The 66633-nt window shown below is 44.6% G+C and overlaps 1 protein-coding gene across 1 annotated transcript; it reads left to right on the top strand.

The window, feature by feature from the left end:
• Positions 1 to 11521: 11521 nt before the first annotated feature.
• Positions 11522 to 51163, top strand: LOC311114667 (proprotein convertase subtilisin/kexin type 6-like; the record flags this gene model as incomplete). The annotated part of the gene is made up of 13 exons (XM_084189907.1): positions 11522 to 11694; positions 15034 to 15246; positions 19441 to 19541; positions 20949 to 21052; positions 21842 to 21959; positions 40107 to 40295; positions 43464 to 43600; positions 43728 to 43910; positions 44083 to 44185; positions 45573 to 45769; positions 46714 to 46801; positions 46911 to 47014; positions 51004 to 51163. Coding segments are annotated over 13 exons (1844 nt in total), but the record flags the coding sequence as incomplete, so codon positions are not given.
• Positions 51164 to 66633: the final 15470 nt, after the last annotated feature.

Raw genomic sequence — 66633 nt, 5'->3', positions numbered from 1 at the left:
AATTTCAATTTAAGGCTTTATTGGCATGGGAAACGTGTGTTAACATTGCCAAAGCAAGTGAAGTAGATAGTAAACAAAAGTGAAATAAACAATAAATATTAACAGTAAACATACACTCAGAAGTTTCAAAAGAATAAAGACATTTCAAATGTCATATTATGTATATATACAGTGTTGTAACAATGTGCAAATAGTTAAAGTACAAATGGGAAAATAAATAAACATAAATATGGGTTTTATTTACAATGGTGTTTGTTCTTCACTGGTTGCCCTTTTCTTGTGGCAACAGGTCACAAATCTTGCAGCTGTGATGGCACACTGTGGTTTTTCACCCAGTAGATAAGGGAGTTTATCAAAATTGGGTTTGTTTTCTAATTCTTTGTGGATCGCTGTAATCTGAGGGAAATATGTGTCTCTAATATGGTCATACATTTGGCAGGAGGTTAGGAAGTGCAGCTCAGTTTCCACCTCATTTTGTGGGCAGTGTGCACATAGCCTGTCTCTCTTGAGAGCCAGGTCTGCCTACGGCGGCCTTTCTCAATAGCAAGGCTATGCTCACTGAGTCTGTACATAGTCAAAGCTTTCCTTAAGTTTGGGTCAGTCACAGTGGTCAGGTATCTGCCACTGTGTACTCTCTGTTTAGGGCCAAATAGCATTCTAGTTTGCTCTGTTTTTTTGTTTGTTCTTTCCAATGTGTCAAGTAATTCTCTTTTTGTTTTCTCATGATTTGGTTGGGTCTAGTTGTGTTGTTGTAGTTGTTGTTGTTGTTGTCCTGGGGCTGTGTGGGGTCTGTGTATTTGTACTCTCTCTCTCTCTCTCTCTCTCTCTCTCTCTCTCTCTCTCTCTCTGTCTCTCTCTCTCTCTCTCTCTCTCTCCTCTCTCTCTCTCTCTCTCTATCACTATCTGTCTCTCTCTCTCTATCTATCGCTCTCTAGCTCTCTCTCTCTCTATCGCTCTCTGTCTCTCTCTCTCTTCTCTCTTCTCTCTCTCTCTCTCTCTCTCTCTCTCTATCTCTCTCTCTCTTCTTCTCTCTCTCTCTCTCTTCTCTCTTCTCTCTCTCTCTCTCTCTCTCTATCGCTCTCTCCTCTCTCTCTCTCTCTCTCTCTCTCTCTCTCTCTCTCTCTCTCTCTCGCTCTCTCTCTCTCTCTCTCTCTCTCTCTCTCTCTCATCGCTCTCTAGCTCTCTCTCTCAATCGCTCTCTAGCTCTCTCTCTCTCTCTCTATCGCTCTCTCTCTCTCTATCGCACTCTCTCTCTCTCTAGCTCTCTCTCTCTCTCTCTCGCTCTCTCTATCGCTCTCTCTCTCTCTCTATCGCTCTCTTTCTCTCTCTCTCTCTCTCTCTCTAGCTCTCTCTCTCTCTTTCTCTCTCTCTAGTGCTCTCTCTCTCTCTCTCTCTCTCTCTCTCTCTCTCTCTCTCTCTCTATCGCTCTCTAGCCTCTCCTCTATGCATGCATTATTTGGTGTTTTACATTGTACACAGAGGATATTTTTGCAGAATTCTGTATGCAGTCTCAATTTGGTGTTTGTTCCATTTTGTGAATTCTTGGTTGGTGAGCGGACCCCAGACCTGCACAACCATAAAGGGCAATGGGTTCTATAACTGATTCAAGTATTTTTAGCAGATCCTAATTGGTATGTCGAATTTTATGTTCCTTTTCAAGCCTTGTCTCTCAGATTGTTCACAGCTTTGTGGAAGTTACCTGTGGTGCTGATGTTTAGGCCGAGTATGTATAGTTTTTTGTGTGCTCTAGGGCAACGGTATCTAGATGGAATTTGTATATGTGGTCATGGCAACTGGACCTTTTTTGGAACACCATTATTTTTGTCTTACTGAGATTTACTTTCAGGCCAAGGTCTGACAGAATCTGTACAGAAGATCTAGTTGCTGCTGTAGGCCCTCCTTGGTTGGGGACAGAAGCACCAGATCATCAGCTGTCACGGTTTCGGCCGAGGCTGCCACTCTCCCTTGTTCGGGCAGGCTTCGGCGTTCGTTGTCTCCGGAATACTAGCTGCCACCGTTGTATGTTTCATGTTCGTTTGCTTTTGTCTGATTGTTGTCACACCTGTTATCATTTAGTGTCATTAGTGTCCTATTTAGTTCTCGTTGTGTTTGTCAGGTGTTGTGTGTTATTGATTTTTGTCTGTCGTGTGTTGGGCTTATTTTCGCCCTTTCGCTCGGTTGAGCTTTCCTCCACTGCGTTGGAGCGTTACGCACCTGTTAGTGCGCTTGTTGCTATTTCGCCTTCGTGCGTATTTTTGCCTTCGGGCAAGTGTTGTTATTTTTCCTGTTTGGAGATTAACTAAAGTTGTTTGGACTATCCTTCGGTGTTCTGCGTTTGATTCCACCACTCCACCCACCTACAGCACGCGTGACAGAATAACACACCCATAATGGAATCAGCAGGAGCCGCAGCAGCCCAGACGACGCTGGAGGACCAGGTTCGGGAACAACGGGACCAGATCCTGCAGATGGGGACCGCACTGCAGGAGGTGATCACCACCATCCGAGGCTGGGGAACGCCTCCACCACCACCCTCCCTTCAAGTTCCATCGGCCAGTCCGCCCATTCCCGCACCGGAATCCCGAGGAGTCCGACTCTCGCTCCCGAGGGCCTACGATGGAACCGCGGCCGGGTGTCAGGGATTCCTTCTCCAGGTGGAGCTGTACCTGGCCACCGTGCACCCGGCGCCCTCGGGGCATGAGAGCGTGTCCGCCCTGATCTCCTGCCTTTCCGGGAAGGCATTGGAATGGGCCAACGCGGAGTGGAGGAGGATCGACGCGGACACCATCACGTACGACGAGTTCTCCCGCCGCTTCAGGGCGGTGTTTGACCATCCCCCGGAGGGGAAAGCGGCGGGGGAGCGTCTGGTCTTCCTCCGGCCGGGGAGGAGGAGTGCCCAAGAGTTCGCCCTCGAATTCCGTACTCTAGCGGCAGATGCAGGATGGAATGATCGGGCTCTCGTCGATCACTACAGATGTAGTCTACGAGAGGATGTCCGTCGGGAGCTGGCTTGTAGGGACACCAGCCTCTCGTTCGACCAGTTGGTCGACATGTCCATCAGGCTGGATAACCTACTAGCTACCCGCGGACGTCCCGAGGGGGGTCCGTCCATTTCACCCTCCAGCGCCTCCGAGCCGTGTCCCATGGAGCTCGGGGGCGCTGGCGCTAGAGAGAGGAGGGGTCGGCTTACTAGGGGGTCCATCCCCTGCACCAACTGTGGTCGGGGAGGACACACCGCGGCTAGGTGCTGGGGATGGCCTCCTAGGGGAGAGGACGACAGGTCCCGCACTGGGGATTCCTTCCAGGTGAGTAGACTCACCCAGAGCTCTCTGTTGCACATTTTTGTATACCTGTGAGTTTTCCACAGGTAGCACCTCATTCCCAGCATAAGGCGCTGGTAGATTCAGGCGCGGCTGGGAATTTTGTTGATAAGAAGTTTTGTTTAGCCTTAGGGATTCCCCTTCTTCCTGTTGATGTCCCTTTCCCCGTTCATGCCCTAGATAGCCGTCCGTTGGGTGCGGGCTTGATCAGGGAGGTCACTGCGCCACTTAGGATGTGTGCGCAGGGGGGTCATCAGGAGATGATTCAGCTATTTCTGATTGACTCTCCTGCGTATCCGGTGGTGCTGGGCATGCCCTGGTTGAGTACCCATAACCCATTTATTTCGTGGCAGGAGAGGGCTCTGATGGAGTGGTCTGCCCAGTGTGTGGGTCGATGTTTGGGCGTTTCCGTAGGGGCTACCTCGGTGGAGAGTCCAAACCAGGTGCCCGCATTGCACGTTCCCCCTGAGTATGGGGATTTGGCCATCGCGTTTAGTAAGTCAAGGGCGACGCGGTTGCCGCCCCATAGGCAGGGAGATTGTGCGATAGACCTCCAGGCAGGAGCTGCGCTCCCACGGAGCCATGTGTATCCTCTGTCTCAGGAGGAGAAGAAAGCTATGGAAACTTACATAGACGAATCTCTGAGACAAGGATACATACGGCCTTCCACTTCCCCTGCGTCCTCGAGTTTCTTTTTTGTGAAGAAGAAGGATGGGGGTTTACGCCCGTGCATCGATTACCGTGGTCTCAATCAGATCACGGTGAAGTACAGTTATCCACTCCCGCTGATTGCGACCATGACTGAGTCCTTGCATGGGGCGCGTTTCTTCACTAAATTAGATCTCAGGAGCGCGTACAACTTGGTGCGCATCAGGGAGGGCGATGAATGGAAGACAGCCTTTAGTACCACCTCGGGCCATTACGAGTATCTTGTCATGCCATACGGGTTGATGAACGCTCCGTCAGTTTTCCAATCATTCGTGGATGAGATCTTCAGGGACATGCAGGGGCAGGGGGTCGTGGTGTACATAGATGACATTCTCGTGTACTCGCCTACCCGTGTCGAGCATGTGGCCCTGGTGCGCAGAGTGTTGCGGAGGCTGGTGGAGCACGACCTGTATGTTAAGGCAGAGAAGTGTCTGTTTTTCCAGGAGTCGGTCTCCTTTTTGGGGTATCAGTTGTCTGCGTCAGGGGTGAGGATGGAGGTAGACCGGGTGTCAGCCGTGCGTAATTGGCAAACACCAACCACTGTGAAGGAGGTGCAGCAGTTTTTGGGGTTTGCGAATTACTACCGGAGGTTTATCCGGGGTTTTGGACAGGTGGCAGCTCCCATCACGTCTCTCTTGAAGGGGGGTCCGGTGCGTCTGCAGTGGTCTGCCGAGGCGGACAGGGCATTTGGGAGGCTGAAGGACCTGTTTACCTCGGCTCCAGTGCTGGCGCATCCGGATCCCTCTTTACCATTTCAGGTAGAGGTGGACGCGTCTGAGGCCGGTATTGGAGCCGTGCTTTCACAACGGTCAGGCGCGCCACCTAAACTCCGCCCCTGTGCCTTCTATTCCAAGAAGCTCAGTCCGGCGGAGCGAAACTATGACGTAGGGGACAGGGAGCTGTTAGCCGTGGTACAGGCCCTAAAGGTGTGGAGGCACTGGCTTGAGGGGGCTCAACACCCTTTCCTCATTTTGACGGACCACCGTAACCTGGAGTACATCCGGGCAGCGAGGAGGCTAAACCCTCGGCAGGCTAGATGGAATATGTTTTTGACCCGGTTTACATTTAAGATCACGTACATCCCTGGGTCACAGAACGGTAAGGCAGATGCGCTGTCTCGGCGGTATGACACGGAGGAGAGGTCCGTGGAGCCCACTCCCATACTGCCGGAGTCGTGTCTGGTGGCACCGGTAGTGTGGGAGGTCGATGCTGAGCTCGAGCGGGCGTTACGCACCGACCCTAGTCCACCACAGTGCCCGGAGGGTCGGAAGTACGTTCCGCTCGAGGTTCGGGATCGATTGATCTATTGGGCTCACACGTCACCCTCCTCTGGACACCCGGGTATCGGCCGGACAGTGCACTGTCTTAGTGCCAAGTACTGGTGGCCCACGTTGGCAAGGGATGTGAGGGTTTATGTTTCCTCCTGCTCGGTGTGCGCCCAGTGTAAGGCGCCTAGACATCTGCCTAGGGGTAAGTTACTACCCCTGCCCGTTCCACAACGACCATGGTCCCACCTCTCGGTGGATTTCCTTACTGACCTTCCTCCTTCACAGGGGAATACCACTATACTGGTCGTTGTGGACCGGTTTTCTAAGGCCTGTCGTTTGCTCCCCATGCCGGGCCTTCCTACCGCCCTGCAAACTGCCGAAGCCCTATTCACCCATGTGTTCCGGCACTACGGGGTACCCGAGGATATTGTGTCTGATCGGGGTCCCCAATTTACCTCCAGAGTCTGGAGGGACTTTATGGAGCGGTTGGGGGTCTCGGTGAGCCTCACCTCGGGTTACCACCCGGAGAGTAATGGGCAGGTGGAACGTGTGAACCAGGATGTGGGTAGGTTTCTTAGAACATACTGCCAGGACCGGCCGGAGGAGTGGGCAAGGTACGTTCCCTGGGCCGAAATGGCCCAGAATTCCCTACGCCATTCCTCCACTAACCTAACCCCTTTCCAATGTGTGTTAGGTTACCAGCCGGTTCTGGCACCTTGGCAGCAGAGCCAGATCGAGGCTCCTGCGGTGGATGAGTGGGCGCGGCGCTCGGAGGAGACCTGGAACGCTGCACACGTCCACCTGCAGCGGGCCCTCCGACGTCATAAGGCGAGCGCCGATCTCCACCGCAGTGAGGGACCGGTGTACGCACCTGGTGATCGAGTCTGGCTCTCTACCAGAAACCTGCCCCTCCGCCTGCCCTGTCGGAAACTGGGTCGGCGGTTTGTAGGGCCATTTAAAGTCCTGGGAAGGTTGAACGAGGTGTGTTATAAATTACAACTACCTGTTGAATATAAAAGTATTAACCCCTCGTTCCATGTGTCCCTTCTCAGGCCGGTGGTAGCTGGCCCACTCCAAGAAAGTGAGATCAGGGAGACTCCTCCGCCCCCTTTGGACATCGAGGGGGCACCGGCGTACTCCGTGAGGTCCATCTTGGATTCGAGACGTCGGATGGGGGGTCTCCAGTATCTAGTGGAGTGGGAGGGGTACGGTCCGGAGGAGCGGTGCTGGGTGCCGAGGAGAGACATTTTGGACCCGTCTCTCCTGACGGAATTCCATCGTGGGCACCCGACGCACCCTGCTCCGCGTCCTCCGGGTCGTCCCCGAGGCCGGAGTCGGCGCACGTCTGGAGCCGCGCGTCAAGGGGGGGGTACTGTCACGGTTTCGGCCGAGGCTGCCTCTCTCCCTTGTTCGGGCAGGCTTCGGCGTTCGTTGTCTCCGGAATACTAGCTGCCACCGTTGTATGTTTCATGTTCGTTTGCTTTTGTCTGATTGTTGTCACACCTGTTATCATTTAGTGTCATTAGTGTCCTATTTAGTTCTCGTTGTGTTTGTCAGGTGTTGTGTGTTATTGATTTTTGTCTGTCGTGTGTTGGGCTTATTTTCGCCCTTTCGCTCGGTTGAGCTTTCCTCCACTGCGTTGGAGCGTTACGCACCTGTTAGTGCGCTTGTTGCTATTTCGCCTTCGTGCGTATTTTTGCCTTCGGGCAAGTGTTGTTATTTTTCCTGTTTGGAGATTAACTAAAGTTGTTTGGACTATCCTTCGGTGTTCTGCGTTTGATTCCACCACTCCACCCACCTACAGCACGCGTGACATCAGCAAACAGTAGACATTTGACTTCAGATTCCAGTACTGAGGCCAGGTGCTGCAGACTGTTCTAGTGCCCTCGCCAATTCGTTGATATATATGTTGAAGAGGGTGGGGCTTAAGCTGCATCCCTGTCTCACCCCACGGCCCTGTGGAAAGAAATGTGTGTTTTTGCCCATTTGTTTGTGTACATGGATTTTATAATGTCGTATGTTTCTCCCCCAACACCACTTTCCATCAATTTGTATAGCAGACACTCATGCCAAATTGAGTCAAAAGTGTTTTGGAAATCAACAAAGCATGAGAAGACTTTGCCTTTGTTTTGGTTTGTTTGTTTGTCAATTAGGGTGTGCAGGGTGAATATGTTGTCTGTGGTACGGTAATTTGGTAAAAAGCCAATTTGACATTTGCTCAGTACATTGTTTTTGCTGAGAAAATGTATGAGTCTGCTGTTAATGATAATGCAGAGGATTTCCCCAAGGTTGCTGTTAACGCATATCCCACAGTAGTTATTGGGGTCAAATTTGTCTCCACTTTTGTGGATTGGGGTGATCAGTCCTTGGTTCCAAATATTGGGGAAGATGCCAGAGCTGAGGATGATGTTAAAGAGTTTAAGTATAGCCAATTGGAATTTGTGGTCTGTATATTTTATCATTTCATTTAGGATACCATCAACCCCACAGGCCTTTTTGGGTTGGAGGGTTTGTATTTTGTCCTGTAGTTCATTCAATGTAATTGGAGAATCCAGTGGGTTCTGGTAGTCTTTAATAGTTGATTCTAAGATTTGTATTTGATCATGTATATGTTTTTGCTGTTTGTTCTTTGTTATTGAGCCAAAAAGATTGGAGAAGTAGTTTATCCATACATCTCCGTTTTGGATAGATAACTCTTTGTGTTGTTGTTTGTTTGGAGTTTTCCAATTTTCCCAGAAGTGGTTCGATTCTATGGATTCTTCAATTACATTGAGCTGATTTCTGACGTGCTGTTCCTTCTTTTTCCGTAGTGTATTTCTGTATTGTTTTAGTGATTCACCATAGTGAAGGCATAGGCTCAGGTTTTCTGGGTCTCTATGGTTTTGGTTGGATAGGTTTCTCAATTTCTTTCTTAGGTTTTAGCATTCTTCATTAAACCATTTGTCATTGCTGTAAATTTTCTTAGGTTGTCTGCTTGACATTTTTAGATTTGAAAGGGAAGCTGAGAGGTCAAATATTCTGTTTAGGTTTTCTACTGCAAAGTTTACACCTTCACTATTACAGTGAAACATTTTGTCAAGGAAATTGTCTAGAAGGGATTGAATTTGTTGTTGCCTAATTGTTTTTTGGTAGATACACATGAGGACATTGTTCTCTGTTGAGATAATTTCCTTATTAATTTCTAGCCAGATGTAAAATGTTCCTGTTTTGACTAATTTAATAGAGTGGGTTAGGTCTGCTCTATACCAAATTAGCATACCCCCTGAGTTTCTTCCCTGTTTCACACCTGGTAGTTTGGTGGATGGGACTACCAGCTCTCTGTAACCAGTGGGTCCTTCTCCTTTATGCCATGTTTCTTGTAGGATGACAATGTCTGTATTTCCAATTTATTTGATGAAGTCTGGATTCCTGCTCTTTAAGCCAAAGGCAGATGACCTCAGACCTTGTATATTCCAGGATAAGATAGTAAAAGCTTTGTGTTCCATAGTGTCTAGTGTTGTTTTTGTGTGGTTTAGGCCCGGACCATCACAGTAGGTGTGAGCAGAGCATGTTGAGCATCTCTCTCTCTCTTGCTCTTTCTGTCTCTCTCTCCCCCTTCCTCTCTCTCCTCTCTTCTGTATGGTGAGTCTGTAACCCCCCTGCTTTGTTCCCCTTTCACAACCAACCCTCCTCAAGGCACAACTTCAATTATATATCCGTCTGTCAGTCCAAAATAAAAAAGTGACTTATACAAGAGACCATAATTGATTACCTACCGTGGCTGTGAGAGCTAGGCTATTTTGATTTAGTAGAATCAGGTGTGTTGGTTGTTTGTGTGTGTGTGTCTGTCTGTCGGGGGTTTGGGGTGAGCGAAGAGGGTCGGGTGGGGGGGGTTGTTTGTGTGTGTGTCTGTCTGTCGGGGGTTTGGGGTGAGCGAAGAGGGCCGGGTGGGGGGGGGTTGTTTGTGTTGGTTTGTTACGCCCTCTCCTATCATTCCCCCGCTAACACAGAAATGTAACTTTCTATAATGGGAAAGACACTTGACACACAGGTGTGTGTATCTGATGGATTGTGAGATATGGGCGTTGAGAGCCTATTCCAAAAAAGAATAATCCTCCACAAGCGTAAAGAAAGATGCTCTTGTCAAATAGTCATTTCTTGATCCAGCACACATTTCCTTTCTCTTCCTCTCCTGCCAAATACGGAACTAGAACTCTGGCATGGCAACCGTCGTCAGAGGAATGCAGGCAGTATTCTAACGGAGTATGAAACAATCCCTCGCATTAAAAAACTCCTGGAATTCCTGGTTGTATCCTTGTGAGCATCTTAGCTGTCTTCATGCACCATAGAAACCGAACCACACACACACACACACACACACACACACACACACACACACACACACACAGTCTTGTATAACTAACACACAATTCAGTACTATTCAAAATCCTATTTTCCCTAACCTTAACCCCAAAACCTAACCTTAACCCTAACCCTAGCTCCTAACCCTAAACCTAATTCTAACATTAACCCTAAACCCCCTAGAAATAGCATTTGACCTTGTGGGGACTAACAAAATGTCCCCAGTTGGTCAAATTTTAGACTTCTGAACCCCACAAGTATAGTTAAACACATACGCACACACACACACACACACACACACACACACACACACACACACACACACACACACACACACACACACACACACACACACACACACACACACACACAAAAGCACTATCACAAAGGCAGAACTGTTGGTTCAATACTGCCAGAAGTTTGTTTTTGGCCTTACAGAAAAAACACGATTTCACATGTGAAAACGTGTTTTTGGAACACTTCACATCCGATCACATGATAAATTAATGTGGTTTTACCGTAATGGTGTTGCTGCATGTACTTTCTATTAGATACATTAATGTCACTCTGTATTCCAGTTTAATTGCTCGTTAGCACATTGGTGTTCTTAACAGCTGTTACCAGGAATAGAAGGGAATGTCTTGGGCACCTGCGGGCCTCTAAATAACTAAAATAAAAATTCATTGGAACAGATTTATATAGTAATTAGTTTGACGCTCAGAACTTCCTCAATAACTTTTCTCTCTCTCTCTCTCTCTCTCTCTCTGTCTCTCTCTCTCTCTCTCTCTCTCTCTCTCTCTCTCTCTCTCTCTCTCTCTCTCTCTCTCTCTCTCTCTCTCTCCCCTTTGGGAAAATACTGTTCATTTTGAAATGAGGAGCGGGGTGGATGGAGGAGTGAACTCAATGGAGGGGTGGAGTAGAGATGGAGGGATGGAGGGGAAAGGGGGAGAGAGAGTATTGCGGGTGCAGAGGGGGCAGAGGGTACAGCAAGTAGAGATCTGTCCCTGTAACCCAAACACACACTCATGCATATGTGCGCACACACACACAGTCTTTTTCACACACCCTCTCGCCAGCTGTGTTGTGTATATATATGTGTTTAGAGTGTTGTAAGATAAAGCAGAAGACACAAACCAAACAAAAGAGTGAAACTGTGTCTTTGTGCCTCATTAAAGGGAATAAATGTGTTGGCATACAGTAGTTTCACATTGGTTACACTTCTCTCCGAGTGCTCAGCGGTCGCCTAGCTGGAAACAAAGGCTTCTGATTATAATGATGCCACCTTAATTATAATGATGCTACCAGAGTGTGATCTTAATTCTGCCCTCAAACCCTTTGGCCCTGTTTCTAGAAAGCGCCATCGTTCGTTGTTTCGTTAGTTTGTTAGTTTGTTAGTTTTTTTTTTTGGTTAGTTGGTTGGTTGGTTGGTTGGTTCCTTCCTTCCTTCCTTCCTTCCTTCCTTCCTTCCTTCCTTCCTTCCTTCCTTCCTTCCTTCCTTCCTTCCTTCCTTCCTTCCTTCCTTCCTTGGTGTAATCACTGACCTGACTAATCGTTATCAAAGCTATGCAAAACTATCCTTGCTCTCAACTATCCAACATGTGGATTTTGTGGGGACCCAAGGTAGACTAGCTGTTGCTGAAGCAGAACACACAAACAAAACAAATATGCTGACTATATCTTTTAACAGGCAAGTCACCTTTGGACGCAAACATCTGCTAAATGACGATCTATTTGTTATTGTAAAACACTTTGTGACAAACATTTTTTTAAGGTGCCTTATAAATGCATTTGATTGGTTGATTGATTGATTAATTGGTCGATTGATTTAGTGATTGATTGATTGGTTGATTGATTTATTGCTATTGGTTGTGTATCTGTGAGCAGGTATCCGTATGCTGGATGGTGATGTGACAGATGTAGTAGAGGCTAAGTCCCTTGGGATCAGACCGGACTACATAGACATCTACAGCGCCAGCTGGGGACCTGACGACGATGGAAAGACTGTGGACGGACCAGGGCCTCTGGCCAAACAAGCCTTCGAGATGGGCATTAAAAAGGTAAATGATGGTCATGATAATGATGGTCTATAACCACGTTTCCATACACAGTTTTGATGCGAGTAAAGTCATATCATATAATAAAAAAATGATTTTACGACAGCTGTGATGGAAACAGGAAGTTTCGGTACAATTTTATAAATGCCGACAGATAATTTGTTCGTTCGACATGGTGGGATGTTTTTGTGCAGGTAAAATTCATTTTGCGAGAAATGGTGGTGGAAACGCTTTAATGCGCAAATATTGATATACTATAATAACCATCATATCGAAGTAAATTTGGGAGTCACGCGATGATATGGTGTGTGGTCCTCCCACTACGACTCGGGAAACCATGTAGTTTATTAGGCTACAGATGAAATAAGTTATGATTAACTTCACAGGGTGGTGATGAGCTTGATGCTTCTTTCCAATAAATATCGAGGGTCTTATTCTGGTGACATGATGATCGATGCTTGACTGCCGTTTGACAAATTAAAATATTCTCGCTCTTATCCATAATCTTATCACGTAGACTAGCCTACCCGCACTGTATCTGTGAGCTGTTGGCTAGAGCGCACGTGCCAACACCAGAGTAGGCACATTTGCAAAACTATCCGTAGAGTTGAAAATGCAATGGAAACACATTGAACTTTCGATTTTTATCGGGTACCTGAAAACATAAGCAAAAAGTAAATGTTGCGCGCACTACCTTATCACGCACCGATTTTTTGTGGAAACACGCCACTGGTGGGAAAATGCGCATATTTTCTTTATGTGGACCTAGCTAATGGCACCCTGTTTATTGCCCAATGTAGTGCACTACTTCGATTACACCCCGTTCCCTGGCCCATATAGTGCACTACTGTTGACCCCCTTTGACCCATATAGTGCACTACTTTTGACCAAGCGTTCGATCAAATGAAACCCAATTGTAGTGCACTACTTTCTTACAGGAGTGTTTCAATGACACGCTCCATTCCCATGTAGTGCACTACTCCTGACCAGAGGAACTTTTGACCAGAAAACGTAACGAATATCAGCCTTTGAGTTACTTGATTTGCCCAAAATAACTTTTGAAATCAATGTACATACAGTGGGGGGAAAAAGTATTTAGTCAGCCACCAATTGTGCAAGTTCTCCCACTTAAAAATATGAGAGAGGCCTGTAATTTTCGTCATAGGTACACGTCAACTATGACAGACAAAATGAGAAAAAAAAATCCAGAAAATCACATTGTAGGATCTTTAATGAATGTATTTGCAAATTATGGTGGAAAATAAGTATTTGGTCAATAACAAAAGTTTCTCAATACTTTGTTATATACCCTTTGTTGGCAATGACACAGGTCAAACGTTTTCTGTAAGTCTTCACAAGGTTTTCACACACTGTTGCTGGTATTTTGGCCCATTCCTCCATGCAGATCTCCTCTAGAGCAGTGATGTTTTGGGGCTGTCGCTGGGCAACACGGACTTTCAACTCCCTCCAAAGATTTTCTATGGGGTTGAGATCTGGAGACTGGCTAGGCCACTCCAGGACCTTGAAATGCTTCTTACGAAGCCACTCCTTCATTGCCCGGGCGGTGTGTTTGGGATCATTGTCATGCTGAAAGACCCAGCCACGTTTCATCTTCAATGCCCTTGCTGATGGAAGGAGGTTTTCACTCAAAATCTCACGATACATGGCACCATTCATTCTTTCCTTTACACGGATCAGTCGTCCTGGTCCCTTTGCAGAAAAACAGCCCCAAAGCATGATGTTTCCACCCCCATGCTTCACAGTAGGTATGGTGTTCTTTGGATGCAACTCAGCATTCTTTGTCCTCCAAACACGACGAGTTGAGTTTTTACCAAAAAGTTCTATTTTGGTTTCATATGACCATATGACATTCTCCCAATCCTCTTCTGGATCATCCAAATGCACTCTAGCAAACTTCAGACGGGCCTGGACATGTACTGGCTTAAGCAGGGGGACACGTCTGGCACTGCAGGATTTGAGTCCCTGGCGGCGTAGTGTGTTGCTGATGGTAGGCTTTGTTACTTTGGTCCCAGCTCTCTGCAGGTTATTCACTAGGTCCCCCTGTGTGGTTCTGGGATTTTTGCTCACCATTCTTGTGATCATTTTGACCCCACAGGGTGAGATCTTGCGTGGAGCCCCAGATCGAGGGAGATTATCAGTGGTCTTGTATGTCTTCCATTTCCTAATAATTGCTCCCACAGTTGATTTCTTCAAACCAAGCTGCTTACCTATTGCAGATTCAGTCTTCCCAGCCTGGTGCAGGTCTACAATTTTGTTTCTGGTGTCCTTTGACAGCTCTTTGGTCTTGGCCATAGTGGAGTTTGGAGTGTGACTGTTTGAGGTTGTGGACAGGTGTCTTTTATACTGATAACAAGTTCAAACAGGTGCCATTAATACAGGTAACGGTTGGAGGACAGAGGAGCCTCTTAAAGAAGAAGTTACAGGTCTGTGAGAGCCAGAAATCTTGCTTGTTTGTAGGTGACCAAATACTTATTTTCCACCATAATTTGCAAATAAATTCATTAAAAATCCTACAATGTGATTTTCTGGATTTTTTTTCTCTCAATTTGTCTGTCATAGTTGACGTGTACCTATGATGAAAATTACAGGCCTCTCTCATCTTTTTAAGTGGGAGAACTTGCACAATTGGTGGCTGACTAAATACTTTTTTCCCCCACTGTAACTGCATCACTCATATTAGATTAGACAGTAACAGGATCTCAATATGAGGCACTTGATTTCAAAAGGTCTTTTGGAGCAAATCAATCTACTTAACCGAGTCACTCAAATGAAACGAATAAGGAAATGCAATTTCACTTATTGTTTAGCGCCCCCAGAAGTACCAAGTGAAGTGGTCCTTATTGCTGTGTGGTATTGAACTGGGCCTCAACTCTGTTGCATAATGGATTGCATTTGTATTGATTCAGTGGAGCACTCAGAGCACATTACATTACAAAAAGGTTTTTTTTTAGATATACGAAGCCCATCTATAATGAAGGAGTAAGTTTTAACGAGAAATACATATTTTTCAAATCAACTTTCATTGTCTACTGATATCCTTTTCACACTATCGTGCCGACCCGAACCAAACTGTGCTGGCTCAGATATTTTATTTTCAAGTTGTCTTTTTCAACAACTATGGTGGATGCATAACCCAGCTTGATTTGGCTCTTCTCGGTTCGGCTCAGTTGTTCACATCTGTCCTCTCTCCCACTCAAACAGTGCCGGAAGGGTCTGGGCTCAATCTTTGTTCACATCTGTCCCTCTCTCCCACTCAAACAGGGCCGTCAGGGTCTGGGATCCATCTTTGTTCACATCTGTCTCTCTCTCCCACTCAAACAGGGCCGGAAGGGTCTGGGATCCATCTTTGTTTGGGCGTCGGGGAACGGAGGTCGCCAGGGTGACCACTGTTCGTGTGACGGCTACACCAACAGCATCTACACCATCTCCATCTCCAGCACCACAGAGAACGGCAACAAGCCCTGGTACCTGGAGGTCTGCTCCTCTACACTGGCCACCACCTACAGCAGCGGGGAGTTCTATGACAGGAAGATAGTAAGTGTGTGCGTGCATGTGTGTGGGGGGGAGGGATTGTGTGTGTGTGTGTGTGTGTGTGTATATGATTGACTGCACGCAAGCGCTAGTACTTGGAGGTCTGCTCTTCATGGCAAGTGGCAAGTATTACAACAGGAAAATAGTTGAGTTTTGAGTGTTGATGTTTAAATCAAGTGTGCCTTTGCCTGCTTTCCTATGGAAGGAAAGCTGTTTAGTTGCAGGGTTACAAACCATAAAAGCCAAGGAACGCTAGTACACTTTATTATGGCATTCTTCATTCTGTCAAATTGACATTTACATCTAAGCAGATTAACATTCATAATGCTTTTAATACAGTTCTGTGGCCTGACTCAAACACATGCACACACACTCTCACTCTCTTTCAGAAACATGCTATCATTCATTCTGGCATTCATAAACACACACACACACCACCATCCCCCATATAATGTTTTTGATGTCCTCTGGGATAAGGGAATGGTGTAGCGTTGCCAAAGCACAGACATGCCACATCCATCAACTACACACTGTTTTTCCCCCAACAACACAGAGATGGCCTCCCCTTACTGGAATTATGACAGCATCAACAACTTGGACACAGCTCAAATGTGCTGTTTGTGTTGCTCTTTTTAACAAATATCCACCATCCATTTTAATGAGGAAAGGTTGCTACTGAACAATGCTAATATTTAGCCAGGTTTGTGCTTGTGAGAGGAGAGGCATTTGTGATAAGAACGTATTCACACCCCTTGACTTTTTCCACATTTTGTTGTGTTACAGCCTGAATTTAAAATGGATTACATTGATAGTTTGTGTCACTGGCCTACACACAATACCTGATAATGTCAAAGTGAAATTACATTTTTTTGAATTTTTTACAAATGTATTAAAAATGAAAAGCTGAAATGTCTTGAGTCAATAAGTATTCAAACCATTTGTTATGCAAGCCTAAATAAATTTAGGAGTAAAAATGTGCTTAACAAGTCACATAATAAGTTGCATGGACTAACTCTGTGTGCAATAATAGTGTTTAACATGATTTTGAATGACTACCACATCTCAGTATCACACACATACAATTATCTGTAAGGTCCCTCAGTCAAGCAGTGAATTTCAAACACAGATTCAACCAGAAAGACCAGGGAGGTTTTTCAATGCCTCGCAAAGAAGGGTACTTATTGGTAGATGAGTAAAAAAAAGCAGACATTGAATAGCTCTTTGAGCATGCTGAAGTTATTAATTACACGTTGGATGGTGCATCAATACACCCAGTCACTACAAAGATACAGGCATCATTCAGTTGCCAGAGAGGAAGGAAACTGCTCAGGGATTTCACCATGAGGCTAATGGTGACTTTAAAACGGTTACAGAGTTTAATGGCTGGGATAGGAGAAAACTGAGGATGGATCAACAACATTGTAGTTACTCCACAATACTAACCTAAATGACAGAGTGAAAAGAAGGAAGCCTGTACAGAATAAAAATATTCCAAAACATGCATCCTGTTTGCAATAAGGCACTTAAGTAAAACTGCCAACAAATTGGCAAAGAAATTAAATTTAGGACCTGAATACAAATCGTTATGTTTGGGGCAAATCCAACACACATCACTGAGTACAACTCTTCATATTTTCAAGCATGGTGGTGGCTGCATCATGTTATGGGTATGCTTGTCATCCTCAAGGACTAGGGAGTTTTATAGGATAAAAATAAACGGAAAAGAGCTAAGCACAGGCAAAATCGTAGAGGAAAACCTTGTTCAGTCTGCTTTCCAACAGACACTTGGAGACAAACTCAACTTTTAGCAGGACAATAACCTAAAACACAAGGACAAATATACACTGGAGTTGCTTACCAAGATGACATTGAATGTTCCTGAGTGGCCTAGTTACAGTTTTGACTTAAATCGGTTTGAAAATCTAGAGCAAAAACCAAGCCTGACGTCGAAGGAATTGTCCATAGAGCTCAGAGACAGGATTATATCAAAGCACAGATTTGGAGAAGGGTACCAAAAAATGTCTGCAGCATTGAAGGTCCCCAAGAACACAGCGGCCTCCATCATTCTTAAATGGAAGAAATCTGGAACCACCAAGTCTCTTCCTAGAGCTGGCTGCCAGGCCAAACTGAGCAATTGGGGGAGAAGGGCCTTGGTCAGGGAGGTTACCAAGAACCCGACAGAACTCCAGAGTTCTTCTGTGGAGATTGGAGAACCTTCCAGAAGGACAACCATCTCTGTAGCACTCCACCAATTAGGCTTTTATGGTAGAGTGGCCAGATGGAAGTCACTCCTTAGTAAAAGTCACATGACAGCCCGCTGGGAGTTTGCAAAAAGGCACCTAATGGACTCTCAGACCATGAGAAACAAGATTCTCTGGTCTGATGAAACCAAGATTGAACTCTTTGCCTGAATGCCAAGCGTCATGTCTGAAGGAAACCTGGCACCATCCCTACGGTGAAGCATGCTGGTGGCAGCATCATGCTGTGGGGATGTCTTTCAGTGGCAGGAACTGGGAGACTAGTCAGGATCAAGGGAGAGATGAACGGAGCAAAGTACAGAGAGATCCTTGTTGAACACCTGCTCCAAAGCGTTCAGGACCTCAGACTGGGGCGAAGGCTCCTAATGTCCTTGAGTGGCCCAGCCAGAGCCCGGACTTGAATCCGATCGAACATCTCTGGAAAGACCTGAAAATAACTGTGCAGCGACGCTCCCCGTCCAACCTTACAGAGCTTGAGAGGATCTGCAGAGAAGAATGGGAGAAACTCCCGAAATACAGGCGTGTCTAGCTTGTAGCGTCATACCCAAGAAGGCTTGAGGCTATAATCGCTGCCAAAGGTGCTTCAACAAAGTACTGAGTAAAGGGTCTGAATACTTACGTAAATGTGATATTTCCGTTTTTTGTATTTTAAAAAAATTCGCTTTGTCATTATGGGGTAATTTGTGTAGATTGATGACGATTTTATTTTATTTAATCAATTTTAGAATAAGGCTGTAACATAACAAAATGTGGAAAAAGTGAAGGGGTCTGAATACTTTCCGAATGCACTGTACATAGCCATTACCACTAACTGCTAACATAAGCATTTTCTAACAAACCTATGACAGTCAATGTATCCCAAAGTAGAAGTATCCTTTAAAGAGTGCCGCACAACGTGATTAAAAAATAATATTCCAGCTTTAAATTTCAGGTCCAAATCATCTCAAAATGCAAATTTTAGAGGTTGGTAGCATGGGCATAGGTAAACAAAACTAACGGTGTCTTGCAGTTTTTCATTGACTGCTTCCAAGGTAAGGAAACAAAATGTAATATGCAATTTTGTAATTTGGGTGAACTATCCCTTTAAGCCCCTTGTGTGATAACTCGGGGTGGGGTTCTGGCCTCCTGGGCTCAGGGGCTGTATTTGTCAAGCATCTCCAAGTAGCAGTGAGACGCTTGATACAGCCCCTGGGCTGTGGATCCTGTACCTCTCGCTGCCCCCTCCCCTGCCTGTGGTCTAGGCCAACACTGTGGGTGTCCTGGTTAGTTTTACAGGGACCAAATTGAGAATAATATTTACTGAGTTTAGCAGAAGCTGAACCTGTGGCCTCAGCCCAGTGCACATGGTTGGGCAGTGGTGGTATTTGGTATTTATTAGGATCCCCATTAGCCGCTGCAAACGCAGCAGCTACTCTTCCTGGTGGTGGTGGGGTTACCACAAGCAGACCTGCTCTCTGCCCTCCTCCCTTCACCTATCTGTCATGTACTTTAACAAGCCTTGACTGTGCTCCCTGCTCCGGCATCCAGTTAACAGTCAATTGGTCTGTCCTCGCCAGAAGTCCAAAATAGCCTCCAATCACTGCTGTCTCCTTGCCATCATGACTATTGATTTGTGAGAATGTCATATGTGAGTGAGAGTGTAGTGGCAAAGGGAACAAGAAAAGGAAGCCGCTTAAGAGTATTAGGACATAGCCCAAGATTGCTGTATTTAGTCATTATTATGTTATCACTACTGTAAATAACTGTAAATATTACTGTAAATAGAATGTATGAAGTATTACTATAGTCCTGTGTGTCTCGAAAGGTAACTGGTTGTACAGCGCATTGTGTGGCTTAGGAAACACATTTCTGAGTGTCAGTCTTTGCGGCAGAAGAAATGAATCTAAAGAAAGATGATGAATGAATAAGATGTAACGTCTGTCGTTGTCTCTTCTCTCAGGTGACCACAGATCTGCGGCAGCGCTGTACTGACGGCCACACTGGCACCTCTGTGTCGGCTCCCATGGTGGCCGGGGTCATCGCTCTCGCTCTGGAGGCCAAGTCAGTACCCCTCTCTCTCTCTCTCTCTCTCCTCTCCCCCCTCCTCTCCCTCTCCCCCTCATCCCTCTTTTCTTGCTTCTGTCTTCTGTCCATCTGTTTTAATGTATTTCTTTTTCCCACTCCCTTTTTCTTCATCCCTCTTCCTCTCTCTCTCCTTGCTCCTTCTGTCTTCTGTCCATCCGTTTGGATCTTGTTCTCTATCTTTCATTTCTCTCTCTATCTCTTTCTCTTTACTGTATCCCCCTCTTTCTCTCTTTTTAGTCTAACCCTCTCTCCCACTCTCCTTGCTCATTGTCTGTCTATCTGTCTGTCCGTCGGTCTGATTAGACCATTCACTGACATCTGTCCACTGGCTGTCCTGTCAAGGAGGTCCTATCTTGACGTTGCACAGACTCTGGAGTCTCAACATAGTGGCTTTTTCCCCATAACAGGTTCATTACTGTGGAAGGACATTCCTTTTTAGGGGGCACATTCTTTTAGGAGAATGGTTCATGGGATGTTTTGGCACGCACGCCAAACGCACGCATCACGCACACACATTTGAACTGAGGAAAACAGGTAGTAGCAGGGGTGATTTGTGTTCAGATCTTCAGCAGCTCTGCACCTGTAGATCAGGGACTATTAGACTATTCCTACATCTGTAGATAACAGAGAATAATTTAAGATAAGAATAGATAGAATACTAACAAGATGTGTTAATGACGTTCTATCTTATCTTGTTACTGCTATTACTGGGTCATGAAGCTCATAGTTGTCCCCTAGAGAGCGGGAGTAGCCCTGGATATATAGACTATGTGCTTAGTAAACAATTATAAACTGGGTGGTTCGAGCCCTGAATGCTGATTGGCTGACAACCGTGGTATATCGTATACCACGGGTATGCCAAAACATTTATTTTTACTGCTCTAATTACGTGCTTAATACACGACTAGACAATGATACACAATGATACGACTGCAGAATGGGGTACATTGAATTTGATCACTCTACATCAGATTTTAGTGAGCAAATTTATCTTCAAAATGATTTAAATGAAGTAAAACGTCAGGCTATTTGTAAGTGAATTGTGAGGGACATGACTTGTGCAAATACGTTTGACTGTTTTCTATAGTTTACTTCTTTTGGCCATACTGTATAAAGAGAAAAATGGGGGAAAAAGCTGTAATTTCCGACTGCCTTCTTTGCCATTTCCTTAAGACCTGGGCACAAACCCCATGCTAAATCAAAACTTTTGTATTTCATGGTATTTGACACATGTGTCTGGGTCTAGTTCATTAGGGCACGCAACAACAAAAATACACTTTGCAATGGAAAACGAATGTCCAGGTAGCCCCTGCCTGTTTCAGTCTATTTTCCCCCCGTTTGGTGCCTAATGAACACAACCATTATTTATTTCTGTTGTTCCAGCCCATTGGTCAGCTGGAGAGATGTCCAGCACCTGCTGGTCAAGACGTCCAGGCCTGTCCACCTGAAGGCCAACGACTGGAAGACCAACGCAGCCGGACACAGAGGTAGCTACTGTACATTGAACTCCTCCTGTACCAGCATTCAGAGATCCCCCAGCATTCAGAGATCCCCCAGCATTCAGAGATCCCCCAGCATTCAGAGATCCCCCCAGCATTCAGAGATCCCCCCAGCATTCAGAGATCCCCCCAGCATTCAGAGATCCCCCAGCCTTCAGAGATCCCCCAGCCTTCAGATATCCCCCAGCCATTGCACATATTTGTTCTGTTCCAGTTGGTTTATGATTTCCAATTAATTGCTTGCCTTTCGACTCACAAGGCACACTGTAGGGCTGTGTGTGTGTGTGTGTGTGTGTGTGTGTGTGTGTGTGTGTGTGTGTGTGGGGTGTGTGTGTTTGAGTGTGTGTGCATGCATGTGTGTGCTTGATTAGGGCTGGTCCCTCTCTTATCGCTTCACCTGGAGAGGAAGGTGTAACATTTTAACTGTTTCTCATAAATCCACCATCAGCTAAGTAGTAGTTACACCAGTTCAAGAAAGATAGAATATAATAATTTAGGTGAGCTTTCTCTTTAGAAGCTTCACTCATCCATTTAGACACAGGTCCAACTCCTCCTCCTCTCGCTCTCTCTCGCTCTCTCTCTCTCTCTCTCTCTACCCCTCCTTCCTTCTCTCTCTCGCTCTCTCTCTCTCTCTCTCTCTCTCTCTACCCCTCCTTCCTTCCCTCTCTCTCTCTCTCGCTCGCTCTCTCTCTCTACCCCTCCTTCCTTCTCTCTCTCTCTCTCTCTCTCTCTCTCTCTCTCTCTCTCTCTCTCTCTCTCTCTCTCTCTCTCTCTCAGTGAGTCACCTATATGGCTTTGGGCTGGTGGATGCGGAGGGTATGGTGGTGGAGGCTAAGAAGTGGAGGAGTGTTCCTACCCAGCACACCTGTACTAGGATGTCTGAACGACGTACCAGGTGAGGAGAGTAACGCCCTACCGGATATGTGGTTCACTTTGTGCCAAGCCAACATGTAACGTTTGGAAAACATTCAAAAAACGTTTAAAAAAAACTTTCAAATACTCATTCAGGAGGGCTGTGGCATATTTGGTGAAACATTCAGACTGTTGCAGATAGAATTGTAACGAGTATAGCTCACACAATTCCTTGTTCTACTGGACAGACAAACTCACACATGAACACACACACACCTGTCCTCCTCCCTCGCATAACCACTAGTGTTATACTCTAGCTGTAATAAACTAGAATATGTGAAAACAGGGATCTGATGATGACAATACTTTGCAATTAAAAGCATTTATTTTCATCAGGAGGATATTGTCAGTAATTGGAGCATGGCTACGCATGATGAGCTCATAGCAGGCCGTCTCGCCTTCAAAAAGGTTGAAGCAGCGTAGCGTCTGGGTGTTTATGAAGCACATGGAGGTACTGAGTATTATTATTATTATAAGATAATAAAAACAGAGTCGTTTAATGCCGGATGAACTTGGTTACACCCTAACCTTCATGTAAGGGTTGGTGTGAGGTGTGACCCAGGTGTGATGCAGGATAGACAGTAGGCAGAGATGGTGAAACAAGGATCTTTACTGGTGGTCCCGAAGCCAGGATACAAAACAACGGACTTAACACGATAAAAAAAAGGTGGAGCAAATAAGTCTCCAAAAACAGGCTGACAGCCAAAATACGAAATAGTAACTATGACTGAAATAATAGAGAAACAGGGAGAACACTTCTTGAGTACCTGTACATACTTCTCCGATCAGACACTGATTAGTACTGCTGAGCATAGAGAAACTAGCAGAGAAAACTGAGCAAGGGAACACAGGGAAGGGAGGGCATAAATACACAGGTGAACAGGTAGACACAGGTGACACCAATAGGATGATGATTAGTCCAGACTGTAAGTAAGGAGGTGCCTAAGGTTGTCGGAGGATGACACCTAGTGGGTCGCTCCGGAACTGCGACCCCCTCCTGTAACACCTTCAATTAGACGCAAAAAACTCTTTATATTTTCTTTGGGGTGGAAATCATCAGAGTGGATTTAGGGGATTGTGAGGTGTGTGTGCGTGTGTTTATGTATGTGTGTGTGTGAGTGCATTACGTTTCATCCATATTCCCTATATAGTGCATTACGTTTCATCCCTATTCCCTATATAGTGCATTACGTTTCATCCATATTCCCTATATAGTGCACTACGTTTCATCCATATTCCCTGAATAGTGCATTACGTTTGAGCCCTATTCCCTATAGGACATAAAACTGGATCCATCTAGGGTCAGTGACTGCCTGGCCGCCATCCACTTGACTTGAGAGAAACAAAATGGCGGGTTGTTTGTTTATGTAACGATGTGAAGATGTCATTCCATTCCAAACCAGCCAGAGAATGAGAAGTGAAAACTGGCACACCGTCCGGCCAAAAACCCACTCAGACGTTAGTCATAGACACATAGGGAGCTACTTTGCATTTAAAGGGGCAATCAGCAGTTGCTACATCCATGTTTGGACTGATATCTACCCATTGATTCTTGAAGAATATAACGTATAAATGCCTCATGAGCTTAGTTCAACTGTCATCAGAACCCAAAATATAAGTTTGTTTTACTCCAATGTTTGTCAGCAAAGTAAATGTAAACAAACACTATATAGCCTCAAAACATGGTTAAAACGATCATCTTCATATCATGCATGGTCAGTCCTTGCATCCATAGCTCTGTTTATGATTTTAATTCATTACATTTCTCCAGCCCCATCCCTCAGCTTTTTACCAGAAATGTTGTTAGTTTCTACTGCTGATTGCCCCTTTAATGGTTTATTTCAAAAACCACTGGTTTTTACGCTACCAAAAACACTGAGAAATAGGGGAAATATCAAATGCTGTGTTTCTTTTCATTCCCTTATCATAGGAATGACTCCTTCTCTGCCAAGGTTGACAATGGACCGAGCTGAGTCATGTTAGCTATCATTACCATGGTGCTGTTGTGCCTGGCACAAACTGGGGGACATATTTTATGGGTGCACAGGGGAGCTGCTAGGGCACTATGTTCTGGTACTGCAGCTGTGGTGCTAGTGTTCCATTTGAACAGAGAACAGTTTCTCATCATTCTTAGACGTGGCTCCGGAGATACACAGGGATCAGAGAGGAGGATGGCTTGTGTGGGCGTGTGTGTGTGTGTGTGAGTGCCTGCGTGTGTTTGTGCATGGGCCAGAACCTCTCAACTAATTCCTGCCACACAAAACCCATACAGATCCCTGGTTGGTTGCATGTGAGTGAGAACAGCGGATGTGTAAAGCAAGAACTACAATTAACTACGCAAAATGGTGATCCTGTGTAGTTGCATAGCAAAAATACGCAGACGTGTGAACCTCGGCTGTTTTTAACCAGTTAAATATAACTAAATGTAATCTACTTAATCCCCAAAAGTGATTATTTATCATGAGAGGGCCATAAACAATAACTAGTAATGTTGCATACTCAAAGGTTAGAATCTCACCTTTCTGGTAAAAAATTGTTATAAATTGCTGAGGTGTAGTCACTTTTGAGGACACAAGCTGAAGTACACAGTACAAATAAAATACAAATATGAAAATATGAAATATATTATATGATATATTTCCTATTCAACAACACTGTTTGAATAAGGCTTGAAATGAATTATACGCTTTCTAAATATAGCATAATCAAATTATAAAACAACTAACTATAAGATTTCACCTTCTTTATAACTGTAAAATACATATTTGTATGTTTAGTGTTAGAGAAAATGTGCATATTTTCTAAAGGTCTCTCTTGATCAAAACGTCTGCCCCATCGCTGTGAACATCTCACAGAGCTCTAGCATAGCTTCCTGAACTTGATAGGAACTCTCCGTTCATCTCATTCATCTTATTAATAATATTAATCTGGTGCGTCTATGACAAACAGGCAGTGTTTTTTGTTTCAAATCTATGAATTTTTTTAGATTAATGGCTATAAATCTATCTCTGAATGTGCTACCGTGATGAAACCACTCTCTCCTGCTGCGCTACGATGTAACGATTGCAGGCAAGTGCTTTGTCAGTGGCTGTGACGTAGGATTCAGCCAGGAGTTGGACTGTCGGAAGAGTGAATGAAATGGTAGGAGGGACATCCCAGCTTCAATTGGTTTCAGATTTCAAATCCTACGTCACACAGGCTCAGAAAATATACTGCTCTGGCCGTGGGAACAAGGGCGATCTCTCAATGCAAGCCATTTCCATCTATGGTGTGCACAGATCGATTTATAAACGAAAATATCGGTCGGAACCGGTACCAGAACCACATGGGGACTTTAAATCTAAGAGGATTTATTAACTCAACGCAAGAACACCATTTTGTGTAGCTAATTTCTCATGAATGTACGTACGACAGTGGTGGTCGGTGCCGTTTAAGATGAGGACGATTATTTTTTAAATAAGAATGGCCTTATTTCTATTACAGCATATTGAATGTCATTCATATTCCATTCACGCAGTTCAATGTAACATCGATAGGTTTAGGCTACTACATGATACTCAAATTTTCCCTATAACCATCATGAGGTTGCTACAACCTAGGCTATGAATGAAAGTTTACACTGTAGGTGGTAGGTTGAGAGACATTTTAGTAATCAAGGTGACAGACATTGACACATTCAATACTGCCTTGCACACTCTTGCTTGCATCTAGCTGATCTAGGGTGTAATCATTAGTCCAACAGTTGCAAATTAGAGTTTCTATTGGAAAATTCAGGTATGTTTATCCCCATTTTGTTCCGTTTGCTTCCGTTTAAGAAATGTTTTTTAACAGAATTGGCAGAATGAATACACCCCTGATCACACGCAAACACGGTTCACTTTCATAGCAGCCACATACAAACAGCATGATCTCTTTGGTTGTTGTATAATTCCTTCTGGCATCTACGTGCTCTCCTCCTCTCACCTTTTCCCTTCATTTGTGGACTTCAGTGCACAATACATCAGCTGTCTGTGACCAGGCGAAGAAACCTTTCCAAGCCAAACCTTCATATCATAAAAGCTAACCGCTACACACAGCCTACATCGTTGTCACCCTATTAATGTCATAGTCAACATAGCTACTTAAACTAACACGTTAGTAAACCCGCTACAGTCATGCAGTACAGTGTAGAGTCAGCAGCAAGCAGTTTAGCACTTACACCGGCGGGCCCTTGCGGCAATAAATTAATAAAACCTTGGAAGAGTTCCAATGTTGGATAGCCATAGCCAGCAAGCTAACATAGCATCCCTCACTGTTTGAGCCGGGTGTTTGAGTATACTAAACTAGCTAGCTGCATTCGCTAGCTAAGTAAGTGAAAGTGAAAAAAATACAATGAAATATAGCTCTCTCTCTCTCTTGCTTCTCCTTCATTTTTGAAGAAATGAATTTGTTCAAAACTGGTGAACTATTGTCTTTTTCTGTCTTTGAGTCAACTACTCACCACATTTTATGCACTGCAGTGCTAGCTAGCTGTAGCTTATGCTTTCAATACTAGATTCATTCTCTGATCCTTTGATTGGGTGAACAACATGTCAGTTTATGCTGCAAGAGCTCTGATAAGTTGGAGGGTGTCCTCCGGAAGTTGTCATAATTACTGTGTAAGTCTATGGAAGGGGGTGAGAACCACGAGCCACCTAGGTTTTGTATTGAAGTCGATGTACCCAGAGCAGGACAGAAGCTAGCTGTCCTCTGGCTACACCATGGTGCTACCCTACAGAGTGCTGTTGAGCTTACTGTAGACCTTCATTGCAAAACTGTGTGATTAAATCAATGATTTGATGACGTGAATATATTTAGTATAGTTTCATCTAAAAAGGATAACTTATTTAATGTTTCACTATTTTATTTTTATGAAATTCACTGAGGGGGATGGTCCTCCCCTTCCTCCTCTGAGGAGCCTCCACTGATGTATGATATACATTAGGCTTAAGAGGCAGTGGTCAAGCTGCCATAGAGGAAGAAAAACTGCTCAGGGATTCCAAAATGGTTCTTTGGCTGTTCCCATAGGAGAACCCTTTTTGGTTCCCGGTATAACCCTTTTTGGTTTCAGGTAGAACCCTTTTGGGTTCCATGTAGAACCCTCTGTGGAAAGGGTTCTACCTGGAACCCAAAAGGGTTCTACCTGGAGCCAAAATGGTTCTTAAAAGGTTATCCTATGGGGACAGCCGAAGAACCCTCTTATGTTCTAGATAGCACTTTTCTTCGAAGAATGTAGTAAGTCAGTTAGCCAATGATGTGTGACTGTAATACAGTTTCATATTGGCTGCTTTCTATTAATTATGTCACTGCCTGTGTACTTCCCTTAGTAACACAACTCTCCTCTAACACCCCATGCAGTCTATAAAACAGTCAATCTGTCTAATACAGTCGTTTCAGGAAAGAGGAGCTTTTAGGGTAGCAGTATGTTTCACATGTCTGGTTGTCTTTGGTTTGTGAGTGGCCCCAGGCTTGGATAACAGTGATACTGCTTCTGACTCAGTCCTTCACAGAAAAACAGGAAGGAAAGAGAAAACATGACTTTGCTTCGAGGAAACCATATTTGAGAAAAACATTCACCACTTTGCAATGGAAAAACATTGAATAGGTTCAGAGCTTACTTTTTTTCTCCAGGATGCTCAAGGCACTCTTCTTGTTTAGAAAATCATTTTTGAAAGGCTTTAATGTATTATCTTCACATTTCTATAGAAGCTTTCACAGAAAGTTATTCTTGCATTGAAATGCAATACATTTTCTACCTCTTTCTGGGAAATATGCTTCTTTCTTTCTGGCACTGTGCGTCTTTCGCAAAGAATATGAGAAAACCAAACGATTGTTCTCTCATACAGTCGCTCTTAGCCAATAAAAACAGTCCTCAATTAGCTCTAAGAGGTTGAAGGTCAGCCACTCTCTTAAGGCGTCCGCATGCATTACACCCGAAACAGTTCGGAACACTTAGTGCATATATTATGACGACATTTTGTGACGTCTTTGTTTGTTTTGGTCTTCGGCAAGGTCTTTGGCTTGGTCAACAGTAGGGATTCTTCAACGAGAGACAAATCGTTTTCATGCAAACATCTTAGTTAGATGTAAAATTGCGCGACTAAGATCTCCTCTGCAAAATTAATGACAGATTTCTTGAGTTATCTTAGATTAATTTGACTATTTGACTATTAGTTTGTCCATCTTGAGATGTTTGCTATTGCTAGGACTCGTTTTTCAAGTGATAGTCTAATATGGGAGTATGGGAGCACACTCGTTCGGTTGGCCTAGCGGGTTGGCCTAGCGGGTTGGGCCTAGCGGGTTGGGCCTAGCGGGTTGGGCCTCGCGGGTTGGCCTAGCGGGTTGGGCCTAGCGGGTTGGGCCTAGCGGGTTGGGCCTCGCGGGTTGGCCTAGCGGGTTGGGCCTAGCGGGTTGGGCCTCGCGGGTTGGCCTAGCGGGTTGGGCCTAGCGGGTTGGGCCTAGCGGGTTGGGCCTAGCGGGTTGGGCCTAGCTAGGCGCCAGCCGAACCGAAGCATGAATATAGAGAAAATATTAGGGTAAGGTGGAGCTATTACCATATTGGTCATACGTATTGCCAGGAATTGTTCCTGACCACATGAATTATTTACACCTATCAGTTCCTTTCAGATCTACACAAGTGCCTATAGACCCTAGTGCAGGGGTCTCCAACCCTGTTCCTGTAGAGCTACCCTCCTGTAGGTTTTAACTCCAACCCTGTTCCTGTAGAGCTACCCTCCTGTAGGTTTTAACTCCAACCCTGTTCCTGTAGCGCTACCCTCCTGTAGGTTTTAACTCCAACCCTGTTCCTGTAGAGCTACCATCCCGTAGGTTTTCACAATAACTGTAACGAGATATCTTCAACTCAACCCTAACAAAGCTTTCTGAAAATGTCCCTCTCTAAAAACATCTCACTCAATATGAGTTGGGTATTCTGTGCACGTGTGCATGTCAGTCCGCTAAACCAAAATCAACTTAGATCTTCCATTATTTACTGTACTACTACCCTGACTGCCTGTGAGTGGTTTTGCCCGACTCAGCGATCCAAATGTCATCACCTCATTTGACTCCCTTGGATAGGAGCTGGAGCCTCCTGATAATAGAAGTCAAATGTCTAATGAGGAATAAGGATTTGATTATGTACAGTAGCACGTCCATCAAAGGCCGTGTTCCTGCCACAGATTCTTAACACAGGGTGCATCCCAAATGGCAGCCTATTCACTATATAGTGCACTACTTTTGACCAGGGCCCAAAGGGTGCCATTTTGGGATGCAACCATAGTCAAGTATAGTAGCACTGGAGGGCATTGAGGACTGTTGTTTGCAACGTGACACTCTGCTTTGATTATTGATCGGTGACAACGTGTCCTTCAGTGTGATGTGGCACACTCTGTCACACACACACATGCATGCAAACACATGCAAACACACACTCTCGCCTTCTCTCTCTTTCTCCTTCTCTCTCTCTCTCTCTCTCTCTCTCTCTCTCTCTCTCTCTCTCTCTCTCTCTCTCTCTCTCTCTCTCTCTCTCTCTCTCTCTCTCTCTCTCTCTCTCTCTCTTGCTCTCTCTCTCACACACACACACACACAAACACACACTCTTTCTCTCTCACTTACTCACCCACACACACGCATGCACAAACACACATACTGTTGGTCTTCAGTTGGATTTTGGACGAGATGTGTCCCGTTATGCCTGGCGATAACCAAACACTGCATTCCACAGTAAGAACATCATACCAAAGGTCAAGCATGGTGGTGGTGTGATGGTTTGGGGATTCTTTGCTGCCTCAGGACCTGGACGACTTGCCTTAGTAGAAGGAACCATGAATTCTGCTCTGTATCAGAGAATTCTACAGGAGAATGTCAGACCATCCGTCTGTGAGCTGAAGCTGAAGCGCAGCTAGGTCATGCAGCAAGACAATGATCCAAAACACACAATCAAGTCTACATGAAAATTGCTAAAAAGCAACAAATTGGAAGTTTTGGAATGGCCTAGTCCAGACCTAATCCCAATTGAGATGTTGTGGCAGGACTTGAAATGAGCAGTTCATGCTTAAAAACACACACGTCACTGAGTTAAAGCAGTTCTGCATGGAAGAGTGGGCCAAAATTCCTCCACAGCGACGTGAGAGACTGATCAACAACTACAGGAAGCATTTGGTTGGAGTCATTGCAGCTAAAGGTGGCACAACCAGTTATTGAGTGTAAGGGGGCAATTACTTTTTCACACAGGGGAATTGGGTGTTGCATAACTTTGTTTATGAAATAAATGAAATAATGTTGTGTTATTTGTTCACTTATGTTCCCTTTATCTAATATTAGGTTTTGGTTGAAGATCTGATAACATTCAGTATCACAAATATGCAAACGAAGAGAAAATTAGAAAGGGGGCAAATACTTTTTCATAGCACTGTAGTTCTGTGTTGTCCAAATCAGAGTCATTGACTTGCCATCTGTGGGTCATAAACAAAGCAACTGTGATTCAATGGCTTTAAACTGATTAATGTGTTCATAGATCAGTGGAAATATAACTGTTATTACGTGTTGCCTATGAAAACAGATGAATAAGCCTGTGGCATTGTGTTGCAGCCAAACCCACATTCAAATGTGAACACAGTTTGTTGCTAGGATCTTGCTTTGAATATGTGCCCACCAGAGGCTGTGAGTGAAGATCAGTTGGGAAAAAGAGAAACCAGAGCCTGAACATGCATTTACAGCTTTATAATGCTCACTGTAAAGGGGTTAACATGAATTTGACAGTAGCTTACAGGCAGCTCAGTGGCCAGTAGAATTATGTATTTCATATTACAGTACACCTGCTGTAATATGAATATGGTATCAAAGCAAGTACTGTGTAATGACACACAGTACAATACAATAAAATTGACTGTATTTTGCTGTAAAAAAGTAAATACTAGTGTAATCGAAAATAATGAATGAATACATGAATTAATGACATTTCATTAATGGGAGGGGTTCATATTTCACAATATTTTACTGGAATTACATGGGATTGGTGCAAGCAGTTTGGCTGCTAAGTGTTTCCACATTACAGCATACAGTATCAATGAATATTTGGTGTTTTATATCACTTGCACTTCTAGAGGCCTTAACAAAGGCTTCCAAACTGGCAGCGACTACAGGGCAAAACAAACCAAAAGGACATGGCAAAATGCTCGACCATTTAAGGTTTAAAGAGCAGAAGTAAAATAAAATAACAGTAGGGAGGCTATATACAGGGGGGTACCGGTGCAGAGTCAATGTGCGGGGGTACCAGCTAGTTGAGGTAGTTGAGGTAATATGTACATGTGGGTAGAGTTAAAGTGACTATGCATAAATAATTAACAGAGTAGCAGCAGCATAAAAAGATGGGGTGGGGGGGCAGTGCAAATAGTCCAGGTAGCCATGATTAGCTGTTCAGGAGTCTTATGGCTTGGGGCTAGAAACTGTTGAGAAGCCTTTTGGACCTAGACTTGGTGCTCCGGTACCGCTTGCCGTGCGGTAGCAGAGAGAACAGTCTATGAATAGGGTGGCTGGAGTCTTTGACAATTTTGAGGGCCTTCCTCTGACACCGCCTGGTATAGAGGTCCTGGATGGCAGGAAGCTTGGCCCCAGTGATGTACTGGGCCGTACGCACTACCCTCTGTAGTGCCTTGCGGTCGGAGGCCGAGCAGTTGCCATACCAGGCGGTGATGCAACCAGTCAGGATGCTCTCGATGGTGCAGCTGTAGAACTTTTTGAGGATCTGAGGACCCATGCCAAATATTTTCAGTCTCCTGAGGGGGAATAGGCTTTGTCGTGCCCTCGTCACGACTGTCTTGGTGTGTTTGGACCATGATAGTTAATTAATTGGTGATGTGGACACCAAGGAACTTCAAGCTCTCAACCTGTTCCACTACAGCCCCGTCGATGAGAATGGGGGCGTGCTCAGTCATCTTTTTTTTCCCTGTAGTCCACAATCATCTCCTTTGTCTTGGTCACGTTGAGGGAGATGTTGTTATCCTGGCACCACACGGCCAGGTCTCTGACCTCCTCCCTATAGGCTGTCTCATCGTTGTCGGTGATCAGGCCTACCACTGTTGTGTCGTCGGCAAACTTAATGATGGTGTTGGAATCGTGCCTGGCCATGCAGTCATGGGTGAACAGGGAGTACAGGAGGGGACTGTGCACGCACCCCTGAGGGGCCCCCGTGTTGAGGATCAGCGTGGTAGATGTGTTGTTACCTACCCTTACCACCTGGGGGTGGCCCGTCAGGAAGTCCAGGATCCAGTTGCAGAGGGAGGTGTTTAGTCCCAGGATCCTTAGCTTAGTGATGAGCTTTGAGGGCACTATGGTGTTGAACGCTGAGCTGTAGTCAATGAATAGCATTCTCACGTAGGTGTTCCTCTTGTCCAGGTGGGAAAGGGCAGTGTGGAGCGCAATAGAGATTGCATCATCTGTGGATCTGTTGGGGCGGTATGCAAATTGGAGTGGGTCTAGGGTTTCTGGGATTATGGTGTTGATGTGAGCCATGACCAGCCTTTCAAAGCACTTCATGGCTACAGACGTCAGTGCTATGGGTCGGTAGTCATTTAGGCAGGTTATCTTAGTGTCCTTGGGCATGGGGACTATGGTGGTCTGCTTGAAACGTGTTGGTATTACAGACTCAGTCAGGGACATGAAAATGTCAGTTGGTCAGCACATGCTTGGAGTACACATCCTGGTAATCCGTCTGGCCCTGTGGCCTTGTGAATGTTGACCTGCTTAAAAGTCTTACTCACATCGGCTACGGAGAGCGTGATCACATAGTCATCCGGAACAGCTGGTGCTCTCATGCATGCTTCAGTGTTGCTTGCATCGAAGCGAGCATAGAAGTGGTTTAGCTCGTCTGGTAGGCTTGTGTCACTAGGCAGCTCGCGGCTGTGCTTCCCTTTGTAGTCTGTAATAGTTTTCAAGCCCTGCCACATCCGACGAGCATCACAGCCGGTGTAGTACGATTCAATCTTAGTCCTGTATTGACTCTTTGCCTGTTTGATGGTTCGTCGGAGGGCATATCGGGATTTCTTATAAGTGTCCGGGTTAGAGTTCCGCTCCTTGAAAGCGGCAGCTCTACCCTTTAGCTCAGTGCGGATGTTGCCTGTAATCCATGGCTTCTGGTTGGGGTATGTACGTACGGTCACTGTGGGGACGACGTCATCGATGCACTTATTGATGAAGCCAGTGACTGATGTGGTGTACTCCTCAATGCTATCTGAAGAATCCCGGAACATGTTCCAGTCTGTGCTAGCAAAACAGTCCTGTAGCTTAGCATCTGCGTCAACTGACCACTTTTTTATTAACCGAGTCACTGGTGCTTCCTGCTTTAGTTTTTGCTTATAAGCAGGAATCAGGAGGATAGAGTTATGGTCAGATTTGCCAAATGGAGGGCGAGGGAGAGCTTTGTATGCGTCTCTGTGTGTGGAGTAAAGGTGGTCTAGAGTTTATTTTCCTCTGGTTGCACATTTAACATGCTGGTAGAAATGAGGTAGAACGGATTTCAGTTTCCCTGCATTAAAGTCCCCACCACTAGGAGCGCTGTCTCTGGATGAGTGTTTTCCTGTTTAGTTATGGCCTTTGCACTCAATGAGCTGTAAATCTTAATGCCAGCATTGGTTTATGGTGGTAAATAGACAGCTATGAAAAAGATAGATGAAAACACTCTTGGTAAATAGTGTGGTCTACAGCTTATCATAAGATACTCTACCTCAGGCGAGCAAAACCTTGAGACTTCCTTAGTATTTGATTTTGTGCACCAGCTGTTGTTTACAAATATACACAGACCGCCACCCCTTGTCTTATCGGAGTCAGCCGTTCTATCCTGCCGATGTGGCGTATATCCCGTCAGCTGTGTGTTGTCCGTGGTCCTCTGTAGCTCAATTGGTAGAGCACGGCGCTTGTAATGCCAGGGTAGTGGGTTCGATCCCCGGGACCACCCATACAAAAATGTATTCACACATGACTGTAAGTCGCTTTGGATAAAAGCGTCTGCTAAATGGCATATTATTATTATTATGTCGTCATTCAGCCACGACTCGGTGAAACATAAGATATTACCGTTTTTAATGTCCCATTGGTAGGATAACCGTAATATTAGGTCATCTAATTTATTTTCAAATGATTGAACATTGGCTAATAGGATTTGATGGAAGAGGCAGTTTACTCGCTCGCCGTCGGATCCTTACAAGGCACCCCGACCTACGTCCACAATATCTCTGTCTCTTTCTCCTGCGAATGACGGGGATTTGGGCCTTGTCGGGTGTCTGTAGGATATCCTTCGTCCAATACGAGGTGAGTAATCGCTGTCCTGATATCCAGAAGCTCTTTTTGGTTATAAGAGACGATGGCAGAAACATTATGTACAGAAATAAATTACAAATAACGCGAAAAAACACACATAATAGTACAATTGGTTAGAGGGCTGTAAAACGGCAGCCATCTTCTCCGGTATTTTTTTTTTACTCACAATATGTTAATGTCCCAGAAACATCAATACCACCCACTAGTGGACAAAAGGTTTTTGGTGCTCAAAATATACGGTACGGTACTGTATTCTGTGGGGTGGAATTACAGTATCATTTGAAAAACAAGACCAACTTTGGGAAACCCTGATTTACAGTATGCTGCAGTAAAACATTTCAACATTGTTTTACTGTTGATAATGCCTCAAATGACCGTATAAATGACAGTTTTCCGTTACAGTGCTGTATGTACTGTATATCATATGGGATGATGATGTTGTGCCTATAGATGTAATGGAAACAATGGTCTGTCTGCACTCTTTCATAGTCCTTATTTAAAAAAGAATGTCAATCACAGGTGGTTAGGTTTCAAAAACAGGATACTGTAAAGGATATAGCTGCACACTGTCAAAAACATGGAGAGAAAAAAACTGAAGCTAAGATCAACATTTTTTTTTTAGAAAATAAAATGTTATTTGTCCCATGCGCTGAATACAACAGGTGAAATGCAGACCTTACAGTGAAATGCTTACATATAAGCACTTTTGTCTCCAGCCACCCAAGCCTTAGACCAGGGGTGTCAAACTCATTTTAGCTCAGGGGCCACATGGAGGAAAATCTATTCCCAAGTGGGCCGGACCGGAAAAATCAAGGTATATATAACTTAAAAACAACAACTTCAGATTGTTTTCTTTGTTTTAATACGATCAACATACAACATAAAGCTGGAGCCTGAGGACAGTGTGTCCAAAATAGTACAAGCACAACATCACTATTAATCATAAAACACGTCAAGTTTATTTGAAAATTCTAAAGAAAAAGAACACACAAACAAACAATGCCTCAGTGATTAACAGAACTGTTTCACAGATCACAGAACTATATCAGGGTGTCATTTCTCAGGCAGAAATGTAGATAAAAATAATGAAATCCTGTTCCCCAAACAAGTGCAAGAACCACAGTCAAGAATAGGTTAAATATACAAATAAAATAAAATCAATTAAAAACAATAGCACATCAACATAAAAACATATAAACATAAAGCTGGAGCCTGAGGACAGTGTCCAAAAGCACAACATCACTATTAATCATAAAACACCTCAAGTTATTTGAAAGTTCTGAGGACAAAGAACACACAAACACACAATGCCTCAGTGATTCACAGAAGTATATCAGGGTGTCATTTCTCAGGCAGAAATGTAGATAAAAAGAATGAAATCCTGTTCCCCAAACAAGTGCAAGAACCACAGAGTCAAGAATAGGTTAAATATACAAATAAAATAAAATCATTTAAAAACAATAGCACATCAACATAAAAACATATAAACATAAATCTGAAAGCGTTGCTCAAACTCCCGTAACAGTCCAGTTATTTTATCTTTGAACCGCTTCATGTCTGCCACATGTTGGGTCGCGCACACATTTTTCAGACAGGGGAAGTGAGCTGCATCACCACCGGCAAGTTGCGTCTCCCACAATGACAGCTTCAACTTGAAAGAACGTATGCTGTCATAATACTGCGTGACAACTTTGTTGCGCCCTTGCAGCTGTTTGTTCAAGTTATTCAGGTGCTCTGTAACATCCACCATAAATGCAAGGTCCGGCATCCATTCTGCGGAATGAAATTCTAACACTGGTTTGCCCTTTTCTTCCATGAACTGTTCAATTTCTTCTCGTAAATCAAAGAAACGCCTCAGCACAGCACCTCGGCTTAACCATCTTACCTCAGTGTGGTATGGCAGGCCATAGATGTGGTCTTTCTCTCTGAGAAGGCTGTCAAACTGACGGTGATTCAGGCTTCTGGATCGGATGAAATTAACAGTTTGGATGACCACCTTCATGACGTTATCCATCTTTAATGACTTGCAACACAAAGCCTCCTGGTGCAAAATACAGTGAAAAGTCAAAAAATCATGTCCTCCATTTGCAGATTGCACTTTCTCTCTGAACTTTGTCACAACGCCTGCTTTTTTCCCGATCATTGAGGGCGCACCATCTGTAGCCAGGCTGACAGCGCGGGACCAGTCCACTCCGACCCTGTCCAGCGCGCCGACGAGTGCGGTAAAAATATCAGCTGCTGTCGTTGTATCTGTCATCGGCACCAACTCCACGAACTCCTCGGTGACGGTCAATGTGTCATCAACTCCGCGGATGAAAAAATGGCCAGTTGTGCAACATCTGTAATGTCCGTGCTTTCATCAATTGCAACCGAAAACGCAATAAATGACTTTACTTTTTGCTTCAACTGGCTGTCCAAATCCACTGAAAGATCGGAAATCCTGTCTGCAACTGTGTTTCTTGTCAGGCTGATATTTGCAAAAGCCTGCCGCTTTTCAGGGCACACAATCTCCGCTGCCTTCATCATGCATGTTTTTACAAATTCACCCTCACTAAATGGTTTTGAAGCCACTGCGATTTCATTAGCAATGAGGTAGCTAGCTTTCACTGCAGCGTCACTGATGTCTCGGCTGTGAGTAAACACAGACTGCTGTTTCTTCAGACCCGCCAACAGTTCATTCACCTTCTCTCATCTCCGCTGTCCTTGAAAGTTGTCATATTTGTCGGCATGAAGACTCACATAGTGGCGACGAAGGTTATATTCTTTCAGCACTGCAACATGCTCTGAACACACCAAACATACAGCTTTCCCATTCAATTCCGTGATTAAATAGGATGACCATTTTTCTTGGAACACTCTGCACTCTGCGTCCACTTTTCTCTTTTTTGACAGAGACATATTGGGGCAATGAGGGTGCCAAAGCACATAATGTTAAAAGTAGAAGCCGTAATAAATATCGCGGGCAAAACAAAGTAGCTCATTGGCTGCACGTGCTTGACCTACTTGCTCTGCCCCGGTATAAACAGTTTGCTTGCTTAACACAATTGCTATTGCGCCATCCAGTGGACGCAATTGGAACAGCAGTTTATTTTATTGAAAAATTGCAGCGCATTTTTATACTTTAAAAAAAATATATACATTTTTTTTTCTTTTTTTTCTTTTTTTCTTCAAAATCATCTCGCGGGCCGGATTAAACCCGTTTGCGGGCCTGATCCGGCCCGCGGGCCGTACGTTTGACACCCCTGCCTTAGACTGTTCTCTCTGTTTCCGCATGGCAAGCAGTACCAGAGAAACAAGTCTGACCCCATCTTGCACTGTCTCTATGCACACTCACAATACTATATATAGTATACACACTATAGACACACTGACACAACATCATCCCAGACACTTTTACACAAAACCCACACAAATTCACAGAAACTACATACACACACACACACACACACACACACACACACACACACACACACACACACACACACAAACCGACAACACAAACACACGCACATACACAAACACTTTTACACTCATCATTTGCTGCTGCTACTCTGTTCTTTATTTTAGTCTTATTATTATCTATCTTGATGCATTGTCACTTTACCCTGCCTTCATGTACATATCTACCTCAAATACCTCATATCCCTGTATATAGCTCTATATTGATATGGTACTAGTACTCCCTGTATATACAGTGAGGGGAAAAAAGATTTGATCCCCTGCTGATTTTGTACGTTTGCCCACTGACAAAGAAATGATCAGCCTATAATTTTAATGGTAGGTTTATTTCAACAGTGAGAGACAGAATAACAACAAAAAAGTCCAGAAAAACGCATGTCAAAAATGTTATAAATTGATTTGCATTTTAATGAAGGAAATAAGTATTTGACCCCCTCTCAATCAGAAAGATTTCTGGCTCCCAGGTGTCTTTTATACAGGTAACGAGCTGAGATTAGGAGCACACTCTTAAAGGGAGTGCTCCTAATATCAGCTTGTTACCTGTATAAAAGACACCTGTCCACAGAAGCAATCAATCAATCAGATTCCAAACTCTCCACCATGGCCAATACCAAAGAGCTCTCCAAGGATGTCAGGGACAAGATTGTAGACCTACACAAGGCTGGAGTGGGCTACAAGACCATCGGCAAGCAGCTTGGTGAGAAGGTGACAACAATTGGTGCGATTATTCGCAAATGGAAGAAACACAAAATAACTGTCAATCTCCCTCGGCCTGGTGCTCCATGCAAGATCTCACCTCGTGGAGTTGCAATGATCATGAGAACGGTGAGGAATCAGCCCAGAACTACACAGGAGGATCTTGTCAATGATCTCAAGGCAGCTGGGACCATAGTCACCAAGAAAACAATTGGTAACACACTACGCCGTGAAGGACTGAAATCCTGCAGCGCCCGCAAGGTCCCCCTGCTCAAGAAAGCACATATACAGGCCCGTCTGAAGTTTGCCAATGAACATCTGAATGATTCAGAGGAGAACTGGGTGAAAGTGTTGTGGTCAGATGAGACCAAAATGGAGCTCTTTGGCATCAACTCAACTCGCCGTGTTTGGAGGAGGAGGAGGAATGCTGCCTATGACCCCAAGAACACCATCCCCACCGTCAAACATGGAGGTGGAAACATTATGCTTTGGGGGTGTTTTTCTGCTAAGGGGACAGGACAACTTCACCACATCAAAGGGACGATGGACGGGGCCATGTACCGTCAAATCTTGGGTGAGAACATCCTTCCCTCAGCCAGGGCATTGAAAATGGGTCGTGGATGGGTATTCCAGCATGACAATGACCTAAAACACACGGCCAAGGCAACAACGGAGTGGCTCAAGAAGAAGCACATTAAGGTCCTGGAGTGGCCTAGCCAGTCTCCAGACCTTAATCCCATAGAAAATCTGTGGAGGGAGCTGAACGTTCGAGTTGCCAAACGTCAGCCTCGAAACCTTAATGACTTGGAGAAGATCTGCAAATTGGAGGGGGACAAAATCCCTCCTGAGATGTGTGCAAACTTGGTGGCCAACTACAAGAAATGTCTGACCTCTGTGATTGCCAACAAGGGTTTGCCACCAAGTACTAAGTCATGTTTTGCAGAGGGGTCAAATACTTATTTCCCTCATTAAAATGCAAATCAATTTATAACATTTTTGACATGCGTTTTTCTGGATTTTTTTGTTGTTATTCTGTCTCTCACTGTAGAAATAAACCTACCATTAAAATTATAGACTGATAATTTCTTTGTCAGTGGGCAAACGTACAAAATCAGCAGGGGATCAAATACTTTTTTCCCTCACTGTAGCTCCACATTGATCTAGTACTGGTACTCCCTGTATATAGCTCCATTCTTGTATATCTTATTCCACTTTTTCTTTTTATTATTATTTTTTAAACTCTAAATCGTTGGAAAGGGCTCGTAAGCAATCATTTCACAGTTAAGTCTACACCCGTTAAGTCTACACCCGTGGTATTCGACACGTGACAAATAAAATAACCTTTGATTTGATTTCAAGATTTGTTTTGTCCCATCACCCTTTGCAAATTATGTGCATTACATTACATACCAGCTATTTTTGCTCCGTATTTTCTGGTTTTATTGAACAGATAGTGACATGTTGACAAATAGGAAAAATAACGTGTCAAGGAAAGATAAAAGGACAACGTGTCACAGGGCAGTAGGTCACATTTGAACCAATGTCACACCTCTATATTTGTGTGCAAGGGGCAGCAGCACTTACTGCTCGACCACCCAGCCCACACATACTAACTAGTTGACCTTGTTTTCCTTCCTGCCAGGTACATCCGTGCAGACCAGAGCCTGAACAGCACCATCACTAGCACAGGGTGTGCCGAGCAGGCGGAGCAGCATGTCAGCTACGTGGAACATGTGGTGGTCAGAGTACTGACTGTCCATCCACGACGAGGAGATCTGGAGATCAACCTCATATCACCCTCAGGAACACGCTCACAGCTACTGGCCAAGAGGTGAGAGATACACACGGACACACACACAAACCTCGGCCTACCGCTCTAGAAACCAGCGTCTTTACCATTAGACCAAGAGGAAATTCCTTCCTGATGTGAGATTGACATTGGGCTTACAGTCGTAGGCAGGGCTACTTCTTCACGACAGCGTGATTCCAAATCACATCTGCAACACACACATTCACTCACACACACACACACACACACACACACACCCTGTGGCCTGGCAGGCAGGCAGGCAGGACACACTGATCTCGTAGCTGAAATCCCTGTCAGAGTCAAGCAGCTTCCCCATCCCTCACTAAAGTTGTCTGGGTTTGTTCTCCCATCTCTCCCCTCTCTCTCAGGCCCCTGATCCTCTTCGTTTGGTATCCTCCCAGTGCTGTTTGGACCGTTACACACACACACACACACACCCATATGGGGACTGAATGATTCTTCTTCTCATCTCTTCATGAATAGTAGAACAACAGAGTGTATTTTGGAGTGGAGAATAGATAGACCTTTCAGTTTTATGTCTGGGGAAATCACAAAGTCTCCTTTTATTTTCCACAGAGCGCCATAATGATGTTAGTCAACTTCAAAACGGCTCACTTTTTCCCTGCAGCCACACACACGCAAACACACACACGCACACACACACGCGCGCACACACACACACACACACCCCCTGCAGCCACATGCTCAGCTAGTCCCTTTGTTTCCCTCTATTCATTCCTTGTTGTTCTGACGTTGGCTTGGTACACTTTGACCATTACTTTCCACAAGTGGCTTTTACTTTCAAGATGAGTTTCCATTCTAAAGCAGTGCTGAGCCTCTAGTGATCAAACACTCAGGGGCTTTGTTCCATCAAGGCTGGTGTGCAGGGGTGTATTCATTAGTGCAAACAGGAAAACGTTTGCATCGAAAAACCAATCTTTCTTATTGGATAAGTTTAGTTAAGTCCCCCCCCTGTGAATACACCCCTGATATGCAGAAGTTTTACTGACATGATATACTGTATTGTGGCAAACTGCAACGTCCCTTGCGGGTCTCAAACCCAGGTCTCCCAGCCCGTAGGCAAACTTGCTAACCTCTGCTCCAATTTATGGAATGCTCTCCAAAAGTTGGTGCCTCTAGGGCAATTCAGGTGGACGTTAGAGGGCCTTTTTATTGAAGAATGTGTTTGTTTCATGTGATTGTGTTTAGCTTTTCGTGTGCTGAGTTATTCATGTGTATATACTGTACATATGTATGGTGTAATTGCTGTGTATTGATGTATTCATGTAGGGCTCATCTGCAAAAGAGACCGTGATCTCAGCATGACTCACTGGCTAAGTAAAGGTTCAGTAAATAATCATAATAGGGTTAACCCCCTCAGGGGAGATCAAAACAAGTCTTAGGGAAGGTTCGTTACATATGAATGGTTGTTTTGTGTAAATCTGGAGACATATAGATAATGTTTGTGATTGAACATCATCCCCTTTTCGCCTCCCTAGATCCCCATATGGGTATAACATGATATGAGTTGGTTTTCCCAAACTAATCTTGGATTGAGTGCTGTCCTGTCTTTATAAAAGGTTACGATTGTATTGGGCAATATTTTTCTCACTTCAAGTGCTCTTAAGCGGGCAGATGATGTCACCTATGTTTGGCGAGCCCATGTTTCAGCTCTCTGTCTCTGTCTCTGTCTCTGTCTCTGTCTCTGTCTCTGTCTCTGTCTCTGTCTCTGTCTCTGTCTCTCTCTCTCTCTCTCTCTCTCTCTCTCTCTCTCTCTCTCTCTCTCTCTCCTGTTTCCATCGGGCGGATACTAATAAAGCATCCTCTCCTTCGTTATGTCTCCGCGGTTGCCAGATTGCCAGCCAAGACATTTGGCTTGAGTTAGAGTGTGAGGGGTAAAGCAGTGGTCAGGAGGACCTCACAGAACCCATCCATTAAAACCCTTTACCACCGGCGGGACCTGACAGATTTACGCTTTCATTTTCTCCCAATGGCCCGGAATGGGAATGGTTCAATCCCCTTCTCCCGACTCATCTCCTAAAGTAAAATGATTGTAGATTGCCTGGTGTAATGTAATATATTGTAATGTACATAGCTAGCTAGCAGTAGCGCAGTGAGGAGTCATTTTGGACTCGAAGTAAACAGAGTTAATTTGCAGCTTGGGCTGGTTGCCAGATTGGGTATGAACTGTGCGTTGCCAGATTGGTGCAGTGTGTAAAGGGAGGTATTGCTGTTGCTGATTATGTCCCCTGACAGCGAGTGAGAGGGGAAGAAAGAGAGAAGGGGTGAGGGAGAGAGAGAGACAGAGAGAGAGATTTTGTAGCTTTATTCAAACTGCAAGCTAGTTCAAAGAGAACACACACACACACACCGCTGAAGAGAGAAGTTAGCCCCTTGGACGTGAACTACCTCTACGCAGCATGTGGCACCAACACAGACAGACAGATAGCCCTTAAATCCATTCTAGTACACCTGTTCAGCAGGTAGTTGTTGGAATATGTAACACCCTCCTCTGACAGTTGGCTCCGGTGCTGATGTGAGGGCTCTTTCTCATGTATAGATGCAGAAACCTGCTGGCTTGGCTGCTGTTCAGATTCCCATTTGTTTCATCAATATAATTATACAGGCTGGCTGACAGATATTCAAAAGGTTGGATGTCCTTTTTTTCTCCCTTTATTTTGAATATTCATAATTTTCAACCGTCCTAGCCAACAGAGCAAGAGACTTGACCGTCACTCTGTGAGCGAAAGTTAGCTTTAGATCTCCGGGAAGGTGTGATGTCAGTGCTTGACAGTGCTAACTGCTAGACCAACCCCAGGACATTGATGTCCTTTCCAATTTGTCCTTTCTCTGTTCCTCTCCTGTAAAGGGTCAATCTGGATTTCAAACAGCAACAAAGCCGACACCCCACCACTTTTTTGGGGAAACAGCTGAGGGATGGAGCTGACGTGGCGAGCTTTAAAGCAGCCAATGCTTACATTTCTCTTTTATTAGCCTCTTTGAATAATTAAATATTTTTCATCAGGGGGGCTGAGAAAGATTAAGATTTGTCTGTTTGCGCTGCGGAACATGATTTAATTGCCTTAGAAGTTTAGAGGTGACTTACTTTCTCAACCCCCACTCTCTCTCTCTCTCTCTCGCTCTCCCCGCCACTCTCTCTCTCTCCCCCCACTGTCTCTCTCTCTCCAGGTTGTTTGATAACTCTAATGAAGGTTTTAGGAACTGGGAGTTCATGACTGTTCACTGCTGGGGGGAGAGGGCAGAGGGCCAGTGGATCCTGGAGATCATAGACTCTCCCTCATCGCTACGCAACCCAGAGGTGCTGGGTAAGAACAAACACACACACACACACACACACACACACACACACACACACACACACACACACACACATAAACACAGAGAGATCTCTTCATACTGTGTTTTTATGGAGATTTCTTCTCCTTGTTTTAGGTAAACTAAAAGAGTGGACGCTGGTCCTTTATGGCACCTCGGGGCACCCGTACCAGTCTCACGGGACCCAGCACTCTCGCTCCAGGATGCTGGAGATCCCAACACCCAGCCAGGACCCCAAAGGGCCCGAACCGGCCCCGGAGGTCGTCAAGCACCAGGAGGAGGAAGAGGAGGAGTACAGCGGTAGGAGAGGCTCTGCCATAAACTGTTTGCCCTGAACTGTTACAACACCGTAGTCCGACAACACACCTCAACCTCCGTCTAACCTCTGTGTGTGTGTGTGTTTGTGCGTGTGTGTGCTTGCGTTTGTGCGTGTGTGTGTGATTGTGTATGTATTCTCTGTAACCCCTCTCAGGGCCATGTCACAGTGAGTGTGGGGACCAGGGCTGTGATGGGTCAGATCCTGACCACTGTCTGAACTGTATCCACTACAGCCTGGGCAGCCTCAAGACAGGCAGGTAAACAGACTGGGACCAAAGATACTTTTAACTAACCCAAGATGGGACAGATGGGCCTTTTACAATAGGAACCGCTGAAGGTTTCATATACAGTATGAGAAAATGTGCGGAATGTTCGCCCAGTTTCATCTCACTCCATCTTCTCTCTCTGTCTGGCACTGGAGTTCCTCTCATCACCATGTTTGGTGGTGATTGGAAGCCCCCACCGGATGCTTCAGATTTGTGACCGATCTTGGTTTCCTCTTTTATCTGTGCTGTGACCATATCTGATTCAAACTCAGTGAATCCTTATTGTTCTGTTTCTGGGCAACATCAAGATAGGAAGGCACAAGAGCATTTTGAGGAGTGGGAGCATTTTGAGGAGTGTCCATTATTTATTCATATTCAGAAAACCTGTATTACTTCGGTAGCTCTTTATTTTACGGTACAGAAATGATCTGGTATTGACTTAGAAATGATCTGGTATTTACTTAGAAATGATCTGGTATTGACTTAGAAATGACCTGGTATTGACTTAGAAATGACCTGGTATTGACTTAGAAATGACCTGGTATTGACTTAGAAATGACCTGGTATTGACTTAGAAATGACCTGGTATTGACTTAGAAATGACCTGGTATTGACTTAGAAATGACCTGGTATTGACTTAGAAATGACCTGGTATTACTTGGAAATGATATGGTAAAATGGTAATTACACAATAATAACCTATGAATACTTATTTGTTTATTTGAGACTCCAACCAAAGAACACATTGGCACCATTTGGTACCAGGTAGTTACCAATTATGTGACATTCTTCGAATTAAATGCCAGAAAGTACCATTTGATACCTCTTTATTTCCTAGCAAATCTCAGGTCATTTTTGTACCATAAAACAGTACTACCATAATACTTCTAATACATGATTATAGGAGAGGAATAATGAATCTAATATAGGAATAATGAACGGGACATCAAATCTACTTGCCCTCTTTTTATGATGTTGTAGTAATGTATTTCTAACTAATTCATTCAAAGGGACTTTTCCCCATTTACTTGATCTGTTGTTTGTGAAATTCATTAATCAATTTAATTGATTAGATAAAATAGTAAAATAAACAATTGCCAACTTGTAGAGAGGTTACATTTCAAATAATGAACAGATCGAGTATATGGGGAATAGGTCCTTTTGAATGAATAAATCCATCCGTTCATCCATCCATTTATCCGTTCATCCATCCGTTCATCCATCCGTTCATCCATCCATTCATCCATCCATTCATCCATCCCAGGACTTGTGAAATACAGTATAGCCAGTCTCTACAAATCGGCTAATGTGTGTTTTTACTGTATTATCAACTCATTGTACTGTAACTATAACTCATCAATCAGTCAATCCATGACAGGACGTGTGTGAGCCACTGTCCGCTGGGCTTCTACGATGACTCAGAGGCCAGGAGGTGTCGACGCTGTCACAAGGGCTGTGAGAGGTGTGTGGGTCGCACCCCCACCGAGTGTCGCTCCTGTCGCAGGGGGCTCTACTTCAACCCCCTCAACGCTACCTGCTCTGAGACCTGCCCTGCCGGGTACTTCGCTGACGACAGTAAGTTGAGTGGAGTAGGTTGAAAAAGTTGTTCCTAACCACAGATCTAGGATCAGTTTACCCTAGCTAGCTCAGCTATTAGTGTACTACTTTACCTTAAGTTGCCCTCATGCCTATTTAACTACACAGTAATAACTGTAGTAATACCATTGTATTAACATAGAATCTGCTTTGTAACATGGTAACAGTTAGATTGAGTGTGTGAAGATATTTTCTATAGAAGGGAATAAGGGGAATTTGCAGCTCAAAAGGGTTGATGTGATGAGGGTTTTTTGTGACCACACAACAGGTCAAAGTTCAACTCCCACGCCGTCTGTTCTTCTGGATGCCAGGGATTAACTGAGTATGGTAGAGTGGGTTCATGTGTTGATCTGTGAATAACACACACGCACACACACACACACACACACACACACACAGGCGAGCGCGCATTGACGTCATCTGTCATAACCTGAGAAACTCTCTGACGTACAGAGCACTCACAGTGCCTCTCATCTGTTTTGCAGCCAAACTGTGCCCCAGTGGGCCTGTCTAACTTGTTTTTTTTTGCACAAAATGATCACTATCTGGCTATTAATGGGGACCTGGCTGAAAAGAAGGGATGGTGTGGGGTCAAGGAAATAAGTGGGCCGGTGTGTTAGAAATGCCAGGGCCGATTTTTTTTATCCCAGTCTGCCCGTGTGTGTGTGTGTGGGTGGGTGTGGGTTGCAGGCTCATTTTACGGAGGTCTTTTTATGCTGTTGGATTGTATTTCCTCTATAAATCCTCCAAACTCGCCAGGCCCCAGTTACTTCGCTGCTTTAGAGAGAGAGAGAGAGAGAGAGTTGTTTGGTGGTTGAATGAGCAGTCCTCTGAGTACTGTACTGAGTTAAAAATGGCTAACTACATTTATTTCTCACGCTCTCTTCCCATCTCCTCTCTCTCCTGCCCCTCCCTCCCCACAGTTCAGAGGAAGTGTCTGAGGTGTCATGAGAACTGTATGAAGTGTCTGCGGGACTCAGACAGGTGTACCGCCTGTAACGAAGGCTACAGGTAAACTACCTGTGATCTCTTTAGGGGATGTCACTGATGACAAATGTAATGTAGAGAACTTAAGTGTGTGTGTGTGTGTGTGTGCGTGTGCGTGCGTGTGTGTCTGCAGTCTGGCGGGGATGACCTGTGTTCCGGAGTGTGCCAACGGAACCTTCTTTCATCTGGAGCAGATGAAGTGTAGTCCTTGTCACACCTCCTGCTCTACCTGCACAGGTCAGTGTCCCTGTCACCAAATAGTGTCCCTGTCACCAAAAAGTGTCCCTGTCACCAAATAGTGTCCCTGTCACCAAATAGTGTCCCTGTCACCAAATAGTGTCCCTGTCACCAAAAAGTGTCCCTGTCACCAAATAGTGTCCCTGTTACCAAAAAGTGTCCCTGTCACCAAATAGTTTCTCTGTCACCAAATAGTGTTATTGTCACCAAGTAGTGTCCCTGTCACCAAATAGTTTCTCTGTCACCAAATAGTGTTATTGTCACCAAATAGTGTCCCTGTTACCAAAAGGTGCCCCTGATACCAAAAGGTGTCACCAAATAGTCTCCCTGTCACCAAAAAGTGTCCCCGTCACCAAATAGTCTCCCTGTCATCAAAAAGTGTCCCTGTCATCAAAAAGTGTCCCTGTCATCAAAAATGGTCCCTGTCACCAAATAGTCTCCCTGTCATCAAAAAGTGTCCCTGTCATCAAAAAGTGTCCCTGTCATCAAAAATGGTCCCTGTCACCAAATAGTCTCCCTGTCATCAAAAAGTGTCCCTGTCATCAAAAAGTGTCCCTGTCATCAAAAAGTGTCCCTGTCACCAAAGAGTAAAGAAGCCATAATGGGTTTACTAGGTACTTATTATAATAATATTATAGATGCTTTCATCCAAAGCGACTTACAGGCAAACGTGCATATATTTCAGGTACTGGTGGTCCCGGGAATCAAGCCCACTATCCTGGCCATGCTCTACCAACTGAGCTCTGCAATCTATGACTTCTTTCGTAAAAATGAGCAAAAAATAAATAATACAAATACTGAGCTATATTGTATGCTCCAATATTATTTTATACTAATACAATTGCTCAGAAAAATATATTTTGTTTAACAAGTAATAGAAACAATTCTCAAAAAGATAGGGGTCAACATTATTGGCATCCCTGTTTGCAATACTCCGGCACCCTCTGCTTACGAGGGTAACGACACTGAGCCTTTTTGTAAAATGTTTTATGAGATTGGAGAACACATTGGGAGGGATCTTAGACCATTCCTCCATACAGAATCTTTCCAGATCCTTGATATCCTTTGTCTGCACTTATGGACTGCCCTCTTCAATTCAAACAACAGGTTTTCAATTGGGTTCAAGTCCGGAGACTTAGATGGCCATTGTAAAATGTTTATTTTGTGGTTAATTAACACTTTTTTTGTGGAATTTGATGTGTACTTGAGTTTTATTGTCTTGCTGGAAGATCCACTTGGGGCCAAGTTTCAGCCTCCAGGCAGAGAAAAGCAACCAGGTTGCTTGTGTGTGTGTGTGTGTATGTGTGTGTGTGCTCTAATTTAAGTCTAGACAGATATTCCTAGACAGATATTTCCTCCCAGTCACTGGATGTTTCTAGAAGGACAGATGAAGCTAGCAGGAGTCTGGGGGGAAGGGGCCTTGTGTCTGGGACCAGAGAAGGCAAAGCGCTGGGCACACAGCATCTGATGTCCAAGAGAAACACGGGGCCAGACACTACCCCAGTTCTCTGTCTGTGTGTGTGTGTGAGAAGCCACCAGTTATAGTTTCCGTGACAGGTTTTTGGAGTGCAGTTTTGAGTATTACACTCAAGGGCCAATAAAACACTTGAACGTTTGCATTTTATCACTCAATGGTCCTCTTACCATTGAACAATTTATGAATGGCAGGATCAAATGTCAACGGTCTATATGACCCATATATGGAGGTCATAGTGTCAGAGTGACCTTGCTGTGTCATACTGTCATACTGACCTGTTCTGCTGAGAACAGCTCCCATGTTCTAGCACATACAGTGCCTTCAGAAAGCATTCATACCCCTTGACTTATTCCACATTTTGTTGTGTTACAGCCTGAATTTTCTCACCCATCTACACACAATACCCCATAATGACAACGTGAAAACACGTTTTATTGAAAATGAAATACAGAAATATCTAATTTACATAAGCATTCACAACCCTTTGCTAAGACACTCCAAATTGAGCTCAAGTGCATTCAATTTCATTTGATCATCCTTGAGATGTCACTACAACTTGATTGGAGTCCACATTTGGCCAATTTGATTTAGAAAGTAACATACCTGTCTATATAAGGTCCCACAGTTGACAGTGCATGTCATAGCAGAAACTATACCATGAAGTCCAAGGAACTGTCCGTAGATCTCTGAGATAGATTTGTGATGAGGCAAATATCTGGGGAAGGGTATAAAACCATTTCTAGAGTGTTGAAAGTTTCTAAGAGCACACTGGTTTCCATCATTGGGAAAAGGAAAAATATGGAACTACCTAGACTCTGCCTACAGCTGGCCGTCCGACCAAACTGAGCAACCGGGCAAGAAGGACCTTGGTCAGGGAGGTGACCAAGAATCCAATGACCACTCTGACAGAACTATAGAGTTCCTTGGCTTAGATGGGAGAACCTGCCAGAAGGACAATAGTCTCAGCACTTCACCAATCTGGGCTTTATGGGAGAGTGGCACATCCTTGATGAGAACCGGCTTCAGAGGGCAAATTACCTTAGACTGGGGCGAAGATTTACATTCCAACAGGAAAATGACCCCAAGCATACAGCCAAAGCAATGCTGGAAAGACTTCAGAACAAGAATGTGAAGGTCATTGAGTGGCCCTGCCGAAGCCCAGCCTTGAATCCCATTGAAAATCTGTGGAAAGACTTGAAGATCGCTTTTCACCGTCGCTCTCCATTTAACTTAACAGAGTTTGAGAAAAGGAAGAATTGGAGAAATCCCCAAATCCAGATGTGCAAAGCTGATACAGACATACCCAAGACGACTCAAAGCTGTAATGGCAGCCAAAGGTGCTTCTACAAAGTATTGACTCAGGGGTGTGAATACTTATGTAAATTAGATATTTATGTAGTTAATTTTCAATAAATTTGCAAAAATGTATAAAAACAAGTTTTCACTTTGTCATTATGGGGTATTGTGTGTTGATGGGTGAGGAAAAAATAATTTTTAATCAATTTTGAATTCAGGCTATAACACAACAAAATGTGGAATAAGTCAAGGGGTTTTAATACTTTCTGAAGGCACTGTCATTTGGCCAAGTTTCAGCCTTCTGGCGGAGCCACTTGTGTGCGTGGCCAAAGAGCTCTATTTTCGAGTCATCCAACAAATATAAATGCCTTTTTGTTTAGAGTTTGCTAAACGGCACTGGCACTTGGATTGGAACCTGTGCTATGGTCAGAAGACATGAAAATACCATCATTTCACAATGGATGAAAACTTCATTCGCCAACTAAAAGGTTGCTTGCCAGTTCTCCTTATCGTGATCATCCCTTTCGGCACAGCGTTGACATCTCACGTCTGTGATCTACATGGGTGTAGATTCGCTCATTGATTTACATTCATTAAATCGGCCCCTAATTATGAGCGCTGTGTCCCGGGGTTAGGCCGTCGGACGCAGTTGACATTTAGCTGGTGAAGCTCTGGCGCTGCATTGAGCCAACAGTATTGACAGACAGAGCCAGACACGCTGTTGGGAGAGAAAGCTGAGCGATTAGATTTGATTGTGTGTGTGCACATGTGTGTGTGGAACAAGTGAACTTAGCGTCAACACCCAGGAGAGAGAGACGCTTATTGCTGTAGTAGAGGACCTGAATTAGTGGTTCACCTCTCGACCAAGGCCCTGGCACTGATTTGTAATGAGAGAGTATTAAAGGGATTGTTCGTCCCCAAAACAAGCCAAGCCAGACATGCCTTTAGGAAAATGTATCTGGCCTCACTTATAAATAAATGGTATCAATTTCTTATATGTCGCTATTGGGATTAGGAAAGGTATCATCATTTTTGAGTGCGGTCGGACCCCCGTTGCATTTCATGTTTGACTTTTGGTCTGGCACCACCGCATGTCCAGGGGACAGCCGTTTAAAGTACTTTGAACCAGGAAGCAGAAATCAGCCGGGAATTTCTTACACACCGGAACTTTGCTAAAGATGGACTAGTCCTTTTTTGTTTTGAACTGTTGCTGTAGGTCCAGCTAAGGAGGAGTGTATCCAGTGTGCCAGAGGTCACCTGCAGCAGGAGTGGAGATGCGTTCAGACCTGTGCCCCAGGATACTACTCAACAGAGGATGCTGGCTACCACCAGGGGATGTGTCACAAGTGAGTTACCCCTAACCCAATCATCAGGCTTAATTGCATTTAAAGCAGACACTCTTAACCAGAGCAACGTACAGTATTGAGCCTATACATTTTCCATTCTGGTCCCTCTTGGGAATTGAACCCCTAACCCTACCGTTGCAAGCGCCATGCTCTACTAACTGAGCTACACGGGACAATTGCTAATGCATATAGAGCCTGGAAACACTGTGGATTTCAAAGCTCACCCCTTTTAAATCCTAACTGTAGGGCGGAGGTTCTGAACGTTATGCTATATGGTGAAAATCGAGCGGGAGATTTTCCTGCTCCTGACATAGGCTTCCATTCAAGTCTCTTTTTTAGGCGCTGTGTAACAAGACGGTTTGACAGAGAGAGAGCCGGCTAGAGGCCGAGATTATATTTCCTTTTCTTTTCACATTGTCCTGTCCAGCACTGTTACAGTGGATCCAAGTATGGTGGATGTGTAACCAGGCTACAGTACAGCTTGGCTTGGCTTAGCTCTGTATGGTGAAAAGTGCCAAACAGGAAATTCAGGGTCAGTTTTCCAGACAGAATTTTCATTGAGCATGCTTTTGAGTCCAAGATTAGGCTTAATTTCTTTCCGGAAAATCGGTTGTCGGTTATAAATGCTCTCTCTCCCTTCTCCCTCTGCTCTCTCTCCCTTCTCTCTCCCTTCTCCCTCGCTTCTCTCGCCCTTCTCCCTCTCCTCTCTCTCCCTTCTCCCTCGCTTCTCCCTCGCTTCTCTCTCTCTTCTCTCTCCCTTCTTTCTCCCTTCTCCCTCTCCTCTCCCTCCCTTCTCTCTCCCTTCTCTCTCCCTTCTCTCTCCCTTCTCTCTCTCCTCTCTCTCCCTTCTCTCTCCCTTCTCTCTCCCTTCTCCCTCTCCTCTCTCCCTTCTCCCTCTCCTCTCTCTCCCTTCTCTCTCCCTTCTCCCTCTCCTCTCTCTCCCTTCTCCCTTTCCTCTCTCTCCCTTCTCTCTCCCTTGCTTCTCTCTCCCTTCTCCCATGCTCCTCTCTCCCTTCTCCCTCTCCTCTCTCTTCCTCTCTCCCTTCTCCCTCGCTTCTCTCTCTCTTCTCCCTCTCCTCTCTCTCTTCTCTCTCCCTTCTCCCTCTCCTCTCTCTCCCTTCTCTCTCCCTTCTCTCTCTCTTCCTCTCTCCATCCCTCCTCTCTCACCTGTCGTTCACCTTTCTTCTGTTGGAGACTGACTGACTGAGGGTCAGTACCATTGACCATCTGGCTCCCATTAATTGGTATCTCTCTCTCTCGCTCTCTCTCGCGCTCTCTCTCTCTCTCTCGCTCTCTCTCTCAAATAATTTGTTCCAAATGCCTAGCCTTAGACAACAAACCCATGCCCAAAGCCCCAAAAGAGCCAGAGGAATCATTTGTCCTCTCAACCCTTAGAGAACCAATCTGCTGCACCACACAATGCCCTCTCTAACTACTAACCACCGCTCCAGGGGTTGAGAGGAGCTGAAGGATGGGACTAAAAACAAATACAAGATAACTATTGTAAAATATACTGTGTCCGTAAAATGTATATAGTATGTACAGTCGTGGTCAAAAGTTTTGAGAATGACACAAGTATTGGTCTTCACAAAGTTCGCTGCTTCAGTGTTATGAGATATTTTTGTCAGATGTTACTATGGTATACTGAAGTATAATTACAAGCATTCCATAAGTGTCAAAGGCTTTTATTGACAATTACATTAAGCTTATGCAAAGAGTCAATATTTGCAGTGTTGACCCTTCTTTTTCAAGACCTCTGCAATCCGCCCTGGCATGCTGTCAATTAACTTCTGGGCGACATCCTGACTGATGGCAGCCCATTCTTGCATAATCAATGCTTGGAGTTTGTCATAATTTGTGGGTTTTTGTTTGTCCACCCACCTCTTGAGGATCGACAACAAGTTCTCAATGGGATTAAGGTCTGGGGAGTTTCCTGGCCATGGACCCAAAATGTCGATGTTTTGTTCCCCGAGCCACTTAGTTATCACTTTTGCCTTATGGCAAGGTGCTCCATCATGCTGGAAAAGGAATCGGTCGTCACCAAACAGTTCTTGGATGGTTGGGAGAAGTTGCTCTCGGAGGTTGTGTTGGTACCATTCTTTATTCATGGCTGTGTTCTTAGGCAAAATTGTGAGTAAGCCCACTCCCTTGGCTGAGAAGCAACCCCACACATGAAAGGTCTCAGGATGCTTTATTGTTGGCATGACACAGGACTGATGGTAGCGCTCACCTTGTCTTCTCCGGACAAGGTGTTTTCTGGATGCCCCAAACAATCGGAAAGGGGATTCATCAGAGAAAATGACTTTACCCCAGTCCTCAACAGTCCAAATTTTGCAGAATATCAGTCTGTCCCTGATATTTTTCCTGGAGAGAAGTGGCTTCTTTGCTGCCCTTCTTGACACCAGGTCCTCGTCAACACTCTCACCTGTGTTAACGAGAGAATCACTGACATTGTGGTAGGGCTGAAATGCAGTGGAAATGTTTTTTGGGGGATTAAGTTCATTTTCATGGCAAAGAGGGACTTTGCAATTAATTGCAATTCATCTGATCACTCTTCATGACATTCTGGAGTATATGCAAATTGCCATAATCAAAACTGAGGCAGCAGACTTTGTGAAAATTAGTATTTGTGTCATTCTCAAACCTTTTGACCACGACTGTATAAGCTGGAAGTAGAAGGCTAAGTGTTGTTGTCCATTAGTTTACTCCAATTAAGGGAGGGGTGGTAGGGTTAGGGGAAAATAACAAAGGAACATCTATTTTTTACAAATATATACAATACAGTACACTACCGTTCAAAGGTTTGGGGTCACTTAGAAATTTCCTTGTTTTCGAAAGAAAAGCAATTTTTTTGTCCATTAAAATAACATCAAATTGATCAGAAATACAGTGTAGACATTGTTAATGTTGTAAATGCCTATTATAGCTGGATACGGCTGATTTTTTTATGTAATATCTACATAGGCGTACAGAGGCCCATTATCAGCAACCATCAGTCCTGTGTTCCAATGGCACGTTGTGTTTGCTAATCCAAGTTTATCATTTTAAAAGGTTAATTGATCATTAGAAAACCCTTTTGCAATTATGTTAGCACAGCTGAAAACTGTTGTGCTGATTTAAAGAAGCAATAAAACTGGCCTTCTTGAGACTAGTTGAGTATCTAGAGCATCAGCAATTGTGGGTTCGATTACAGGCTCAAAATGGCCAGAAACAAATAACTTTCTTCTGAAACTCGTCAGTCTATTCTTGTTCTGAGAAATGAAGGCTATTCCATGCGAGAAATTGCCAAGAAACTGAAGATCTCGTACAACGCTGTGTACTACTCCCTTCACAGAACAGCGCAAACTGGCTCTAACCAGAATAGAAAGAGGTGTGGGAGGCCGCAGTGCACAACTGAGCAAGAGGACAAATACATTAGAGTGTCTAGTTTGAGAAACGGATGCCTCACAGGTCCTCAACTGGCAGCTTCATTAAATAGTACCCGCAAAACACCAGTCTCAACATCAACAGTGAAGAGGCGACTCCGGGATGCTGACCTTCTAGGCAGAGTTGCAAAGAAAAAGTCATATCTCAGAATGGCCAATAAAAATAAAAGATTAAGATGGGCAGTCTGAGATATGGCTTTTTTTTTTGCAACTCTGCCTAGAAGGTCAGCATCCCGGAGTAAATTAAATAAGTGATCTCACTCCAATACATTTGAATAGAAAGTTAGCAAAAATATATAAGATCTTGCTACCATGGAAAGGTAAATACCTGTCAATTTGTGGAAAAATCACCCTGATTAAAGCTTTAGTATTATCCCAGTTTACCTATTTGCTTATGGTCTTGCCTACGCCTAGCGAACAGTTTTTTAAATTATATGAGAAAAAAATATTCCATTTTATTTGGAATGGCAAGCCAGACAAAATTAAACAGGTCTATTTATATAATGCATATGAATTCGGAGGACAGAAGTTATTAAATATTAAAACATTAGACCTATCACTAAAAGCTTCAGTCATACAAAAGTTATACTTACATCCTAACTGGTTCTCTAGCAAATTAGTAAGATTGTCTCACCCAATGTTCAAGAACGGCCTTTTTCCCTTTATTCAGATTACAACCACTCACTTTCAGTTATTTGAAAAGGAAATAATCTTCCAAATATCACTATTTCTAAAACAAGTCATAGAAAGTTGGTTGCAATTTCAATTTATCCTCCAGAAATGACAGAACAAATAATGCAACAAATATTGTGGTTAAACTCAAATATACAAATTGATTAAAAAAACATTGTTTTTTGAAAAAATGTTTAAAAAAGGTATAATCTTCGTAAATGATATCATAGGTAGGACTGGTGGAGTTATGTCGCACATGCAGCTAACAAAAACATATGGAAATGTCTGCTCTACCCAAAATTACAACCAAATAATTGCAACATTACCGCATATACAGTGGGGGAAAAAAGTATTTAGTCAGCAACCAATTGTGCAAGTTCTCCCACTTAAAAAGATGAGAGAGGCCTGTAATTTTCATCATAGGTACACGTCAACTATGACAGACAAAATGAGAAAAAAAATCCAGAAAATCACATTGTAGGATTGTTTTTGAATTTATTTGCAAATTATGGTGGAAAATAAGTATTTGGTCAATAACAAAAGTTTCTCAATACTTTGTTATATACCCTTTGTTGGCAATGACACAGGTCAAACGTTTTCTGTAAGTCTTCACAAGGTTTTCACACACTGTTGCTGGTATTTTGGCCCATTCCTCCATGCAGATCTCCTCTAGAGCAGTGATGTTTTGGGGCTGTCGCTGGGCAACACAGACTTTTAACTCCCTCCAAAGATTTTCTATGGGGTTGAGATCTGGAGACTGGCTAGGCCACTCCAGGACCTTGAAATGCTTCTTACGAAGCCACTCCTTCGTTGCCCGGGCGGTGTGTTTGGGATCATTGTCATGCTGAAAGACCCAGCCACGTTTCATCTTCAATGCCCTTGCTGATGGAAGGAGGTTTTCACTCAAAATCTCACGATACATGGCCCCATTCATTCTTTCCTTTACACTGATCAGTCGTCCTGGTCCCTTTGCAGAAAAACAGCCCCAAAGCATGATGTTTCCACCCCAATGCTTCACAATAGGTATGGTGTTCTTTGGATGCAACTCAGCATTCTTTGTCCTCCAAACACGACGAGTTGAGTTTTTAGCAAAAAGTTATATTTTGGTTTCATCTGACCATATGACATTCTCCCAATCCTCTTCTGGATCATCCAAATGCACTCTAGCAAACTTCAGACGGGCCTGGACATGTACTGGCTTAAGCAGGGGGACACGTCTCGCACTGCAGGATTTGAGTCCCTGGCGGCGTAGTGTGTTACTGATGGTAGGCTTTGTTACTTTGGTCCCAGCTCTCTGCAGGTCATTCACTAGGTCCCCCCGTGTGGTTCTGGGATTTTTGCTCACCGTTCTTGTGATCATTTTGACCCCACGGGGTGAGATCTTGCGTGGAGCCCCAGATCGAGGGAGATTATCAGTGGTCTTGTATGTCTTCCATTTCCTAATAATTGCTCCCACAGTTGATTTCTTCAAACCAAGCTGCTTACCTATTGCAGATTCAGTCTTCCCAGCCTGGTGCAGGTCTACAATTTTGTTTCTGGTGTCCTTTGACAGCTCTTTGGTCTTGGCCATAGTGGAGTTTGGAGTGTGACTGTTTGAGGTTGTGGACAGGTGTCTTTTATACTGATAACAAGTTCAAACATGTGCCATTAATACAGGTAACGAGTGGAGGACAGAGGAGCCTCTTAAAGAAGAAGTTACAGGTCTGTGAGAGCCAGAAATCTTGCTTGTTTGTAGGTGACCAAATACTTATTTTCCACCATAATTTGCAAATAAATTCATACAAAATCCTACAATGTGATTTTCTGGAAAAATAATTCTCAATTTGTCTGTCATAGTTGACGTGTACCTATGATGAAAATTACAGGCCTCTCTCATCTTTTTAAGTGGGAGAACTTGCACAATTGGTGGCTGACTAAATACTTTTTTTCCCCACTGTATGTATGTGTGTGTGTGTATATACAGTGCTATGAAAAAGTATTTGCCCCCTTTCTAATTTTCTCTACTTTTGCATATTTGTGATACTGAATGTTATCAGATCTTCAACCAAAACCTAATATTAGATAAAGGGAACATAACTGAACAAATAACACAACAATTACATATTTATTTCATTTATTTCATAAACAAAGTTATGCAACACCCAATTCCCCTGTGTGAAAAAGTAATTGCCCCCTTACACTCAATAGCTGGTTGTGCCACCTTTAGCTGCAATGACTCCAACCAAATGCTTCCTGTAGTTGTTGATCAGTCTCTCACGTCGCTGTGGAGGAATTTTTGCCCACTCTTCCATGTAGAGCTGCTTTAACTCAGTGACGTGTGGGTTTTCAAACATGAACTGCTCATTTCAAGTCCTGCCACAACATCTCAATTGGGATTAGGTCTGGACTTTGACTAGGCCATTCCAAAACTTCAAATGTGTTGCTTTTTAGCAATTTTCATGTAGACTTGATTGTGTGTTTTGGATCATTGTCTTGCTGCATGACCCAGCTGTGCTTCAGCTTCAGCTCACAGACGGATGGTCTGACATTCTCCTGTAGAATTCTCTGATACAGAGCAGAATTCATGGTTCCTTCTATTAAGGCAAGTCGTCCAGGTCCTGAGGCAGCAAAGCATCCCCAAACCATCACACCACCACCACCATGCTTGACCTTTGGTATGATGTTCTTACTGTGGAATGCAGTGTTTGGTTTTCGCCAGGCATAATGGGACCCATCTCGTCCAAAATGTTGACTCAAGTTTGCCAAAAAGCCCCTGGATGATCATCAAGACTCTTGGAAGAACGTTCTATGGACAAATGATTCAAAAGTATAACTTTTTGGACGACATGGTTCCAGTAATGCCTGGCGAAAACCAAACTCTGCATTCCACAGTAAGAACATCATACCAAAGGTCAAGCATGGTGGTGGTGGTGTGATGGTTTGGGGATGCTTTGCTGCCTCAGGACCTGGACGACTTGCCTTAATTTATCAGTATCACAAATATGCAAAAGTAGAGAAAATTAGAAAGGGGGCAAATACTTTTTCATAGCACTGTATATGTATGTATGTATGTATGTGTATGTGTGTGTATATATATATCCCCCATATGTTTTTTTTTCTCGCATATATATACAGTTGAGTCTGAAGTTTACATACACTTATGTTGGAGTCATTAAAACTAGTTTTTCAACCACTCCACAAATTTCTTGTTAACAAACTATAGTTTTGGCAAGTCGGGTAGGACATCTACTTTGTGCCTGACACAAGTAATTTTTCCAACAATTGTTTACAGACAGATTATTTCACTTATAATTCACTGTATCACAATTCCAGTGGGTCAGAAGTTTACATACACTAAGTTGACTGCGCCTTTAAACAGCTAGGAAAATTCCAGAAAATGATGTCATGGCTTTAGAAGCTTCTGATAGGCTAATTGACATAATTTGAGTCAATTGGAGGTGTACCTGTGGATGTATTTCAAGGCCTACCTTCAAACTCAGTGCCTCTTTGCTTGACATCATGGGAAAATCAAACGAAATCAGCCAATACCTCAGAAAAACAATTGTAGACCTCCACAAGTCTGGTTCATCCTTGGGAGCAATTTCCAAATGCCTTAAGGTACCACGTTCATCTGTACAAACAATAGTACGCAAGTATAAACACCATGGGACCATGCAACCGTCATACTGCTCAGGAAGGAGACGCGTTCTGTCTCCTAGAGATGAACGTACTTTGGTGCGAAAAGTGCAAATCAATCCCAGAACAACAGCAAAGAACCTTGTGAAGATGCTGGAGGAAACCGATAAAAAAGTATCTATATCCACAGTAAAACTAGTCCTATATCGACATAACCTGAAAGGCCGCTCAGCACGGAAGAAGCCACTGCTCCAAAACCGTCATAAAAAAGCCAGACTACGGTTTGCAACTGCACATGGGGACAAAGATCGTACTTTTTGGAGAAATGTCCTCTGGTTTGATGAAACGAAAATAGAACTGTTTGGCCATAATGACCATTGTTATGTTTGGAGGAAAAAGGGGGTTGCTTGCAAGCCGAATTGGGGATCATACTTAGGCAGCCTATTGGCACTGTGTAGTTGTGTTCCTGCTCCTCGCACCAAGCCAGTGGTGCGCGTCGCCAGCCCGGCCCGGCCCGTTCCTGCTCCTCGCACCAACCCAGTGGTGCGCGTCGCCAGTCCGGCCCGGCCCATTCCTGCTCCTCGCACCAAGCCAGGGGTGCGCGTCGCCAGTCCGGGCCGGCCCGTTCCTGCTCCTCGCACCAAGCCAGTCGTGCGCGTCGCCAGTCCGGCCCGGCCCGTTCCTGCTCCTCGCACCAAGCCATTGGTGCGCGTCGCCAGTCCGGCCCGGCCCGTTCCTGCTCCTCGCACCAAGCCAGTGGTGCGCGTCGCCAGTCCGGCCCGGCCCGTTCCTGCCCCTCGCACCAAGCCAGTGGTGCGTGTTCCTAGTCCGGTCCGGCCCGTGCCTGCTCCTCGCACCAGACCAGTGGTGCGTTTGTCCAGTCCGGCACGGCCCATGTCCGTTCCACCGGTGCCTGGTCCGGCACCGGTCAGCTGCTCCACGCCAGAGCAGTCCTCTCCACCGGTGCCTGATCCAGCTCCGGTCAGCGGCTACACTCCGGAGCCAGAGCAGTCCGCTCCACCGGTGCCTGATCCAGCTCCGGTCAGTGGCTCCACTCCGGAGCCAAAGCAGTCCGCTCCACCGGTGCCTAGTCCGGCTCCGGTCAGTGGCTCCAGTCCAGACCATGACGTCAGCCCCTCTCCAGGTTCGGGGTCTCCCACACCAGGGTCCAGACAGGGCCTGGCGTATCGTGGGAGGAAGGAGAGGGGAAGCAACGCGCCGAGGTCTAGACCAGACCAGGGGCGCAACAGGGAGGCGGAGAGTGAGAGGTCGTCACGCCCCGAGCCGGATCCGCCTCCAAGGCGGAATGCCCACCCGGCCCCTACCCGGTTATGTTTATGTTGTGCGGTCGGAGTCCGCACCTTAAAAAAAGTTGTGGGCAGAACTGAAAAAGCGTGTGCGAGAAAGGAGGCCTACAAACCTGACTCAGTTACACCAGCTCTGTCAGGAGGAATGGGCCAAAATTCACCCAACTTATTGTGGGAAGCTTGTGGAAGACTACCCGACACGTTTGAACCAAGTTAAACAATTTTAAAGGCAATGCTACCAAATCTTAATTGAGTGTATGTAAACTTCTGACCCACTGGGAATATGATGAAATAAATAAAAGCTGAAATAAATAATTCTCTCTACTATTATTCTGACATTTCACATTCTTAAAATAAAGTGGTAATCCAAACTGACCTAAAACAGGGAATTTTTACTAGGATTAAATGTCAGGAATTGTGAAAAACCTGAGTTTAAATGTATTTGGCTAAGGTGTATGTAAACTTACGACTTCAACTGTTGCATATATATATATATATGCGAGAAAAAAAACATATGGGGGATTGGAAGTGATGCAGATAAATTACATTGTTGGAAGTTACAATCTATCTGCAATCTTAAAGCTGATCTACCCCCTAAAAAAATAAGGCTGTAACGTTACAAAATGTGGAAAAAGTCAAGGGGTCTGAATACTTTCCGAATCAATTACATTGATTGAAGCCACAGTTTATCTGCAATATTAAAGCTGATCTACCCCATAACATTAAAGAAAACACACAAAAAACACCTTCTGTTTCCCTCTTCCACTCATTATTTTATTCCATCTCCATAATTGTCTATAAATCAGGTGGCTTAGTGCAATCAAACAGGATCAACAGAACTAACTGGGGTTATAAATCAGCCCAGTGGTTTATGGGAGCTGTCAGGAACAAATAGAGGCTCTGATAGAAGGTCATGGTTTCGCGACGGCACCGGGAATGTATTCTCCTCGCTCTCTCTCCCCCTCTCTCTCTCTCTCTCTCTCTCTCTCTCTCTCTCTCTCTCTCTCTCTCTCTCTCTCTCTCTGTCACTGTCTCTCTCTCTCTCTCTGTCTCTCTCTCTCTCTCTGTCTCTCTCTTGCTCTGTCTCTCTCTTGCTCTGTCTCTCTCTTGCTCTCTCTTTGTTTCTCTCTTCTCTCTCTCTCTCCCTGTCACTGTCTCTCTCTCTCTCTCTCTCTCTCTCTCTCTCTGTCTCGCTGTCTCTGTCTCTCTGTCTTGCTCTCTCTTTGTTTCTATCTCCTCTTTCCCTCTCTCTCTCTGTCACTGTCTTGCTCTCTCTCGTTCTCGTTCTCTCTCTCTCTATCTATCTCTCTGTCTCTTACGCTGTCTCTCTCTCAATTACATTTCAATTCAATTTAAGGGCTTTATTGGCATGGGAAACATATGTTAACATTGCCAAAGCAAGTGAAATAGACAATAAACAAAAGTGAAATAAACTATAAAAAATTAACAGTAAACATTATACTCACAAAAGGTCCAAAAGAATAAAGACATTTCAATGTCATATTATGTCTATATACAGTGTTATAATGATGTGCAAATAGTTAAAGTACAAAAGGAGAATAAATAAACATAAATATAGGTTGTATTTACAATGGTGTTTGTTCTTCACTGGTTGCCCCTTTCTTGTGGCAACAGGTCACAAATCATGTTGCTGTGATTGGGAGTTTATCCAAATTGGATTTGTTTTCGAATTCTTTGTGGGTCTGTGTAATCTGAGGGAAGTATGTGTCTCTAATATGGTCATACATTTGGCAGGAGGTTAGGAAGTGCAGCTCAGTTTCCACCTCATTATGTGGGCAGTGTGCACATAGCCTGTCTTCTCTTGAGAGCCAGGTCTGCCTACGGCGGCCTTTGTCAATAGCAAGGCTATGCTCACTGAGTCTGTACATAGTCAAAGCTTTCCTTAAGTTTGGGTCAGTCACAGTGGTCAGGTATTCTGCCACTGTGTACACTCTGTTTAGGGACAAATAGCATTCTAATTTGCGCTGTTTTTTTGTCAATTCTTTCCAATGTGTCAAGTAATTATCTTCTTGTTTTCTCATGATTTGGTTAGGTCTAATTGTGTTGCTGTCCTGGGCCTCTGTGGGGTCTGTTTGTGTTTGTGAACAGAGCCCCAGGACCAGCTTGCTTAGGGGACTCTTCTCCAGATAATGCAGAGGATTTTCCCAAGGTTCTCTCTCTCTCTTTCTTTGAGTTGTCAGTTCTCTCTGGGTCATGGTTTGCATTGCCACCTGGAATGGATTATCTTCCTCCCTCTCTCTCTCCCCCCCCCCCCCCTCTCTCTCTCTCTCTCTCTCTCTAGCTCTCATTCTCTATCTCTCTCTCTCTATTCCCCTCTCTCTCCCTCTCTCTTTGCTTCCCTCTCTATCTCTATTTCTTATCTTCTCTCTCTGGTTTGGGGCAGGAGCTGGAAATGGCGGGGGGAAAGAGGGAGGGTCAGGAGGAGGAAGAGAGAGAGGAGTGTGGGTGGCTTGTGGCCACGGTGCTAGAAGGCAATAAAATAACTGTGAAGGATATGACCCATGGGTAACAGGGCAAGGAAAGGTTTTAATAACAGGAGAAGGAGCGAGCGAGAGAGAGAGAGAGAGAGAGAGAGAAGGGGGGAGAGAGAGAGGGAGAGAACCTGTTTACAGTATACTGTTATGTCACGTCATATGAGAGTATGAAAAAGAGGGTTTTATAATTGGCATGTAGAAACTTCGTATATTATGCGGTTCAATTTTGAACTACTTTTGAAAGCCACCGGTTACAAAAATGGAAGAAAAAGCCAAATAATATTGCAAATAACTAGTCTTAATCAGCATAGCTAAGTTTACATGCATCTAAGCTTTCTTGTGACTCCCCCACTCTCTCTCTCTCTCTCTCTCTCTCTCTCCGTCTTTTATCACCCCTCTCTCTCTATTCGCTTACATTCTTACAGTTGTTGTTGAGCCTTGTCACTCTCTGGAGGGGGATTCGATAGCTCTGTTCTCTCTCTCCCCCTTAGGTCCGACCCTGTCCCATCACCCACTAGGTCAGACCCTGTCCCATCACCCACTAGGTCAGACCCTGTCCCATCACCCACTAGGTCAGACGCTGTCCCATCACCCACTAGGTCAGACCCTGTCTGTCCCAGTATCCATTAGGTCAGACCCTGTCTCATCACCCACTAGGTCAGACCCTGTCTGTCCCAGTATCCATTAGGTCAGACCCTGTCTCACCACCCACTAGGTCAGACCCTGTCCCATCACCCACTAGGTCAGACCCTGTCTCACCACCCACTAGGTCAGACCCTGTCTCATCACCCACTAGGTCAGACCCTGTCTCATCACCCACTAGGTCAGACCCTGTCTCACCACCCACTAGGTCAGACCCTGTCCCATCACCCACTAGGTCAGACCCTGTCCCATCACCCACTAGGTCAGACCCTGTCTCATCACCCACTAGGTCAGACCCTGTCCCATCACCACTAGGTCAGACCCTGTCCCATCACCCACTAGGTCAGACCCTGTCCCATCACCCACTAGGTCAGACCCTGTCCCATCACCCACTAGGTCAGACCCTGTCCCATCACCCACTAGGTCAGACCCTGTCCCATCACCCACTAGGTCAGACCCTGTCCCATCACCCACTAGGTCAGACCCTGTCCCATCACCCACTAGGTCAGACCCTGTCTCATCACCCACTAGGTCAGACCCTGTCCCATCACCCACTAGGTCAGACCCTGTCCCATCACCCACTAGGTCAGACCCTGTCCCATCACCCACTAGGTCAGACCCTGTCCCATCACCCACTAGGTCAGACCCTGTCCCATCACCCACTAGGTCAGACCCTGTCTCATCACCCACTAGGTCAGACCCTGTCTCATCACCCACTAGGTCAGACCCTGTCTGTCCCAGTATCCATTAGGTCAGACCCTGTCTCACCACCCACTAGGTCAGACCCTGTCCCATCACCCACTAGGTCAGACGCTGTCCCATCACCCACTAGGTCAGACCCTGTCTGTCCCAGTATCCATTAGGTCAGACCCTGTCTCATCACCCACTAGGTCAGACCCTGTCTCATCACCCACTAGGTCAGACCCTGTCTCACCACCCACTAGGTCAGACCCTGTCCCATCACCCAGTAGGTCAGACCCTGTCCCATCACCCACTAGGTCAGACCCTGTCCCATCACCCACTAGGTCAGACCCTGTCCCATCACCCACTAGGTCAGACCCTGTCCCATCACCCACTAGGTCAGACCCTGTCCCATCACCCACTAGGTCAGACCCTGTCTCATCACCCACTAGGTCAGACCCTGTCCCATCACCCACTAGGTCAGACTAGGGTTGTTATGGTGACCGTATTACCACCACCACCAGTCATGAGTAGGGCTGTGGCGGTCATGACATTTTGTCAGCTGGTGATTTTCAAGCAAATAACTGCCAGTCTCACGGTAATTGACTGTTAATTAACATAAAAACATTTTACATCTCCTGGCTTCCACGCATAGCCTACAAGCCGCTGATGCAGACCTTTGGAACATCTACATTTAAAAAAGCATAATAAATCCATGTAATATAGCCTACCCCATGACAATAAACATTTTTTATTTATTTTAGACAGGTCTAAAGAAACATGATATGAAGAAAATGTAGTCTATTTCAGAAGAACAGAATAGCATACTCTAAGTTGTTGTTATGTTAGGCCCTGATCTGGCTATGCTGTCACGATCGTTATAAGATGCGGACCAAGGCGCAGCGTGATATGCGTACATCTTTTATTTAAGTACACCACAACACGAACAAAAACAACAAACCAAATGATACGTGAAGTCCTAGGTTAAATAACACCAACACAAACCTTCCGGAACAAGATCCCACAATAAACTAGTGCCAAAAGGCTGCCTAAGTATGGTTCCCAATCAGAGACAACGAGAATCAGCTGCCTCTGATTGGGAACCACCCTGGCCAACATAGAAAACACGAACTAGAACACAACATAGAAAATCACACATAGAAAATCCACACCCTGGCTCAACATATAAGAGTCCCCAGAGCCAGGGCGTGACATATGCCATATGGCTGTGGGCTACACTAGTTCATTTAGCAGACACATTTGCTTAGAATTTTGTGGCTTTATTTTATATTATTTTATAGTATGAAGAATACAATTGAACATAGCTGAATAAAATAGAAAGGATATTTTCTCCAAATGATTTGAAAAAAGTTGCATAAAAGGCATGAGCTCTGCTTTGGTTTTTTTTGCGCAGGCTGCACTCACTTCATCAGTCTCTCATTCACAATTTGACAAGCACTTGATAATGCCTCGAATTTCCCGGCAGCATCCCCTTTGTGTGGCCGTAATGCCCCCTAAAAAAATACATGTATTTCGCGGCCAGTGGCTGTTGTGCCCTTGGGCTGAATATAATAATTATAATTCCCTTCTCCCAGCTGCGTGCTCTGAAGCACCTCTCACTCAAATGGCACTCTGATATCTCAATTCTTATTAGCCAATGCCCGTCATGTGATCGGGTCCTTCTCACAGGCTACAAGTGAAGACAGACACATCGGGGACGCAACTGCGTGCATCCTTATCGAATTCCGAGGTGGATATTGAAGATGTTGGAAGAACTGTCCATATTTACTTTTCGTCAGCCAACAAGATGAGTAGGCCTAACGAACAGCAAAAGCACTAGCCTATGTCAATCTACATTTTACATTTTAGTCATTTAGCAGACGCTCTAATCCAGAGCAATTTACAGTTAGTGAGTGCATACATTTTCATACTGGCCCCCCGTGGGAATCAAACCACAACCCTGGCGTTGCAAGCGCCATGCTCTACAAACTGAGCTACACAGGGAGGAGCTACTGTCCCCCATAGTACAAAAGTTGACCTATTTTATTCTGTGCAATAAATAAATATTCCAAACATAGTCTTGGACAGTTGTGGGATGCGATAAATCCCAAATTAATACAACTAGCATCAAAAAAGCTTTTAAAAGTAATGAGGCTGACGCATCAGATCAGAACGTTTAGCTTAAAATGTTGATAAACTATTAGGCTATTTCTTCACATTATAAGTGCAGCAATGCGCACACGGCAGTAGGCTATAAGTGCGAATGTTCCAAAATGTAATCAATTAATGGGAAAACACCATTCTCAAAAGTGACTGCAAATGCGATTATGTATGTAATGCTTTTATTATAAAGGTGCATTTTTGTGGTGAAAATGATCTTCTCCAAACTTGAAACTCATGCGTTGCGTATGTATGCCAGTCAGGCTCTACACCCGTTGTAAAGCGGATTAATGTGCTTAATTTTAAGAAGTTATTTGCCCACTTTTTAGTTGTGATACAAACCTTATCAAAACATATAGGCCTATGGGCCAGGCTACATGAGGTGAGCGTCTATGATTTTAAAAAAGTTGCACAAAAAAAGGCATGTGCTGTTTCTTCCCTTACTGCACACAAGCTGGGCGTCATTCCCAAGTGATAATATATCATTCACAAGTGTAGTGGTG

The sequence above is a fragment of the Coregonus lavaretus genome, assembly GCF_964263955.1.
Source record: "Coregonus lavaretus genome assembly, contig: HAP1_SCAFFOLD_2713, whole genome shotgun sequence".
NCBI classification, from domain to species: domain Eukaryota; kingdom Metazoa; phylum Chordata; class Actinopteri; order Salmoniformes; family Salmonidae; genus Coregonus; species Coregonus lavaretus.
The sequence above is the reverse complement of the archived record's forward strand: the minus strand, read 5'-3'. Positions and strand labels throughout refer to the sequence as shown.